Source organism: Alligator mississippiensis, chromosome 11 (genome assembly GCF_030867095.1).
Source record: "Alligator mississippiensis isolate rAllMis1 chromosome 11, rAllMis1, whole genome shotgun sequence".
Classification (NCBI taxonomy): domain Eukaryota; kingdom Metazoa; phylum Chordata; order Crocodylia; family Alligatoridae; genus Alligator; species Alligator mississippiensis.
In genome coordinates, this window is record NC_081834.1 from 67029683 (window position 1) to 67101323 (window position 71641).

Here is a 71641-nt window from a genome sequence, read left to right on the forward strand (position 1 = left end):
ACTCCTATGGGAAGCTACAGGTCCTGCAAGCCAGGTTCCTGTCATCTAGAACAGTGGTAGCCAACATTTTCCCCCTGAGTATTGTTTACTAGGGTTTTTAATTGCATTGAGCTCATACATATATGCTAATGTGTCAGCCTCTTGGAATCCAATATGGCTACCATGACAGAAATGATGTGGTTGATCTCAGTTCATACAATGTTGTCTTTGTCATTGGAATAAATTTTCTAACCTATGAGGGGGCTTAAATATTGACCAAATCATGAATTCATGGCAATCATCTTGGATTCCAATATGGCGGCTATATGCACTACTCGGAAGACTGGCAACATGACTCTTCTGGCATGGGTAGAACATGTCTACCTCAAACACAACGATGGCACCTGTGGCAATGAGTTGTGACTGACAACAGAATCTAGAAAACTTATTGGTCCATTTGTACCCTACTACATGGGAAAGCTGCCCTGAAGCTGCCAAACCTGTCATTTCCAAGGTCCCTGGCCCTGGTGCAGGCTGCAGGGACAGACTGGGCCAGAACTGTGAATCCTAATGGACAAAGTTGAAGAGCAGCACTCAAGGCAAACAGGTACGAAATGTCTAAAGAATTCATACCTGGAAGGAAAAATAGGAATCTGGGGAAGAGGGTCATGGACAGCCCATAAAAGCAAATTCATTTCTTTGAAACATCTGAGGGCCCTGGTACACATTACATAAATTATGCAATTAACTGGCTAATTTCTCAGTAAAATTTAGGCCAGCCACATGTGCAGTGTAATTATTACACAATAAAAATGATTGCCAAGCTATAAAGAGCCAAACAGCTACAAAATTAGTGTTTGAAAATGTGTAAAAACTCTATAGCTGGTTTTTATCCAGTTTTTTCAAAATGTAGCAGGGCCTTAAGTTTTCAACAAACCATCGTTTCTCAATGAAAATCCCTAGCAGTTTTATTAAAAATGCATTCTAAGTCAATCTGATTACTCATTCAACATATTGGAGAACATCCATTGGAGGGAAATGAAAATGGGTAGCGGGGCACTTGACTTCTGAAGAGAGGCTGAGGACATTGGGCTTATTTAGTCTGGAGAAGAAGAGACTGAAGAGGAATGTAATAGCAGCCTTTAACTACCTAAAGCGGGTTTCCAAAGAGGATGGAGCTGGACTGTTCCGGATGGTGGCAGATGATAGAACAAAGAGCAGTGGTCTCAAGTTGCACCAGGAGACGTTTAAATGAGATATTAAAAAGAGCTTTCACACAAGGAGGATAGTAAATCACTGGAATGGGTTACCAAGAGGGGTAGTGGAATTACCATGCTTGAAGGTTTTTAAGACCAGGCTAAATAAATCCTCAGCTGGGATGATCTAGTTGGGGCTGGTCATGCTTTGAACAGGCGGTTGGACTAGATGTGATCTCCTGAGGTCCCTTCCAATCCTCATTGCCTATGATCCTATTTGACAACAGTATATTTCTCTACCACAAAAGCATTTAGCGTCTGGGGTTAAATACAATGTCTTAAAATCTAGTCCCAGAGATCAGATAGGAGCCATCTTCATTATGCTGCAATACCAGTTTTCATTGGCTGGAACCCAAGAAGAATCTCAGACATTATTTGGGAGGGGGAAGTACCCCTGAGGAATATACCAATTCGATGATGCAAACAGATGTGTCTATACACAGCTAATAATGCTTCCTGCAGAATGAAGAAAGCAAATCAACAGCTGGTTGGGGAAAAGAGCTGATATAAAGCAAAGGACCACAGCATTGCCAGCGACAGTGACATTCAATCTTGATAGCTTAGGAGCCACATGCACTTCAGAGTGAATTGTGACAAACACACTTAAGCTGAAAAGAAAAGAAAAATATTTCAGCCCATCAATTGTTTGTACTGCTCTTAATAAAGACAGCACACGTGTTGTGTACTTATAATTGCAGGGAGGGAACCAACGTGCAGTAAAAGAGCTTTGATAACTTATTTCTAAGAAGAGCACTAGACTAGGGAAAATTTTCAGAGAAGTTGAGAGGATGAAGAGGATTGAGAACACTGAGGCACCGGAAAACTGTATGCATGAGGGTGTCGTTGATGAAACTACCAATCAGCTTATCTGAAGATGTTGCAGAAAACATTTCAGCCCATGAGAAGGAGAAATGTTTTTAAATTTCTGAAGGCATGGAGTTTTCTGATCACCCAGCGATAAAGGTTAGTTATTAATCTGTTTCCTATTCTGTATGCCCAGACATTCCCAGATGCTCTCTTTCTGCAATTCCATGTCATCTGCATCTCTGCATATCTTTATCTCACAATGTATTTACATCTTCTTTGCCTACTCTCTATGCATCATCTGATGGGGTTGCTTCTTATGGGATGCTGAAGTCTGGAATATTACTCCAATATCAGAAAAAACATATAAAAATGTTGGTGCTAAAATTTGGAGTGGTAGAGAATCATGGGGGCAATTCGGAGTGAATTAGATTCTTTGGGAACCTAGGCACAAAAGTACACGAGACTCACAACTGAGAAAAAAGAGAAAGAGAATTTACCATAAATAAGCAGACAGACAGAAAGAGCTGACACAATGAATAAAGACCGACAACATTTTTATAAGAATTTCTCTCTTACATGCACAAGTAGCTAGTTTAAAATATTTCTGTCTGCTTCACAGGAAATTCAATAATGTCGTGTTATGGCTTCATTACACAGCTATTCTAAAGGGTCAAAAATGTCTTTGATCTACATCATTTGTATGAACTTCTAAATTACAATAATGCGTGCATGCAACTTGTGTTATTGTCATTTTATTTGTTTATTTTTCATTTTTCTTATTTCAGAATCCATATTCACACAAAAGAAGTCAGCTACTCATTGTGTGCCTTATATCACTTAACTTCTCTTGTTCTTGTTGTTATAGTATCATAGAAAATGAGGGTTGGAAGGGAGCTCAGGAGGTCATCTACTCCAAACCCCTGCTCAAAGCAGGACCATCCCCAACTATATCCATCACACCCAAGGCTTTGTCTAGCCAAGTCTTAAAAAGGAGATTCCACCGCCTCTCTGAGTAACCTGTTCTAGTGCTTTACTACCCTCCTAATGAGAAATTTTTTCCTAATATCCAACCTCTACTTCCCTTGCTGCAGTTTGAGGCCATTGCTCCTTGTCCTGTCATCTGCCCCCACTGAGAAGAGTCCAGCCCTATCCTCTTTGGAACTACCCTTCAGGTAGTTGAACACTGTTCTTAAATCCCCCTAGTCTCCTCTTCTCCAGAATAAATAAACCCAGTTCCCACAGCTTCAACTCCTAAGTCAATAATAATAATACTTATTATTGTTTCTAATAGGCAGCTAGAAATGAATAATGGTGGACCCTGGGATTGAAAATGAAACAGTTGTGGACATATTAGTACTTCTGGGTTTTGAGGATCATCATGAACTGCAGATTTTCCTCTTTCCACTCTTCTTAACATTGTACCTAGCAAGCATGGTGGGGAATATCCTCATTATAACTATTGTCTCAGCTGACCGCAACCTTCGCACACCTACGTACTTCTTCCTGGGTAACCTGTCCTTTCTGGAGGTCTTGTATTCATCAAACATAACCCCCAGGATGCTTATGGACCTATTAAGACATGATAAATACATTTCCTTTGGAGGCTGTATCCTGCAGTTATATATATTCTGTGCATTGGGAACTGTTGAGTGTTTTCTACTGATGTTAATGTCTTATGATCGGTACTTGGCCATCTGCAACCCTTTGCACTATGCAGACTTAATGAATTGGACTCTGTCTGTTAAGCTAGCAGTTGGCACATGGGTGTGGGGTTTGCTGCTGGCTGCTGGGTTGCTACTTATTTTGGGAAAATCTTTAACTCTTTGTGGCCTAAATGAAATCAATCATTATTTCTGTGACTTGCCACCCTTGCTAAAACTGTCGTGCTCTGACACGTTTATGGTGGAGGTAGCGATTTTTGTCTCAGCCGGTGTTGTGTTGCTGATCCCATTTCTCTTAACCATCACATCCTACATTCATATATCAGCCCTGTGCCTGATGTTTCCTACTGCCTTGCTTTGGGAATTTCAAGGAGACAATGTATTACTACACAGAGCTCTGTGGATGAAACAGGATGAGTTGGTTGATAATTAATCTGTGGAGGGAGAAACCCTGGAAGATCCCTATCCATGCCTGCAGCCAATCACATATCCTGGCTGAGTTTTTCCCAGGTATCTAGTAGACTGGCCTTGGCTGGGGGCCAGATTGACTCCCAGACAAAGCAACAGGCCCACTCTCCACTGATTGGCTTGGAGCACAAGCAGGAGCACATCCATCTGCTATCTATCACGCACCACCAGCTCTTAACCTGGTTGAACTGGGCAGAGAAGGCTGCTGAGTAGATGGATTGTCAGGCCTCCATATGTGCCAGTTCTTGAGGAGCACTTTAAGTAGGTTGCTGTTCATCCTCTTTTTGGTGTCCTGGGAATTTTTGGTTGCACTGTTTAATAGAAGACCTGCCCATTGTATAACATATAAACATGGTATGCACGGTATGTATAGGGCTGGAGGCTTCGCCAGGTAGGACAAGTATTCAGTGGGAAAAAAGCTTGTGCAGGAGTGTCTGCTGCCCTTTCCCAGCCCCACCTAGTCTCCACAGTAACCATGCAGCCTGTATGGAGCTCAGGGAAGCTGGCACAAGCATCTTCTGTTGGCATCATGCCTGCTCAGCATGCCCACTGTGCCCATTGCCATCCCAACACTTCTGCCAGTGCTGGAAATAATCACACAAGAGTGCAAATTCTGCTGACAATGTTTAATTGATTGCAAGAGAAGACCTCTCTACAAATCACCTTGTAGAACCTCATCCCAGACTCTGGCATCTGACACACATACGCATTTCCATGTGACTGACATCCCCATCATGATCTGTAGCATAGTTCACGTGGCTTCCAGGGACAGCTCTTGCTTCAACCATCAGCTGCTGACATAAGGGCTTCTCCTTGGCCTCCCTGGTTTGGAGAGGTTCCCGCATTAACCTGAATATATCTTTGGTGTGGTAGCTGCTGGCATGAAGGGAGAGCAAGGCATAGCCACAAGGAAGGCCTTTTGGTGCTTGGAAGTCCACGAGCTTATTCCCTGGGTGTTGTCCTTCACTTGTTATACAAATGTCTGAAGTCAGGTTGGCCATCAAGGTCTACTGATGATACCTCTTCCATCCAACCAACCATGAGCACAAGCTTACAATGCCTGCAAAACAAAGCACATGTCTGGATCTATTCTGAAGACTGGCTAATAGCCATAGGTGGCTGTAGTACCAGTGAAAATGCCAGGGCAAGAGTGGCACAGTGACTTCCACCAAAGTCCTTCCCACAAACATTTTATCAGTCATTCCCACCCAACTGAACGTGCAATGGGTGCTTTGCTCAGGGCTGAGGAAACCCAAAGAAACTACAGACACTTTCAGTAGCCTCCTGCTGATGGAGAAGTGGCAGTGCATTCAAACACTCACTAAGCCCCAACTGGAAGGGTGACTGGTGTACATGCCAATCCCATGACTTTCTGGATCATGCACAAATGCCGGGAAGACTGGGCTCAGGACACATGTGAGGTCTGCTCATACACTAAGAGAAATGTAAAAAGTGCTCTTTTTTCTTTTTCTCTTCCACTACAAACAGAGTCCTGTGTTCTGACTCCCTCCTTCAGACCTCGCATACAATCACAGAGGCAAAGAAATAAAGCAGCCCCTGAAGAAAGTAATCAGGGAATATGTGGTATATTTTATGAAACATATTTTATGAAAAAGGGATCTAATGTTGACTCAAGAGTCTTCAAGTGAAGGACAAACCACTATGTCGGTTGGTAAATTGTTCTTTACCTTTACTGTTAATAGCTCTCTCATATGCAGAAATAAGGCAACTTAGATAACTGAGAGCTCAGACTAAGCTTCAGTAGATTTCGGTTTTAAATGTGGTTTTTGTCCCTGGCCAGCTGGTTAGTTTTGGCAAATTACTTCCTCTCTATCTAACTTAGTTGCCTGCCTATAAAATGGGGGTTATGGCCATGAGCTCTTTCTTCAAGCACTTTGGGTAGAAACCTATTACCCCAGATAGCTGATTAAGAGGCTGGTAAGTACAATTTCTGTAGCTATGTGCCTAATTGCAATTACATAATTACGTTGCAGAATCTCCACCCTTGGAGGTTTTTAAGATCTGGCTAGACACAGCCTTGGCTGGGATGCTGTAGTTGGGGGATGATCCTACTTTGAGCAGGGGGTTGGACTAGATGCGACTTCTTAAAGTCCCTTCCAACCCTAACTTTCTACGATCTATGTATATAGATGAATTGCATGGCTATGTTTTAACCATGTAAATTGGCTGTGCAGCCATTGAACATGCTGCATGGAGCTACACATCCTCTCCAGAGAGATGTGTGGTAGCTATCTGCACTCTTGGGCAATTTTGTTACACACCCTTATCTGTCCACAGCCTACATGGGCCCTGGATAGTCTAGAAAACATATCTGTGCTAAAAGCACAGCTACCAGGACTTTGCCAGTCGTTCCATATGTAGCTGCTGACTGTTGAGCAGCCTATTCATGAAAGAGGACCCCAGGGCCATGTGTGGCTGTAGAGAGAAAAGAAAATAGGCATAGTGTCATTCTGGATGGCCAGGTCTGGGGGTCACCCAGGGTTAGAAGAAGAAACTAATATCTGAGGGGAGTATGCAAAGTCTGAGTCTAAGGGAGTGAAGAAGCTACCTGGGGAAAAGAGTCAGAGATCCAGAGGGTCAGGCAAAGCATAGGGTCAGGAGGCCAGCCAGGTTGGGTATCCAGGAGATCAAACCAGAGTCAGGTTAGGTACCCAAAGGTCCAGACCAAATTCAGGGCTCATGGGCAGGCTGACTCAGGTAGCCAGGGAATCCATCAGAGAACCTGTAGAGGCACTAGCCAAGGGAGAGGCAGCCTGAGCACAACATCAAGACAGCATTGCTACCCAGATACTTCTTTTAGGGTAGGGATTTTTTTAATAGAGAGGGGCAAAGAATCCACTGACATCCTGAGCCGGTGTCTTATCTCTCTATATGAGAGCTGCTCTGATAATGTGCCCTCTGCCCCTGTGCTAGGAGCTGATTTGACAATCTGCCTGCTACAATGCCCTAGGAAGAGTAGCAGGTTTTCCCTGGCCAGGGCAGAAAGGTGCCCAGGTATAGTTCTGTAGCCTTCCAGTGTGCAGAGCCTCTGCCTTGACACAGCTTCCAGACAGTTGCTGGCACATTGGAGGAATGATCTATGAGTGCACCCTTTGTCTGGAAGTACATGGTGTGTATGTTGGGGAGTGGGGAGATGTCCTGAAATCATTGCCTATCCTCACTGCACAGATATCCAGAGCAGGTGCACTGCCCTCCTGTTTCCTCTGTGGGAGAGTAGACATGACTAGCATTGCCCTCCATAGATATCTGCGCAGCTCTGAGGCTTCACAAGATAACCAAGTTCATCCTTTGACTCAAGGCAGAATCATCCCTATCTAAACCACCTTGCACAAGTGTTTATCAATTTTTTTCTTAATGTTTTAGAAACAAACCCTCACACCTACCTACCAGGCTTAAAACCTGAAATATCAAACACCCTTTAATTTGCCACAAACAAAGCTGGGGAGTGAGTGTGCTATCAATTAAGTGCTACTGCAAGAGTGAAAAAAGAGTTTGTTAAAATATGCTCAAGAGAACGAAGGAAGAGGACCACACCACCTAGTACAGAAGAAGGCAAACCCCCTCATCATCCATGGAAAAAGCTGACCATGGGGTAAAATTCCTTCCTGACCCTCTTCCCTTTCCCTACCTCCTTCCTAAAATGTTAAGCCAATAACTGTACACAATACTCTAGGTCTGGCAGAGCCAGTGTGGAGGGGAAAGATATCTTCATCTCTTGTATCTTGAGCCTAAAACTCTTGTTGATATAGCTCCAAATTACAAGTACTTTTTTGTGTGCATCACATTACTCACACATGGTGTATCTCTGATCCACTAAAACCACCTGATTCATCTCAGCAATGCTGCTACCCAGGCAGTTGTCTCCTATTCTGTATTTTGCATGTCATGTTTCTTTCTTAGATGCAGCACCTCATGTAGGTCTGCTCTTAACTTTATTCTACTGTCTCTAGCCCAGCTCCCAAGCCTATTTTTGGTGGTGTCTCAGTGCCTCCATAAATAAAACTGTAGCCACTAGAGTAGGAAAGAGCCCTCCTATGTTGGCAGGCACAGCTTATATAGAAAACACAAAGTAAAACTCTACCTGCATTGGTGTGAGCTGATTCAACAGAAAGTACCAGAAGGTAACTTAAGATTCACACATGCAGATTCATCACATTCACATAGCTCATATGATCGAGATCCTTTTTAATTTCAGTTCTATCTTTGGATGAGTTTGCAGTCCTTCCCAGCTTCCTGTCATCTCCAATCTTGATCTGGAAGCTTTCTCCTCCAGCTTGTAAATCACTAATAAACATGTTAAACATTACTGGGCCCAGGACAGATTCCTGTAGGATCCCACTTGAAACCTCCTGCCACTCAAAAATTAATCCATTTATCATTAGATGTTGTGAACAGTTATTGAACCAATTACTGGCTTCTAGTAATTTTATGATAAAGTCATGTGGGACTATATCCGTAGCCTTACTGAAGTCCAAATAGACTATGTTCACTGCATTCACTGGTGGTAGTTTGGCCAAACTACCTTTCTGCCCTGTTCTGTAGCTCAAGCGCCTGTGTGCTGAGCTAACAAGCACAAAGATGTGAGTTCAAGACTGGGTATAAACCATTAAATGTGAACCTAGGCACCAAAACTTTTGATTGCAGAGCTGCTGGCCACTATCTTTGAAAACTTGTGGTAACTGGGAGAGATCCTGGACAACTAGAAAAGGGCAAATCTAGTGCCCATCCAGGGATCCACTTGGCAGTCTTATCTCAGTCCCTGGAAAAATCATGGAAGCGGTCCCCAAGGAATCAATTTCTAAGCAGCTGGAGGAGAAGATGGTGACTGATTAGGAACAGTCAGCATGGATTCACCAAGGGCAAGTCATACCTGACTGCCTTCTATGACAAGATGATTGGCTCTGTGGATATAAGACGAACAGTAGATATGATATACCTTGACTCAAGACAAGGCTTTTGATATGGTCTCCCACACCATTTTCACAAGCAAGCTAAGGAAGTATGAATTGGATAAATGGTCTGTAAGGCAGATAGAAAACTGGCTGGATAATTGGGTTCAAAGGATAGTAATTAATGGTTTAATGTGTAGTTGAGAGCTGGTATCAAGTGGAGTATTCCAGGGGTTGGTCCTAGGGCTGATTTTATTCAATATCTTCATCCATGACCTATAAGATGGCATAGAGCGTGCCCACAGCAAGGCTGCAGATGCCATCAAGCTGTGGGAAGTAGCAGATACACTAAAAGGTAGGGCTAGGATTCAGAGTGACCTGGAGGACAAATTGGAGGATTGGACCAAAAGAAAACTCATGAGGTTCTACCTTGGGGGTCTTCAAGAGGAGACTGGACAAGCACCTAGCTGGGGTCGTCTGACCCCAGTGCTTTTTCCTGCCCAGGGCAGGGGGTCGGACTTGATGATCTACCAAGGTCCCTCCCAACCCTAACATCTATGAATCTATGAATCTATGAATAAGGACAAGTGCAAAGTCCTGCACTTAGGACAGAACAATCCCATGCACCAGTATATACTGGGGACTGACTGGCTGGGCAGCAGCTCTGCAGAACAGGATTTGGGGCTACAGTGAACAATAAGCTGAATATGAACCAGCAGTGTGCCCTTGTTGCCAAGAAGGCTAACAGCATACTGGGCCACGTTGGTAGGTGTGTTGCCAGTAGGTCAAGGGGAGTGATTTTTCCCCTCATTTCAGCACCAGTGAGGCCAAATGTGGGGTACTGTGTCCAATTTGTGTCCCCTGCCCCTACAGAAAGGATGTGGACAAATTGGAGACAGTCCAGCAGAGGACAACAAAAATGGTGAGGGAGACTAGGGCACATGACTTCTAAGGAGAGGCTAAAGGAACTGGACTTATTTAGTCTGGAGCAGAGAAGACTGACAGGGGATTTAATAGCAGCCTTTAACTCCCTGCAGGGTGGTACCAAAGAGGATGCAACTGGGCTGTTCTCAGTGATGTTAAACGTGATTAAAAAAATGACCCTTAGTCAAGGTTATACATGTACACACTCAATTTTAATAACTCAATAGTATCAGCAGCATTAAAATATTCTCTCTCTTGGGATTTCCCATTTAAAAAGAAAAACCATGATATAAGGAAATACTAGCTGAGAAATCATGCAGATGGGCATCTAAGCAAACATTCCTAATTTCCTCACCATCACCCTGCCCCACCCCACCCCCCGTGCATCCATCTGCCCAAGTACTGCCAAATACCTATCCTGAAGAAAAAAAGCCCGCTGACTGACTGATGGGAAGTATGCTTTTAAGAAACACAGGTAAGCTCTCATCCCACAGAACACCTTTGATTCCCTGAAATCCACTACAGACTTGTCTCTGCTATTGATTTGACAAGGAAGGTGATGAATTACCACAGGGACCCAGTTTCAGTAGCAAAATAGCACGTAAGGAAGCTTTGTGCCTAGCATCCCATCCAGCAAACTTTGACCATGGAGGACTATTAACCAAGTTCACATTCATTGGTGACCTGAATTAGCAGGTGCATTAGCACAGGAGAAGAGCAAGGTTAATCTTAACTTGCTGGAGCTGTAGCAACATACCTTGAGCACTTTCACACCAAGCTCCTTTGAGATGGGAAAGTTGGTAGCATCAACTTCTAAGTATAGGAAGTCTAATTGCAATTAAGATGATTTAAATCTAGAGGAACTTTACTTACATCAGTGAAGATGGTGTGGGTTGCACCCTGCTTTACCTGGTGAACATATTTATCAGTTATACTACACACACACACACACACACACACACACACACATATATATATATATATATATATATATATATATCAATGCAGAAAAAGATAATTAAATAACACTTATGAGAAAAAGATGGACACTTGCTTCCCAGTGAATATTTTACAGACAATAACTTTCCCAAGGCCAACTTTGATCTCCTTATTTCTCATGCTGTAAATGACAGGGTTGACCATTGGCGGCAATATGGCATAAAGGACAGATTCTATGAGATCCAGAATGGATGGAGTGCTGGAAGTTGGTTTCAAGTAAGCTGAAATGCCAGTGAGAAGAAACAAGGAGACCACAATGAGGTGAGGAACACAGGTGGAGAAGGCTTTATGCTGGCTCTGCTCTGAAGGGATTCTTGGTACTGCAGTAAATATCTGAACATACGAAACAATGATGAAAACAAAACAGATCAAAAATAAACACGCACTAAAGACAATAATCCCAACTTCACTGAGATAGGAGTCAGAGCGGGAGTGCTGGAGCAGCTGGGGGACATCACAGAAAAACATGTTGATGATGTTGGAGTGGCAGAAAGGTAACCGAAAAGTGTTACCAGTGTGCAGTGCAGAGTAGGGAATGGCACTGACCCATGCACTGACTGACATCTGGACACAAGCTCTCCTGTTCATGATGGTCTCATAATGCAGTGGTTTGCAGATGGCAATGTATCGATCATAAGCCATGATGGTGAGGAAGGCAAAGTTGGCTGTAGCAAAGAAAAAGAAGAGGAAAACTTGGGCAACACATCCAGCATAGGAAATCAACCTGGTGTTCCACAGGGAATTGCCCATGGATTTGGGGACAATGACAGAGATGGTTCCCAGGTCTAGGATGGACAAATTCATGAGGAAGAAGTACATGGGAGTGTGAAGGTGGTGGTCGAGGGCTACCACCATGATAACGAGGAGATTCCCTATCAGAGCTGCCAGGTACGCTGCTAGAAAGATGGCAAAGTGTAAAAGCTGCAGCTCCCGGACGTTAGAAAATTCCAGGAGGAGGAACTCGGTTACAGTGATTTGGTTGGACATTGCCTTCTTCAAACCATTGTATGATGCCTGTGGAGGGAACAAAAAGCTCAGCAATCAGTATCAGAATGGCTCTGATTCTCCTGTCAAAATCATCTCACACGCTCACTTTCAAATACACACAGGATCAACTGGAGCCAAATCTTTAGTCTTCAGGAAAAGTTTGGTTTTGAAGGAATATTTTGATTTGGATACAAAACAGCAATAGTGTTATTCAGCAGGCACTATTAGACAGATGACAATCTTGCTATCAGCTAGGAGATGTAAACTCACTACACTTTTAAAATTTGTGTTGTATTCAGGTTCATTATGAAACTACTGTTACATGGTAGAACTTCTGTAGCGTTCACAGGGCTGAGTCACCTGCAGCATCTGTCCCAAAACTCGGCTGGAAAAAATAAGAGCAAATACAACCTTTAGGTTTAAACCTTCAGGTAAAAAGGGTCCCAACCCCATTGTGAAAAAAAACCATACAGTGTGTCTAGCAAACAGTAACAGTAATGTTTCAACATGGCATCGCTCCATCTTCCCGAGGATATACCACACAGGACCTGCTTGTAAGAAATAATTCCACACCAAAGGTTTGCATGCAGACTGACTGCCACCTGTTTGCAAACTAGCATATGGGGCTGCATAAGAGCTGGATTGTCATCTCTATGTGAAAAGGAGGTACTACTATCACTCGGATACTTCTGCTCTGTATAACCAAGCTGTCACTTTGCCACCAGGACCAAAAGCAGGATTTTGGAGGGAGTCTGCCTTACTCCGGTGATTGCTACACAGCAGTTGGGTTTAGCCTGCAGTAACAGGGCCAAAAACACAGAATCTCAGCCTCACTGACTTTCTTTATGCCCTTCGCTTCCAATTCTGTGTATTCAGACTTGAAGCAACTTACCGTGCTGGTCTTTGTGGGGGTTTCCACAAGCTTCTGTTGCATTTGGTCCTCTGCTGTCAGTATTCGTTGCTCATTACCCAGCTCTCAATCTATCTAGTCTCTCTTGCCTCTGCCACTATAGCTTCTAGATAATAAAGACAAGGATGATTTGGTTCAAATCTATTTCTGTCTACAGATGAACTGGCTGTAGCTGCCTCTGAGTCTCCTGTACTGAAAGGGCAGAAGATGCAGTAAGGTGATTTATTTGTGTCACTCTCCTAAGGGCTTGTGGGACCCACTCCCTAGAGCTCTTCATTGTTCAGAAGCAGAGGCCCCAAAGTAAACACTCCTGATTTAATGGTTTTTAAAGTCAGAATGACCATCCTGGGTCTGTAGTTTGACCTACTGTAAGGCACAGGTCACAAGTTTCATCCAGGGTTCCCTGGCTCCTAGCTCAATGTAAGTTTGGGGACATATTGACAAAGGTTTTTAGGCACCCACAGATGCTGTGAGATGTTCAGCTGAATGTAGAAAGCTCCATGAGCTGGTTGGCTAGTTCCTTTTGTTTAAGTGGTGCTTAAAATCACAATAGCTGCTTACCTAAATCTCTAGATATCTCAATGCCTATGGAAACCTGGTCCTGAATCTATGGCATCCTTTATACCCTTTCTCAATAAGGGGCAAACTGCCATGACTCAGATTGCAACCACTATGGGGTAAAACCATGCACAGAGGTAGTTATCACAAACTAGGGAAATCTCCTCCTCCTCTACTTCTGGGAGACTTATTTTTCCTATCCCTTTAGGTTCCTTGAAAATCATAGTCTAACTTGACAGCAAGACAAACCAGGCACCAGGTACTGGGCAGAAGAAGCTAAAATGATTAGGGCTTGTGAGATCTAAGCACAATGCTGTAATGAAGGCCAGATAAAGTTTGCCTACAAAGATTCCTAAGCACCCAAAATGCACCTTCTGTACATGTTCAGAAGCAATGAAATTCAATCACCTAACTGCATGTTTCCTTTCTAGGCTCCACTGTAATCCATGTTAATGCTGGGAGTGTGCCTCATCCTGTGGAGGAATCTCATCCTATAGTTGCTTTCCAAGCATGGCTAAGTCACACAGACAGCTGTGAGCTTAGTGTACCAACTTTTAGCACAAAGGATTAGTGGTTGGAGCACTCACCCACCAAGTGGGAGACCTGAGTGTCAGGCCCTTCTGCAGCAGTGTCTATTGAGTCTGCAAAGCGCTGGAGTCAAATGTTTTGGGACAGAGGAATCGAGGAAAGGAAGGATCTTGAGGAAAGAAAGGAGGGGGAGCAGCAGGGTAAGGACTCTGGACTTCAGAAAAGCAGACTTGGACTCCCTCGGGGAACTAAGGGGCCGGATCCTCTGGGAAGCCATGGGTCCTCCTGGACTCAATTGCATTTTAAAGAAATCTTAGTGAGAGAGCAAGAACAAAGTATCCCAGTGCACAGGAAGACTAGCAAGTACAGCAGAAGACCAGCTTGGCTTAGCAGGAAACTTCAGTGAGACAAAACACAAAAAGGAAGGGTATAAGAAGGGGAAACTTGAACAAACAACTAGGGAGGAGTATATTATATATTATATATTGCTTGGACATGCAGAGATGAAATCAGAAAAAACCAAAACACAATTGGAGCTGCAGCTAGCAAGGAATGTGACAGTTAACTAGAAGGGTTTCTACAAGTATGTTAGCAACACCAGGAAGATTAGGGAAAGGGTGGGTCCTTTACTGAATGGGGAAGGCAACCTGGTGACAGAAAATGCAGGAAAGGCTGAAGTGCTCAATGCCTTTTTCACATCTGCCTTCAAAGGAGAGGTCAACTGCCAGACCACTGCACCTGGCAGTACAATTTGGGGAGGAGGAGAGCAGGCAACAATGGTGAAATAACAGGTTAGGGACTATTTAGAAAAACTGGATGTGTACAAGTCCATGGGGCCCAATGAAATGCACCCAAGGGTGCTGAGAGAGTTGGCCAAAGTGACCGCAGAACCACTGGGCGTTATCTTTGAAAACTCATGGCGATCGAGGGAGGTCCAGAAAAGGACAAATATAGTGCCCATCTTTAAGAAAAAGGAGGAGGAGCATCTGAGGAACTACAGACCAGTCAGCCTCGCCTCAGTCCCTGGAAAAATCATGATATTCTCAAGAAGGGGAGGAGGGAGGAACTGGGAAACTATAGGCCAGTTGGTCTCACCTCTATCCTTGGGAAAACTCTGGAAAAAAATCATTAAGGATCACATTTGTGGGAGCCCAGCAGGGAAAATATTTCTGAAAGGAAATCAGCACGGTGCTCTATTTACTAGGGTACCCCCCGGAGTAACTAGAACCAGCAGCCACAAACTGATGGAGAGATTTAGGTTGGACATTAGAAAGAACTTCTTCACAATAAGGGTTGCCAAAATCTGGAATAGGTTTCCAAGGGAGGTGATGCTCTCCCCTACCTTGGGGGTCTTCAAGAGGGGACTGGACAACAACCTAGCTTTGGTCATCTGACCCCAGTGCTCTTTCCTGCCCTGGGTTCGGACTCAACGATCTACTGAGGTCCCTTCCAGCCCTAATATCTATGAATCTATGAATAGGGGGTAAGGAAGCTGAGAAGCAGGGGAGTGGCAGTGGGGAGGGATAGGAGGGAAGTTGGGGAAGAAATACACGATGTTGCTGGTGTTCATGGAGATTGTGAATGCAGGATGGGCAGTTGGTTTGGGTTGGGAGTGGGGGCACTGTCCTTGAGCACACCCACTGGATTGGATTCCCCCAAAGGACTGGTCACCCCTCCAGCATTTATCTAGATTATAGGTGAACCTAAAAGGGAAATAGGCTCCTAGGTGATTAAATTGCATTGCTTCCGAAGGTGTACAGAAACTAAATCTTAGGTGCTTAGGAATCACTGAGGGCAAACTTTATCTGGCCTTCATTGCAGCATTTGACTTGGATCTCACTTAGACCTAGTCATCTTAACTTCTTCTCTCAGTGCCTGGTGCCTGGCTGCTCTTGCTATCATGTCTGACTGTGATTTTCAAGGATTCTATAAGAACAGGAAATTAAAGAAGTGTCCCTGAAAAAAATAAGGGGGAAGACTTGCTACTTCATGATAACTTGGTGCATGTTTGGTACAACCTGACTCGTGGCAGTTTGCCCCTTTTAGAGAGAGAGTATAAATGATGACATACATTCAGGATCGGGTATCATAGGCACTGAGATTCTTAAAGATTTAGGTAAACAGATCATGGGATTTAAAACAGCTCCTAAGCGAAGGAAACTAGCCAAACAGCTTACGTAGCTTGCTAAATTCAACTGAGCATCTGTCTGCATGTGGGTGCAAAAAATCCACTATCGATCCATCCCACAGGATACATAGAAGCAGGGAGCCCTGGGTGAAACCTATGACCTGTGCTTTACAGTAGATCAAACAACAGATTCACAATTGTCTCTTTATCTTTAAAAACAATTCTTTCAAGGGTGTTTGCCTCTGGGCCTCTGCTTTGGAGCTATCCAGAGCTCAGGGGAATGAGTCTCACAAGCCCTTACAAGAGGGACACAGATAAAGCACCTTACTGCAGCTTTTGTTCTTTCATGCCAGGGATGCTCAGAGGCAGTGACACCCAGTTCATCTGTACACAGAAATAGGCTTGAATCAAACATCAGTGCCTGGCTTCTAGAAACACAGTGGCAGAAGAAAGAGTATTTAAGTAGGTTGAGAGCTGTGTACTGAGCAAAGGATCCTGTCGGCGAAGCTTGTGGAAAAAACTCACAAAAACCATCTTAAGTTGCTTCAAGTCTGAACGCATAGAATGGGAAGCTAGGGACAGAAAGAAAGTCAATGAGATTGGGATTATGTGTCTGGCCAGGTTGCTGCAAGCAGAAACCAAATGCTGTGCATAAATGAGAAGAGCATTGAAGTAGTAAGGTAGACTCCCTCCCAAATTCAGCTTTTGGTGCAGGGGACAGAGTGGTTATACAGAGCAGAAGTATGAGAGAGATAGTAGTATATCTGCTTTTCACATAGCGATGACAATCCAGCTGGTATGTAGCACCATATGTTAGTCTGCAACCAGGTGGCAGTCAGTCTGTGCACAAACCTTGGGGGTGGAATTATTATATAGAAGCTCATACTATTGAGATAAATATCAAATAGTATGAGCTTGTATGTAATAATATATTATATGTAATAATAAACATAATAATGTAACAATATATAATATATATATGATATGTAATTATATATATATATATATATATATATATACACATACATACACACACACATAAGTACACACACACCCTTGAAGGAGGAGGAGTGACATGTGAGTGTTTGGAAGATAGTTTGTGAGATGTTTCTGACAGGAGAATCAGAGCCTTTGAGCTTTATTTTTCGGATCCTGACCACTGCCCTTGTTCTTTCCACCACAGGCATCCCCCAATGGACTGAAAAAGGCAATGTCCAACCAAACCACTGTAACCAAGTTCCTCCTCCTGGAATTTTCTGACAGCCGGGAGCTGCAGCTTTTACACTTTGCCATCTTTCTAGCAACGTACCTGGCAGCTCTGATAGGGAATCTCCTCGTTATCATGGTGGTAGCCCTCGACCACCACCTTCACACTCCCATGTATTTCTTCCTCCTGAATTTGTCCATCCTAGACCTGGGAAGCATCTCTGTCATTGTCCCCAAATCCATGGGCAATTCCCTGTGGAACACCAGGTTCATTTCCTATGCTGGATGTGTTGCCCAAGTTTTCCTTTTCTTCTTCTTCGGTACAGCCAACTTTGCCTTCCTTACCATCATGGCATACGATCGATACATTGCCATCTGCAAACCACTGCATTATGAGACCATCATGAACAGGAGTGCTTGTGTCCAGATGGCAGTCAGTGCATGGGTCAGTGCCATTCCCTACTCTGCACTGCACACTGGTAACACTTTTCGGTTACCTTTCTGCCACTCCAACATCATCAACAAGTTTTTCTGTGATGTCCCCCAGCTGCTCCAGCTCTCCTGCTCTGACTCCTATCTCAGTGAGTTTGGGATTCTTATCTTTAGTGCCTGTTTATATTTAATCTGTTTTAGTTTCATTGTTGTATCATATGTTCAGATCTTCAGTGTGGTACTGAGAATCCCTTCAAACCAGGGCTGGCATAAAGCTTTCTCAACCTGTATTCCTCACCTTGTTGTGGTCTCCTTGCTTATTTTCACTGGCATGGTTGCATACATGAAGCCCACATCCAACTCCCCATCAGGTCTGGATCTCATGGGGGATGTTCTGTATGCCGTACTGCCACCAATAGTCAATCCAATCATCTACAGCATTAGGAACAAGGAAATCAAAGCTGCCCTTGGGAAATATATTGCCTGGAATTTATTCAATTTAAAGAAAGAGCCCATCTTTTTCTCATAAGTGTCGTTTGATTATCTTTTTCTGCGTATAGGTATTTAACCGGTAGATAAGTCCGCAAAAGTAAGGCAACGTGCAATCCAGACCAACTCCACTGAAGAAATTAAAGTGCCTAAAGATTACAATTAGACTTTCTTTCCTTAGAAGTTTATACTGCCCTCTTTCCCATCTTAAAGGAGCTTGATGACAAAGTGCTACAGTATGTTGTTACAGCTCCAGTGAGTTAAAATTAAACCTTGCTCTGGCTTTGTGCTAATGTCCCCCCTAATTCAATCTACCTGTAAGCATGTACTTGGTTAACAGTCCTTCACAGTCAAAGGTGGCTGGATGTGATGCTAGTCACATAGCTTCCTTATGTGCTACTGACTGCAGAAACTGGTGTATGTAAATCATGCTAACCCTTGGAACTCACAGATCATTAAGACTTAAAAGCCATTCTTGTGCTAATTAATCAACTTCCTTGTAAAATCAATAGCAGACAAAAGTCAATAAGTGGATTTCAGGGAACCTCTGGCATTCTGTAGGCTAAGACCTCATCTTTGAGTCTTAAATCCATACTCCCCATCAGCCAAGCAGTAGACTTTTTTTCTTCAGCACAGGTATTCGGAAGTGCTTGGGAAGATGGATGCAATGAGGGGGGAAATGTTTGCTTAGAGGGACATCTGCATGATTTCTCAGCTATTATTTCCTCATAGCCTTGTTTTTGTGTAAATGGGGATTTTTTTTGGGGGGGGGGGGGGAGGGGGGAGGGATGGATTTCTCTCCACAATGATGAAGAGTGGAAAAGACAAGTAGAAAGTGTCAGCATTGCTCAGCTCCTGTTGAAATCATTATTTTAAGGCTGCCAGTATTATTGAGTAATTAAACTAAGTGTGCCTATGTATTACTCTAACTAAGGTCCTTTTTATCATGTTAAATAAAGAAAGAAATGTTATGTGGTTCACGAAATAGGAATTCTGGACAGGTGATGACAGAATCCACTGGTGAGCTACAATTCACACTATTGTGCTTTCCCTAGAGGGGATCTTTCTTGAGACAATACAACTGTAATGCAGTTTCTCTGTGTCCTGCTTGAAACCAAACCCAGATGTAGCATCTGGAGAGGTGAATCCCAGTCTCATTTTCAAAAAATGAGACTGGGATTTCCAGTTCTTGCACCACCTGGCAGTCTCCATGAGCTACAGTTGTTTTAGCTGCTGGAGAGGTTTTTTACCTTTTAACAGGCAAGGAGGACATATGCAGAAAGCAGCCAGTCCGTCTTAAGCAAGACTGCATTTACTCACTAACTGCAACTGAGCAGGCAGAGTCCTTAAGCATTTATAGATGTGCTCTGGCAGGTGGGGGTGGCACTTTAATTAAAGCGCCCTGAGTGTCACATGTATCTGCATCTTCACACTGAAAAATGGTGGTGGCCACAGATAAACTAAAACTCATTGAAGTTAAAGTGCTCCTGCTGCCATTTTTCAGCATGGGGACACTGATATACATGACACTGGAGTCTGATGGAGCACGGAAATTACCACACTCCAGCAGACTCAATTAATCAAGTCTGCTTCAACACACTGTAATTACAGCGTATTGAAGCAGCCTCCCTGCATGTGTATAGCAGCCCCTTGCGTCACCAAGCCAGCTCAAGTCAAGAATAGTCAAAAGGCCAAGTTTTCTTTTCCTAGGACTCTCACTCTGTCCTGCTTCCCATCCATTTCTTCATCTTGGAGCCAGCACCCCTGCACTTTCACCCCACTATGTTGTAATACCTAGATGTGACATGAGTTTTGCTTTCACAAATTTGGGCTGGTGTTACCCCCAAACCTCTGCACCAATCTTCTTGAAACTTGGCAGACTTTGTGGCCTCAGTAAGAGCTACCACCTCTGAAAATTTCATCTAAATCAGACAAAAAAAACAACAAAGTTATAAATATTTTATTGTTTCCCCATTATACCCTATGGCCGGATCTCCGAGGCGGCTCCAAACCGCTTCGGGAAGCCAAACGAGGTCACCGCTTCCACCCAGACATGCTGCTTTGGACCTCAAAGCTTCACTGGATCCGAAGCTCTGTCCAAAGCCTCGCACAGCCCTACTCGTTACCTCCCATGTTTAATTTTGTTGACAAAATGGGAAGTGAACCAAGGACCACAAAGCTAAAGAGCAGAATACTAGATACTGCAACCATACCAAATATAACTATCAATACCTTGATAGACTGTTGTCCATCGTAGCTGGGCTCAGAGTAGGACAGGAGAGGACCTTTGAACTCACCAAGACCTTGTATGGTGTTTGTATGTGTGCTCTATCAGAGTTGTCTCTGTTATGCGGAGGGCAGGGCCTCACAGAGATTTGCAATAAAATCAGTGCTATATACTCTGTTACACTTCCCTTTTATTCCTCCCATGCTTTGCACAACATCTCCAGTCTCTTCCATTCCCAAATCTATGCAGATGGCATGTGTACATAATTCTGCCTAGTGCAGTGTGGCTCCTCTTCTGCTCCAATGGGTAAATGCTGAACAATAACTTCAAAGTCTGCTACCGCCTTTCTAAACTTGTGCCTTGTCCGATAATTTGCCCAGTATGCGATGTTTTTTTCAAAACCAACAGGTGCTAAGTTCAGGCCCTGCAAGCTTCCCATGTGCCCTTCTGTACTTCAGGTACTTAAAGGCTGCTATTCAATCCCCCCTCAGTCTTCTGTTCTGCAGACTAAATAAGCCCAGTTCCCTCAACCTCTCCTCATAAGTCATGTGCCCCAGACCCCTAACCATTTCCCCCAAAGCAGTAGGACTGAGGAGTAGAAACCAACTAAGATGCCTAAGATGGTTCCTCTGTCCCCCAAAAAATGAATTCCAGCCATCTGCAGAGACAGTTGACACCACTGCAGAAGGGCCTGTAGTTCAGGTTTCCCTCTCTATGGGTGAGTGCTCCAACCACTAAGCTTTTAAGGACCAAAGTGGGTGCTCTAGGACAGGGATTCCCAATCTTTTTATGCTGCAGACCGGCAAACCACAGGCAAGAAGTGATCGCGGACCAGCAAACCACGGACCAGAAGTGACCACAGACCGCCAAACTGCAAACTAGAAGTGACCAGCATAACTTTTTTATACCCAGCATAAAAATGGTTGACTGCCAGTCAGCAATATGCCCATCACTTCTGGACTTCCAGTCCAGCAGCCAACTCTCCTGTGGACCAGCATCCAACCCTTCGTGGCCCATCACTGACAGTGTGATTTAGGCATGCTTGGAGCATACCCACTGGATTGGATTCCCCCAAAGGACTGGTCGCCCCTCCAGCATTTCTCTGGATTACAGTTGACCCTAGATGGGAAACAGGCACTTCGGTGATTAAACCACATTGCTTTTGAAGGCATACAGAAGCTGAATTTTAGGTGCTTAGGAAATATTGTAGGCAAACTTTATCTGGGCTTCATTACACCAGTCCCTCCAAGTGTCCCTTCAAGTAGCTCAGCACCAATTGTTGGTGGGCTGGTGTCCCTCCTATGCCTGTCTATAGTCCAGCTGGGAGACTTGTCTTGATCTGTGCTCAGCAAAAAACTCATTGAAGAGCTCAGCTTTGTCCTTCCTACCTGTCACCAATTACCCTAGCCTGTTCTGTACAGGTCCTATGTTACCACGCGCCTTCTTTTTGCTTCCTATAGACCGGAAGAAAGGCTTTTTGTTGTCCTTATTTTTGTTGCCTAAGTTGCATTGCTGCTTTGGCCTTCCTGACTGACTCCCTGCCACTGCGAGTCAAGTAGGTATACTCCTACCTGGTAGCCACCCCCTGCTTCCACAGTCTGTATGCCTCTTTTTTTGCCCCCAGGCTTTCCTGGATTTCCCTGTTCAACCAAGAGGGTTTCTTGGCTCCTTTGTCCCCTTTTATGTGCAATGGGATTGTCCCCTTCTGTGCCCAAAGGATTGGTCCCGTGAGTAATGACCACCCTCCCTGGACTCGTATCTCACCAATGCTCTTCTCCTTCAGTGCCACACCAGAGGGTGGCACATTAATGTGCATTAAGCTGGGCTAATGCACATTTTCCTTGTACCTCAAAATGAAGGTACTAGATTTAATGCGCATTAATGAAAGTGCATAAATGCACACATGAAAGTGCCTACTGAGATGCTTAAAGATTTAACTAAGCCGTTAGTGGGATCTAAAACAGTACCTAACCAAAGGGAACTAGGCAACCAGCACATATAGCTTTCTAAATTCAACTAAGCATCTGTGTGCATGTGTGAGTGCTAAAAAAACATTATCAGTCTGTCCCACAGGATACACAGAATTAGGAACAGGAAACCCAGGGTGAAATTTATGACCTGTGCCTTACAGTAGGTGAAACTACATATACACAGTTGTCCCTTTATCTTTAAAAACAATTAATTCAAGAGTGTTTTGTTCTAGGCCTCTGCTACTGAGCTATGGAGAACTCAAGGGAATGAGTCCCACAAGCCCTTAGAAGAAGGACACAGATAAATCACCTTACTGCAGCTTCTGCTCTTCCATACCAGAGAGGCTCCTAGACAGCTACAGCCCATTCATCTCCAAACAGAATGAGGCTTGAATCAAATATCAGTGTCTTTGTCTTCAAAAAACACAGTGGCAGAAGAAAGAGTATTTAAGTAGGTTGAGAGCTGGGTAGTGAGCAAAGACTACTGACAGCAGAGGACCAAATGCAACAGAAGCTTGTGGAAAAAACCCACAAAGACCAGCACGGTAAGTTGCTCCAAGTCTGAATACATACAATGAGAAGCTAGGGACAGAAGGGAGTCAATGAGATGGGAACGATGCGTTTTTGGCCACATTGCTGCAAGCTAAAACTAAGTGCTGTGGAGAAATGAGCAGAGCACTGAAGTAGTAAGGTAGACTCCCTTGTATGCCCTTTTCACATAGAAATAACAAACCCAGCTGGTATGCAGTGCCCTATTTTAGTTTGCAACCAGATGACAGTCAAGCAATCTGTGCATAGGTGTTGGGTGTGGGATTATTACATACACATGCAGTCTATCCCTTGAAAGGCTGTGGGATGCTATGCTGAAATATTAGTGTTACAATTTCCTGCACAAGCTGTAAGTATATTTTTCGCAGTGGGGTTGCAACCTCTTTTCTAATTGTGTAGACAAAACAAGGGGAATGCATGCATGATGCTTTAAAGCAAGTTCAATGCTTTTGCACCACTTTAATGGTGTTGGGATATGCATATTGTGCATTAATTCCAGCTGCTGTAGCACATTTGGTGGCGTAATGCACCTTAAAGGACTTAGGGGCACAGCAAACTAAAACACCTCCGAGTTTTAGTTTGCTGCCCTACAACCGTAGAGTGAAGCACCGTTCTCCGTGTGGATAAGGGGCTTTGCAGGCAGCCTGGCAGCAGCCCATACACTAAAGAAAAGAAAAAAAAATTGTTGAGCCTGATCTTTTTTTTTTTTTCCTCCCCTGGAGCCTGCCTGAGCTGCACGGGGACCAGGTCCTTCCCTCCGTGGCTGCAGTGCCCCCCGGGACCGCTTGAGCCAGGTGCCTGCAGGTGGGTGCTGCTTGAGAGGGTGACCACTGCTGCTGTGGAGGGAGGCACCCCAACCCCCTCCTCCCACAGCCCGGGGACCACTCCGCTCACTGGCAGCTCACCCTCCCCTCCCCACCGCTGGAGGGGCAGGTAAGACACGGGTGTACACAACACAGGGGGTTACTTTACCCTAAATTGCAGCAATGTTTTTAAAAACCCACCGCTTCAGTGTAGGATGAAGTAAACCCCCATTTTCTCTAAACATGCCCTAAGACTGTGAAACTAAAGGCTGCATTTTGCTCTTATTTTTTCTAGCAGAGTTTTGCAACATATACTGTCATTGACACAGCCTCTTACACATTGCCAATGGCTTGTGAGATGTTTTTAAACGGAGAATAAGAGCCTCTGAGCTATGTTTTTTCTGATCCTGACTGCTGCCCTTGTATTTCTTCCACAGGCATCCCTCAGTGGACTGAAAAAGGCAATGTCCAACCAAACCATTGTAACCGAGTTCCTCCTCCAGGAATTTTCTGACAGCCGGGAGCTGCAGCTTTTACACTTTGCCATCTTTCTAGCAGCGTACCTGGCAGCTGTGATAGGGAATCTCCTCGTTATCATGGTGGTAGCCCTTGACCATCACCTTCACACACCCATGTATTTCTTCCTCGTTAATTTGTCCATTCTAGATCTTGGAAGCATCTCTGTCACTGTCCCCAAATCCATGACTAATTCCCTGTGGAATACCAGGTTGATATCCTATGCTGGATGTGTTGCCCAAGTTTTCCTCTTCTTTTTCTTTATTGCAGCCAACTTTGCCTTCCTCACCATCATGGCATATGACAGATGCATTGCCATCTGCAAACCACTGCACTATGAGACCATCATGAAGAGGAGGGCTTGCGTCCAGATGGCAGTCAGTGCATGGGTCAGTGGCATTCTCCATGCTGCACTGCACACTGGTAACACTTTTCGGTTACCTTTCTGCCACTCCAACATCATCAACAAGTTTTTCTGTGATGTCCCCCAGCTGCTCCAGCTCTCCTGCTCTGACTCATCTCTCAGTGAAGTTGGGATTCTTATTTTTAGTGGGTGTTTAGTTTTTATCTGTTTTTGTTTCATCGTTGTATCATATGTTCAGATCCTCAGTGTTGTACTGAGAATCCCATCAAAGCAGGGCCAGCAGAAAGCCTTCTCCACCTGCATTCCTCACCTTGTTGTGGTCTCCTTGCTTATTTTTACTGGCACCATTACATACATGATTCCCACATCCAACTCCCCCTCAGGTCTGGATCTCGTGTTGGCTGTTCTGCTTGCCATAGTGCCACCAACGGTCAATCCAATCATCTACAGCATGAGGAACAAGAAGATGAAAGCTGCCCTTGGGAAATATATTGGCTGGAAATTATTCAATGGGAAGACAGTGTGCATCTTTGTTCTATAATCATCATTTTATTATCTCTTTGCGCATAGATATAAATAACTGCTAGATATGTCTACCCCAGTACAGCAGTGTGCAATCCACACTAACTCCACTGCAGTAAAGATTTAAATCATCGTCTTAATTACAGCTACACTTTCTTTCCTTAGACGTTTATACTATCCTTTCTCCTATCTCAAAGAAACTTGGTGACAAAGCACTCAAGGTTCTTGCTACAACTCCAGTGTGTTAAAATTAAACCTTGCTCTGCCCTTATGTCTCCCCCACCCCCGCCCACAATTCAATGCACCTGTAAGCATGTATTTGGTAAATAGTCCTTCACATTCAGAAGTGAGTGGATGTGATGAATGTGACATAGGTTCTTATCTGCTATTGCCTACAAAACCTGGTTGAACTAAACTATGCTAAGCCCTGGAACTATTAAATCATGAAGACTTAAAATCTATCACTCTGCTAATTAATCACCTTCCTTGTAAAGTCGATAATAAAGGCAAGTCCTTAGAAGATTTCAGGGAATCTCTGGAATTCCTTGAGATAAGAACTCATCTTTGGGTCTTAAATCCATACCCAAATCAGACGCGGGAGCGGCGAGAGACGCGCGGGTGAAAGCTCGCTGTGCCCCCGCTCCCCCGAAGCCCCCCTGAAACCCTCCAGCAGCCGCGGAGCCCCCCACTGACCCCCAGCGCAGCCGGGGTAAGCGGGGCCCGTGGAGAGAAGGGGCTAACCCCCTTAGTGTGTGTGTGGGAGGCGGCAGCTGAGTGGAGCCGGGCCGGGTCAAGCCCCGCCCAGGCCCCTACTTGGCCCAGCCCCCCAGGGGGAGAGAGAGAGAGAGAGAGAGAGAGAGAAGGGGGTGTACTCACCAGCCCCCCTCCAGTAAGGCAGGGTCCCCCAAATCCCGGGCAGGGCCCCCTTATTTGCTTTAAGAGCAGCTTCCTCGACGGCAGGCCCACTGCGCATGCACGCAGTTTAAAAGGGCCCGCTGACCAGGAAAAAGCCCACTTAGACGCGGGAGCGGCGAGAGACGTGCGGGTGAAAGCTCACTGCGCCCCCGCTCCCCCGAAGCCCCCCTGAAACTCTCCAGCAGCCGCGGAGCCCCCCGCTGACCCCCAGCGCAGCCGGGGTAAGCGGGGCCCGTGGAGAGAAGGGGCTAACCCCCTTAGTGTGTGTGTGGGAGGCGGCAGCTGAGTGGAGCCGGGCCGGGTCAAGCCCCGCCCAGGCCCCTACTTCGCCCAGCCCCCCAGGGAGCCACGCGAACAGGCTGCACAAACAGGCTGCACAAACAGGCGCGCTTCTCTGCCGGCGCGTGAGTTAGCGCGGAGTTCGCACGGGAGGGCGTGCGGGAGGGCGCCAGACCCTGCCTGCGCACCCCCCAGGGTAGAAAGTCCAAGCCGTAGCCAGCCTACCTGAGGCATGACACGGATGGGCACGCACCGCACCCCGAGGGTCCCCTCGGGCTCTGCGGCCCCCCCCTCTGGCACCTCAGAGACGGCCACCCAGACGGAGCCCCTGGTTCCGGGCTCCACGCAGACGGAGCCCCTGGCTCTCGGCTGCGGGGGCTGCCTGTCCCTTTTTCAGGCTCTGGGGCCTGGGAGCATGGCGACCTCCCCTTGCGGGGTCTGCTCCCTTTTGGGGTCTCTGGCGCACCAGCTGGAGGAGCTCCAGGCCACAGTCCACAGACTGCGTGCCATCAGGGACTGCGAGCAGGAGATAGACTCCTACTGCCAGGCCCTTCTCCCCCGGGAGGCAGAGGGTAGATCGCAGTCTCCCTCCAGGCCAGAGGAGGACTCTGGGACCTCCTGCTGTGTCCAGCCAGGGGCATGGACCAAGGTGGTCAAGGGCCCTAAGGCCCGCCGCACCAAGGCCCCTCCCCCGCCAGAACTGAGCAACAGGTACGCACCTCTTGCTGCCCCAGCAGAGCCTGCTGAGTTGCCGGCCCCCACAGGCAACATGGGCCTAACTGCAACTCCCGCCCCTGCTCTCCCCAAGACAAAACGTAAGGTGTTTGTTGTGGGAGACTGCCTCCTGAGGGGGACGGAGGGGGCAATCTGCCACCCTGACCCCTTAGCCCAGCAAGTCTGCTGCTTCCCAGGGGCCCGCATCCGGGACATTGCGGAGAGGATCCCCAAGCTCCTCAAACCCACAGACCACTATCTCATGCTCCTTATTCATGTGGGCACCAATGACACTGCTCGGAGCACTCCCAGCCAGGTCATGAGGCGCTACAGGGATTTGGGAGCGGGGCTTAAGGGTCTGGGGGCACAGGTGGTGTTCTCGTCGATCCTCCCAGTCTCAGGCTATGGGCTGAGAAGGGACAGGAGGATCTATGTGGTCAACCAAAGACTGCGGCGCTGGTGTTATCAGGAAGGCTTTGGCTTTCATGACCACAGCCCGCTCTTTGGCGAGAGAGGCAGTGAGCTGCTGGGAAGAGATGGTCTCCACCTCTCTCCCCTAGGGAGGAGGCTCTTCTCAGCCAGACTGGCTGACCTGCTCCACCGGGCTTTAAACTAAGCCCGCTGGGGGACTGGGGGACTACCGCCACTGCTGACCCGCTGAACAATCCTTGCAAAGCCAGCGGATCACGGCACTCAGGGGAGTCCGCCCCAGCCCCAGCCCTGGTAAAATCTGTGGGCAAGGAAGGAGCCCCCCAGGGGGCACTTGCCTGCCTGTACACAAATGCCAGGAGCTTGGGGAATAAGCAGGAGGAGCTCATCCTCCTGCTCAGTGCAAACAATTACGATGTCATAGGGATCACGGAGACCTGGTGGGACTCCACCCATGACTGGACCACAGGGATAGATGGCTATACCCTGTACAGGAGGGATCGTGTAGAGAAAAGGGGCGGGGGTGTAGCTCTCTATGTTAAGGAAAGCTACGCGTCCCTGCAAGCCGATATTGGCGACCAGGGTGGACGGCTGGAGACCCTCTGGGTTAAAATCCGTGGGGAACACGGCACAGGGGACACAATGGTGGGAGTCTATTACAGACCTCCCACCCAAAGTCCTGAGCTAGACCAGGAGTTTGCCCAGGAACTGGCTGAGGCAGCTTGCTCCAGGACCATGGTTGTCATGGGTGACTTCAATTACCCAGACATCTCGTGGGAGGATCGCTCATCAAAATCTGAGCGGTCGCAGAGCTTCCTCTCGTGTGTGGATGACCTCTACCTGACTCAAGAAATCTATGGGCCAACGAGAGGCAAAGCGCTGCTCGACCTGATGCTGGCTACTGGGGAGGACCTAGTCGGTGACCTAGTGATCGATGGGAAGCTGGGTGACAGCGACCACGAGCTGATCACCTTCACCATCCGCCGAAAAGCTGGCAAGTCAGTCAGCAACACGCAAGTCCTTGACTTCAGGAAAGCTGACTTTGACAAGCTCAGGAGGCTTGTCAGTGAGGCCCTAAGGGACTGTGACCACAGGGAGAGGGGAGTTCAAGAAGAGTGGTTGCTCCTCAAGGGAGCGATCCTCAATGCACAAACTAAGTCTATTCCATCTCGGAGGAAAGGCAGCAAGAGGGGACAGCAGCCCCCTGGCTCTCCAGGGACCTAGCAGACCTCCTGAGGCTAAAAAGAAAGGCCTACAAAGGATGGAGGATGGGAGTCACCTCCAAGGAGGATTATTCTGCACTGGTCCGGTCCTGTGGGGAAAGCCAAGGCTGCAACTGAACTCCAGCTAGCTTTGAGCATCAAGGACAATAAAAAGTCCTTTTTCAGATATGTGGGGAGCCGGAGGAAAAGCAGGGGCAACGTTGGACCCCTGCTGAACCAGATGGGGCAACTGACAACTGACGCCCAGGAAAAAGCCAACCTATTAAATAGGTACTTTGCGTCGGTCTTTCATCAGCCCCATGGGACGCCCATGCCCGCTACAGGGCCGGGAAGTCCGGGTGAGGGTGATCCCCTGCCCTCCATTAATGCTGACTTTGTGAAGGAACATCTTGAGAAGCTGGATACCTTCAAGTCAGCCGGCCCTGACAATCTTCACCCCAGGGTACTCAAGGAGCTGGCGAGCATCATAGCCCAGCCTCTAGCGCGGATCTTTGAAAACTCTTGGCGCTCTGGTGTAGTGCCCGAAGACTGGAAGAAGGCCAATGTGGTGCCTATCTTCAAGAAAGGGAGGAAAGTGGATCCGGCTAACTATAGGCCCATCAGCCTGACTTCTATCCCGGGGAAGATCTTAGAAAAGTTTATTAAGGAGGCCATCCTTAATGGACTGGCCAACGCCAACATCTTAAGGGATAGCCAGCATGGGTTTGTTGCGGGTAGGTCTTGCTTTACCAATCTCATTTCCTTCTACGACCAGGTGACCTATCACCTGGACAAGGGAGATGAGATTGATGTCATATATCTTGACTTCAAAAAAGCCTTCGATCTGGTGTCCCATGATCGTCTCTTGGAGAAACTGGCCAATTGTCGCCTTGGGTCCCCCACGATCCACTGGCTGGAAAATTGGCTCCGGGGTCGGACCCAGAGGGTAGTAATTGATGGAAGTCACTCATCGTGGTGTTCTGTGACCAGTGGTCTCTGTCCTTGGACCCATACTGTTCAACATCTTCATTAACGATGTGGACACTGGAGTCAGAAGCGGACTGGCCAAGTTCGCCGATTGGTTGTTCAAGCGCCTTCATTGAACACCTTCAAGATGAAACTGGATGCTTATCTTGTTGGGATCCTATGACCCCAGCTGACGTCCTGCCCTTTGGGCGGGGGGCTGGACTCGATGATCTTCCGAGGTCCCTTCCAGCCCTAATGTCTATGAAATCTATGAAATCTATGAACCCTGCCATGAGTCAGTCAGTGGGCTTTTTTTTCAAGACAGGTATTTGGTAGTGCTTGGAAAGATGGATGCATTGGCAGGGGCGGGGGCTGGAATGGGGGATATTAGTTTAGATAGACTTTTGCATGATTTCTCAGCCATTATTTCCTCACATCATTATTGATCTTCTTAAATGTGGAATGCTAAGAGAGAGCAGGGGCTCTCTCTCCACAGTAATGAAGAGTGGAAAAGACAACTCGAAAGTGTCAGCATTGCTGAGCTCTTGTTGAAATGAGTATTTTAATGCTGCCACTATTATTGATTTATTAAACCGAGTGTGCCCATGTATAACCTTGACTAAGGGCCCTTTTTATAAAGAAAGAAAGAAATGTGTTTTTCATAAAATTGAATACCTGGGCATCTAAGCATGGAATCCACTGCTAAGATGCAGTTGCCCTACTATGCTATCTCTAGAGGGGCTCCTAATGTGGGAAGGGCTGCAGGTGGGTGGGAATGGTTTTCAGGACTGGGACAGGTGGGTGAGGCTGGGATCACAGGCCAGGGTTGTATGGTTTTGGTCCTAATGGCCTTCCACCTCCTTGAGCACCCACAAGTGGCTGCTCATCACACTGGGTGGGCAGAGTGGGTGGAAGGCAACCGGGACAAGAGGCAGAGCCCTGCAGGCAGGAGCAGGAGTCGTTGGCTAAGCTATATGTGATGGCCGCTGCTCCAGGGCTGGGGCCAGGATTTTGCGGCAATGACAGTGTGGTCCAGAGTTGGGTCAGAGCCACAATCTGCTACCTAAACACCCCTGTCCAGGGTGTGTGGGCAGCAGGGCAGAGCCACAATCTGCTGCCTGCACATCCCTGTCCAGGGCATGTAGGCAGCAGGTCATGACTCTGCCCCATATCTGGACCATGCTGTCATTGCCACAAAATCCCAGCCCCAGATCTGCAGCAGCTCCCCACCCAGACAGGCACCCTGCCAGCACTGCTTGGGTTGGTCTCCACGGAAACCCGAGCCCTGCATCATCATGGTCCCGCGGCTCCTGGGCTTTCCATGGAAACTGGCCTCAGTGAGGTGCAGGGTATACTAGGAAATGGAGTCTGGCCACTGGCCAGATCTGCCATTTTGGCCACCCCTGGTCTAGCTCCATCCTCTTTGGAAACCCCCCTTCAGGTAGTTGAAGGCTGCTATTCAATCCTCCCTCAGTCTTCTCTTTGCCACAGTAAATCAGCCCAGTTCCCTCAGCCTCTCCTCACAAGTCATGTGCCCCAGCCCTCTAACCATTTTTGTTCCCATCTGATGAACTCTCTCCAGTTTGTCCACATCCTTTCTGTAGTGGAGAGCCCAACACTACTCCATATCTGGCCTCATCAGTGCAGAAGAGAGGGGAAGAATCACTTCCCTTGATCTGCTGGCAATGCTCCTCCCAATCCAGCCCAAGATACCATTAGCTTTCTAGACAAGGGCACATTGTTGGCCCATTTTTAATTTATTGTCCATTGAAACCCCCAGGCACTTGTCTGCAGAACTGCTTGATAAACCAGTCAGTCCTAGCCTGTGCTGATGCATGGGATTTTTCCATTCTAAATTCAGGACTTCGCCATGGTCCTTATTGAATCTCATAAGATTCCTTTTGGTCCAATCCTCCAATTTGCTGAGGTCTCGCTGAATCCAAGCCCTACCCTCCAGCACGTCTACTACTCTGCCAAGCTTGGTGTCATCCAAAAAATTGTTATGGGTGCACTCCATCCCATCTTGCAGGTCATTCATGAATATATTAAACAAAACTAGCACCAGGCCTGACCTCTAGGGAACTCCACTTCATACCAGCAGTCACCTAGACATCAAATCATTGATTACTACCCTTTGAGCCCAATGCTCCAGCCACTTTTATATATCTACCTTACAATCCAACCCACACTTTCTTAGTTTCCTTGCAAGAATGTTGTGGAAATGTTACAGAAATATTTTATGTTAGTGTTTTGTCAGGAAAGGAAGTAGGCTGGAATAGGATCACAATGTAGATGTGTAAGCTCACTGAGAAACCTAAGAAGGGGAATAGCATGGGGTCTTTGTGCTTAAACCATGGTATCTGGAACCTAGTAGGGAAACAAGCACTTAGGTGATTAAACTGCATTTCTTTGGAACATGTAAAAAGGCTGAATTTTAGGTGTTGAGGAATCATTGTAGGCAAAGCTATGTGGCCTTCATTGCACTATTAGGCTTACATCTCTGAAGTCCTACTCAACTACTTCTCTTCAGTGCCTGGTGCCTGGGTGGTCTTGCTATCAAGTTAGACAGTGATTTTCAAAGAGTCTAAAGGCATAGGACAATATATATGTTACCAAGAGGTAAATGAGAAGGTGGACTTGCTACTTCTTAATAACTACTTGGTTGCATGGTCTTACCCTATGGTAGGTACAACCTTACCCATGGCAGTTTGCCCCTTATTGAGAGATTCAGAAGCAGGTTTTCATGGACACTAACATTGTATGGTGGGCTCATCGGCCATTACTCAGCATGCCGGGCTTGGAGAAGCTTGATTCCAATTGGTGGGCTGTTCCCACCAATTGGGTAACAAATGGGGAGGGGCTGGCCCACCCCTACCCAGGGCAAGGTGAAAAGTCTAGACCTGGTTGTAGACCAGCTCCACCTCACCCTGACTGGTCCCTTACAATCCTGGGGTAAAGCCTCTGAAGGGGATAAAAGGGGAACAGCGTGCCCGACACATGGGCAGATGCGTCAAGAGACAAAGAAGAGAGCAGGGCTAAGAAGATCTGGGGAAGAGCAGCCCAGTGGGTAGATGCTGTTCCCTTGAAGAGCCCTTGAAGACGCCTCTTTCTGGACAGGAGCAGTGGATGGCTTCAGCCCCAGTCGGTGCATCGTGCGGCACATGGGGCAAGACCGTGGGAGCTGTGTGAGGCAGCTTGGGTCTCCAGCCACTTTGTCCACGCAGTGGTGCATGGAGCTCAGACCCTGGGAGCTGCATGAGGCAGCTCACCTCTACAACCCCCAGTATGAGGCTGGGAACCCAGAGCCAGCAGCATAGTACAGTGCAGTCTGGTGGGACCCCAAACCTGGGAGCCACTCAGGGTGGCTCGGGTCGACCATTTCCTAGTGCATAGCCAGGATTCATGTGGATGCTCAATCCACAGCTGCTCCCAGGTGGGGACCTGGGCTTTGGACCCACACAAGGTAGCCTGAGCCCCCAACCATGAGCAGCAGGCAAAGCCCTCAGGGCTCCAAGTGAGGCACAGGGCTGCGATGGGATCAGAGGGCCCACAGGACCCAAAGATGCATCAGCTGAAAGAAATCCCAGCTGGGGTGACAAGGACCCCACTTCACCCATTGGAGCTGTGAGTTATCAGGGAAAGGGTTCCCACAGGGGAGGAAGCCCTTGTAAGGGGATCTAACAGAGGGCTTCATGGGAAAAGGGTCAGTGACTGGGGGGCAAGCTATCATACCGACCCAGAAGTGTTGAGCCGATCCAGGTCAGCATGATCGGCCATGGGGGGACTACGGGGATCACTTCTCCTGGCACCCCTATTCCCCAGACGGCACTGTCAGGGGGGCACCAGCACTCTCACCTACCCCCCACTCCCTGTTACTTAAGCAGAGAGTGCTTTCTGCCAGGGGGTGCACCAGCGCTCTGAGGGGGTCCCCATGCACCCACTGGTTATTTGGACTTACCTGCGCTTACCTGTTTCAGATGAGATACTTACCTGTGCTGGGTTCGAGGCCATTGGTGGTGGTATAATGTCCTAGTTGCCAGCTATAGAATATAGCTTTATTTGAGAAGTATATATTGTATATATTTATTAATATCATGTTTGGGTTTTGTGTATGTGTATATATATATGTATATTAATAAACCTGTATATAGTTAAAGTATTTGTGTCCTGGCCTGACTCTATAGAGAACAGAGGGAATGGGCCAGTATTGCATATCCCTCTCTCAGCACTCCTGCCAAGTCACCCGTCCCTTCCATTAGGAGCAGGAAGCACATACTTGGGTGCACCCAGGTTACAATTCTTTAAGATTTAGGTAACCAGCTGTGGGGGTTAAAACATCTAAACAAATGGAACTAGCCAATCAGCTCATGTAGGTTTCTAAATTCAACTGAGCATCTTTGTACATATGTGGGTACCTGAATACCTTTTTCAGTCCATCCCACCATTTACAGAGAACTTCAAGAAAGAAAACCCAGGTGAAACTTAAGACCTGTGCCTTACAGAAGAGCGTATTAGATATCTGCAATGGTCCTTTGACTTTAAAAACTGTTGCTTCAGGAGTGTCTGCCTCTAAGCCTCTGCTTCTGAGCTATGCAGAGCTCTAGGGAATGAGTCCCACAAGCCCTTAAAAGAGGGACACACATAAACCATCTTACTGCACCTTCTGCTCTTTTATATCAGGGAGAGTCGTGTACAGCCTGCTCATCTGTAGACAGAAATACGCTTGAATCAAATCACTGCTGTCTTTATCATCTAGAAACTTCAGTGGCAGAGGAAAGAAAATGTATGTAGATTGAGAGCTGGGTAATGAGCAAAGGATCCTGGCAATGGAGGATCAAATGCAACAGAAGCAAGTGGAAAAAACCCACAAAGATCAGCACAGTAAGTTGTTTCATGTCTGAATACATAAAAAGGAAAGCTAAGGGCTTAAAGAAAGTCAGTGAGATTGGAATTGTGTCTTTGGCCATGTTGCTGCAAGCTAAACCCTAATGCTGTGACCAAATGAGCAGAGCATTGAAGTAGTAAGGCAGACTCCTTCCCAAACTCTGCCTTTGGTTCGGGTAACAAAGTGACAGAGCTTGGTTACACAGAACAGAAGTATCAGAGAGATTGTACTAACCCCTTTTTACATGCTGGTATGCAGAATCATGTGTTAGTTTGCAACCAGGAGTCAGCCAATCTGCGGGCAAGCCTTGGGTGTGCAATTATTACATACAAGCTGATACCATATAGTAGATCCTCTGGAAGGAGGGATGCTGTGCTGAAATATTAGTGTTACAGTTTTCGGCGCAAGCTGTAAGTATTTTTCACAGTATGGTTGGGACACCTTTTCTATGACTGTAAAACTAAAGGTTGTATCTTGTTCCATTTTTTCCAGCCACATTTTGAGAGACATGTTATAATTGATTCAGCCCTGTGACCTGCACAGGAGTTCTACCAAATACAACTAATTTAATAATGAACCAGACTACAGCACTTATTTTGAAAGGTACTGTGAGTTTGCACCTCCTAGCCGATAGCAATAATGTGAGCTGTCTAGTAGTACCTACTGAATAATACTGCTGGTCAGTTTGCTGTAGAAATCAAAATATTCCTTTCAAATGCAACAACATCCCATAGAAAAACATTAATGTTTTAAAAAACATCTTAATCTAAATGTTGACAAACATTTCAAACAATTTCAAAACATTTGAAACAAAAAATTTCAATCTAAAAATATTTTTTATTAAAAATTAGGCACTGTGTATATATGAAAATGCGTTTCTCAGAGGTTTTTGAAAGCAGAATTAGAGCCATTGACCTCTGTTTATCCGATCCTGACCACTGCCCTTGTTCTTTCCACCACAGGCATCCCCCAATGGACTGAAAAAGGCAATGTCCAACCAAACCACTGTAACTGAGTTCCTCCTCCTGGAATTTTCTGACAGCCGGGAGCTGCAGCTTTTACACTTTGCCATCTTTCTAGCAGCGTACCTGGCAGCTCTGATAGGGAATCTCCTCGTTATCATGGTGGTAGCCCTTGACTACCAGCTTCACACTCCCATGTACTTCTTCCTCCTGAATTTGTCCATCCTAGATCTGGGAACCATCTCCGTCACTGTTCCCAAATCCATGGGCAATTCCCTGTGGAACACCAGGTTGATTTCCTATGCTGGGTGTGTTGCCCAAGTTTTCCTCTTCTTTTTCTTTGCTACAGCCAACTTTGCCTTCCTCACCATCATGGCTTATGATCGATACATTGCCATCTGCAAACCATTGCACTATGAGACCATCATGAACAGGAGAGCTTGTGTCCAGATGGCAGTCAGTGCATGGGTCAGTGCCATTCTTTATTCTGCACTGCACACTGGTAACACTTTTCGGTTACCTTTCTGCCACTCCAACATCATCAACAAGTTTTTCTGTGATATCCCCCAGCTGCTTCAGCTCTCCTGCTCTGATTCATATCTCAGTGAGGTGAGGATACTTTTCTTTGGTCTGTTCTTATATTTAACCTGTTTTGTATTCATTGTTTTATCATATGTTCAGATCTTTACTGCAGTACTAAGAATCCCCTCGGAGCAGGGCCGGCATAAAGCCTTCTCCACCTGTGTTCCTCACCTCATTGTGGTCTCCTTGTTTTTTCTCACTGGCTGTTGTGCCTACTTAAAAACTCCTTCCAGCACCCCATCAGCTCTGGATCTCATAGTAGCTGTTCTTTATGCCATAGTACCACCAATGGTCAATCCTGTCATCTACAGCATGAGGAACAAGGAGATTAAAGCTGCCCTTGGGAAAATTATTGGCTGCATATTATTCACTGGGAAGCAAGTGTCCATCTTTTTCTCATAATTGTCATTTAACTATCTTTTTCTGCATACATAAATATGACTGGTAGTTATGTTCACCACAATAAAGCAGTATACAATCCAGATCATCTCTTGCTGTACATTTAAATCATCTTAATTGCAATGAGACTGTCTAGACTTAGGAGTTTATACCCTCTTTCCCATCTCAAAAGAGCTTGGTGACAAAGTACTCGAGCGTTCTTTGCCAAGTGTCCTTCCTGCAGTGACTTAAGATAAAACCTCATTGTGCACTTGTGCTAAGTCCACACTAAATCATGGAACCATAGAAAATGAGGGTCAGAAGGGACCTCAGGAGGTCACATCTAGTCCAACTCCCTGCTCAAAGCAGGACCATCCTCAACTAAATCATTCCAGCCCGGGCTTCATTGTGCTGGGCCTTAAAAACCTCCAAGGATGGAAACCACAACCTCTCTAGGGAACCTGTTCCAGCACTTCACCACCCTGTTAGTGAGAAAGCTTTTCCTAATATCCAACCTAAACCTCCCTCACTGCAACTTGAGACCATTGCTCCTTGTTCTGTCATCTGTCAACACTAAGAACAATCTAACTCCATCCTCTTTGCGGGTACCCTTCAGGTAGTTAAAGGCTGCTATCAAATCCCCTCTGTCATCTCTTCTCCAGACTAAATAAACTCAGTTTTCTCAGCTGCTCCTCATAAGGCATGTGCCCCAGCCCCCTAACCAATTTTGCTGCTCTCTACTGAACTCTCCCCAACTTGTCCGTATCCTTTCTGTAGTGGGGGCACAAAACTGGTCACAGTACTCCAGATGTGGCCTCACTAGTGAAGAATAGAGCAGAATCATTACTACCCTAGATCAGCTGGAAACCCTCCTACTAATGCAGCCCAGTATGCTGTTGGCCTTTTTGGCAACAAGGGTGCACTGCTGACTCATACCCATCTTATTTTCCACTGTAACCGCTAGGTCTTTTGCTGCAGAGCTGCTGCTTAGCCTGCCAGTCCCCAGGCTGTAACAATGCATGGGATTATTCTGTCCTAAATGCAGGAATTTGCACTTCTACTTATTGAAACTCATGAGATTTCTTTTGGCTCAATCCTCCAATTTGTCTAGGTCACTCTGAATCCTAGCCCTACCCTCCAGTGTATCTACTACTTCCCCCCAGCTTGGTGTCCTCCACAAACCTGCTGAGGGTGCATTCTATGTCATCTTCCAGGTCATTGATGAACACATTAAACAAAACCAGCCCCAGGACCAGCCCCTGGGGAACTGCACTTGATACCAGCTGCCAGCTAGACATTGAGCCATTCATTACTACCTGCTAAGCCCAACATTCAAGCCAGCTTTCTATCCACCTCACAGTCCATTCATCCAACCCATACTTCTTCAGCTTGCTTGCAAGAATGCTATGGGAGATGGTACCAAAAGCCTTGCTAAAATCAAGGTATGTTATGTCCACTGCTTTCTCCACATCCATGGAGCCAGTTATCTCATCATAGAAGCCAATCAGGTTGGTCAGGCATGACTTGCCCTTAGCAAATCCTAATCACCTTCTTCTCCTCCAAGTAGTTAGAAATGGATTCTTTGAGGATCTGCTCCATGATCTTTTGGAGACTGAGGTGAGGCTGACTGGTCTGTAGTTCTCTGGATCCTCCTTCTTCCTTTTCATGAAGATGGGCACTATATTTGCCTTTTTCCAATTGTCTAGGACCTCCCCTGATTGCCATGAGTTTTCAAAGATAATGGCCAGCAGCTCTGCAGTCACTTCAGCCAACTCCCTCAGCACCCTCAGATGCATTGCATCCAGCCCCATGGACTTGTACACGTCCAGCTTTTCTAAGCAGTCCCTAACTTGTTCTTTCATCACTGAGGACTGTTCATCTTCTCCCCTATCAATCCACCTATAAGTGTGTAATTGGTAAATACTCCTCCACAACCAAAGGTGGCTGGATGGGATGCTAGTTACATATTTTCCTAATGTGTTATTGCTTCCAGAAACTGGTGCAGCCTAACCCTGCTAACCCCTGGAACTAATAGATCATGAAGACTTCAAAACTATCACCGCTCATTAACCACCTTCCTTATACAATCAATACCAGAGCCAACTCCTTGGTCGTGGATTTCTGGGAATCTCTGCTATTCTGTGGACAGAGACCTCATCTGTGGGTCTTAAATGCAATCCCCCCCCCCCCCCACCGCTTCAGTCAGTGGGTTGTTTTTTTTTTCCCCCAAAATAGGTATTTTGGAGTGCTTATGAAGATGGATACATTGGGGGGGGGGGAGGGGAGAAATATTTGCTTAGATGGACTTGTGAATGATTTCTCAGCTATAATTTCCTCACGTCATTGTTTTTGTTCTTAAATGAGGGATCCAAGAGAGAGGCAGGGGATTTCTCTCCACCTTGATGAAGTGTGTCAAAATCAACTAGAAAGTATCTTTATTGCTGAGCTCGTGTTGAAATGAATAATGTAATGCTATATAGAATATAGCAGAATATAGACTATAGTAGAATATAGAGCATTATACTCTGGTATAATAATTATTAAAACTAAATGTGGGTCCATATATAACCTTGACTAAAGGGTTATTTTATCAAGTTAAAGAAAGAAAGAAATGTTGGGTTATTCATGCAATGGCATTTTTGGACAGCTGGGCACAGACTCCACCGCTGAGCTGCAGTTCACCCTATTATGCCTTACCCAGACGGGCACTCTTGAGACCACATAACTTCAACACGCTTTCTCCGAGTACTGCTTGAAACCAACCCAGGTGTAGCTTCTAGAGAGGTGACGCATAGTTTTTCAAACTTTGACTAGGCTTTGGTGTAGAACTAGATGCATTTTTGATACCTCAATGATATTAAACATAACACATCTTCCCAGCTTTACCCAGCCATACCATAAACCTCTCTCAGGAAAATTTAGATTATGCATTGTGAGTAGAGATGTAGGTTTTCTGGAAAATTTTGAATTGGAAAATTTTTCCAAAAAAAAACTTTTTTGGAATTGGAAATTTTTCCCCCACCCAAATTTTTTTTCCAAAAAAAATTCCAATGCCCTAAATAGAACATGATCTGATTTAACATGTTTATTTGACTTATATTTAGGGGGGAAAAACCTAAAAAAATACCCCCATGTTAATTTTATGTCCCAATAGCCTCAAGTTTTTTTAACTGAAATATCTGATTAAAATTAAATACAGGACACTGAATGTGGTTTAACTGTTATATTCAAACAAATGCAAAGCTTTATGTGGAAAGAAATTATTTTTATTGGAATACTTGTAAAAATATAAAGACAATACACAATAGCATGTACTTCCCTTACATAGCATGTACTTCCCTCACAATAGCATGTACTTCCCTTGCTTCCCTTATAGTTTGTTTAAATTTAAGTAAAATAATGAAGGCACTGAAACCTGTTGACACCCTAATTTTAGCACACCCACACAACTGTGCATGATATGCCATGGTTGTCCACTCATTTACTTCAAGAGAGTTTAATTCTCTTCCGCTGAGGTCATTGCGGCACCTCCAGTTTCACTGTCACTATCTGGAGAATCACCTGCACCACATATTAGTTCCACTTCTGAATCAGATTGAGGCAAATCTGATTCAGAATGACTTGAACCACATTCTCTTTCGCTAAAGGATATTTTTACCAATGGGTTTATGGGGAAGGGCAACTTATTATCATGCTCCATCTTGTTCACTAATTCTGCTTCTGACTGATTCTCCAGAAACAAGAGATTTTGAGAAATAGAAACAAGCTTAGCAGTGCATTCATTCATTAGTCTATTCTTCTTCTTTGTCTTAATTGAGCTGAAAGCCTTCCAGTTCCATTCCCAAGAAGCTGCTGTTGGTGGACTGCTTGGGATCCTTAGAGCAATCCTGGAAACAGTCGGGTGTTACAGTATCCCTTCCACCATATGAGAGGAGACACACTCTCTGCTGCCCGCCAAATGATGTCTTTGCTCCAAAGTTTTTCTTTTATGCGGTACTCAGCAATGTCTGCCATCCCGGCTATTTCATCCATGTTGGGGACACTCTTAGCTACAGCCATAATTGTATCGAGAGCAGCAGATAATTCATCTTCTGATAAATGTTGTCCTCTGTGTTGAGGATCCAAAAGGTTTGATTCATAGACGTTAGGGTTGGAACGGACCTCAGTAGGTCATTGAGTCCGACTCCCTGCCCTGGGCGGGAAAGAGTGCTGAGGTCGGACAATGCCAGATGAACTAAATGAGTTTGCTGCTAAATGAACTAGATGAGGGCAAAACTCAAATCTCTTAGTAAACATTTGTTTTTCTACTACTACTACTTTTTTGAATAGAGATGAAGAAGGCAAAAGCTCAATTAGATTTTCATTCAGTTGTCTGAATATTTCTGGAATATTTGAAAGGCTTGGTGTATCTCCTTCAAGTTTCTTGATAGCCACTGAAACTGGTAGTAGCAAACTGAATGCTCCTTGAACTCGAGCCCGAACGCATTGTTGTCGAGAATCTGCTTCTGAATGTTCATGGGAATAATCTGGGATACTGTGTCACCTATTGAAGCACACTGCTAGCAGTTCTTTGTGCACAGCAAACTATGTAAACACTTTGAAGAAATGAGAAGTAGGGGAAGAAAAGTGCAGTTTTATTGCCAGGAGACACTATATGGGGCTCAGCTACAAAGTCTGGTTAGCAACGTGATGATTGTTGAATACCTTCACAATCACTTTGCAGCTTGCCAATATTGTCTTCATTGTATTCACACTTACTATGTCCTTTGCCAGAAGATTCAACTCATGAGCAAGACCACCAAATACTATTAAATGAGGATACTTTGCTTTTGATAGTTGCCATGCAACTTTCATGTTACTCGCATGATCAGTTATAAGGGTTTGTACCCTGGAGGGACCTGCACTTTCAGTCTCTTCACTCAGTAATTTGGCTATGTATTCACCTGTATGATGAGAAGCTTTAGTAGCAATTGCTTTCAGGAATATTGGTTCAGGTGTTGCTAACTTAATGTTCAATAAAGGATTTTCTTGTATATCAGTCCATCCATCTGACATCAGAGTCAGTGATTCTGCTTGACCAATCCTTTCAATAACCATTGTTTGAACTCTGTCATACTCTCTATCTAAGAGAGAATGCGATAAGCAATAACATGACGGTAACTTATATGATGGGCGAATTAGCTTGTAATGTTCCTTCCAGTATTGATTTTCAGTTACGGAAAGAGGTGTGCCATTGCAAATATAGCTTGAGGTAATGTCTCATCTGCTTTTTATTGATCTTCTTTTGACATTTTGTCCACAAAGCTTGAGAAAAAGCTTGACCCTCTTGAAGAGCTACTCATGGTGGATTGCATATCTGGTGACAGTGATCTTGAAAGCCAGGATCCTGCTTCTTCTTCCCCCAGACCTGGCAGCTCAACATTTTCATTTTCCATTTTTTGCAACTCTGCTATTTCACTTGAGCTACCAAGTTCTTGCAACAAAATGGGGGGAAATATTTTTATTTTAGCCTATTCTAGTCTGGCCTCATCCATCAGAAGGAGAAGGAGAAGGAGGAGTGGCAGGGAGCTTGCTTCCCCTCTCCCTGCCAGAATGAGCACTCTGCTACTCAGCTTGCTTCTCAGTTGCCCTGGGATTGCAGAGCCAAAGGGAAGTATAGTCTGGCCTGTGCCATCAGTCAGAGGACTAAGCTCGCTCTGTTACGTTGAAATAGTTAACTATTTATTAAGTTGTTGTGTTTTTTTTTTATTTAATATTGTTAAGCCTAAGCCACTTTGGGTGCTTAGTGCAAGCAGAAAAGCAGGATACAAATATTTTAAATAAATCATATGCCAGAGTTGCATTAACAACTTTTAAAATTATAATGTTTTAAAACAATATAGATGCGAGTCTATACTGTGTGCTGTTTAACATATTAATTTGTTTACTTGCATAGGATTCCTGAAGTAGACATTTCTCAGATAATGTTGGTCCACCACTTCATTATATTAGCTTTCTCTATATAGCTTGTACTCTCTCAGGACAGTTTCTATATGTTATTAAATATTTCTTCATTTTTGTTGCTTTGTTTGCAATAGCATACTCCTGCCAGCAATATTTACACCTCCCAAATTTCTTCCTTCCTTCAGTGGCTTGAACATCATTATAATGATGCCACACACTGGGTTTTTTTTTTTCTGATTAGGCATGATTATGACTACTTCGAGCCAAAAGTACTAAGAAACTAACAGATCTTATGGAAACACTTCCAACTTGCCCAACTCAAGAAACGAAATGAGACACTGCTCTGTGTGTTTGCTGAACTGCAAGTGAAACAACAATGAATCACAGTTTTAGTTTTGGTTTTGCTTTCACTTGCAGTCTGAGATGAAATAAGAATTTTAGCTTTGATTTTGATTTGACCTGCACAGCCAATTAGGTGAATTCATAACCTGATTTTTGGTTTAGATTATTATGTGGGTGTATTTACCCTCCTGTTTACAAATCAAAAACATATATGTACTCTCACACACTTCCTAGGGATAATCACCTGAAAACATTAATTACAACTTTGAAACTGCCAACCTTGCATAATATTGTATTGGCATCCATTCATTGTTACTAATGAAACAATGAATTGTTAGAAATGGAAAAATAAAGCACTGGAAAATTTTCCACCCCACATCTCTGATTATGAGTTTCTTCCCCTGCTGATTCTGGGAGAGGATGATACAGAGAGAAATGGAATAAAGGCAAAAAGAGCATCTTTAATACTGTTGATGTCAAAAAAAGAATGTTTCTCACTTGTGTCGGTGTCTTTGGTTTTGTGACAATAGCTATTAAATGAATTTTAATAGGTCTAAGAACATGAATGAGAGATATTGAGTCCACTGATATTTGAAAAATGAATGTTGCTCCATACAAGCCATGACTCAGTTTGACAGCACATGACACCCTGGACCCCAATTCCCAGATCAGTACATTGATACCTTTCTGCAAAATGTTCCTTCACTTTGAAAATACAGGGTAATCCCTCCAGCTCATATCAATATGGTAGAAATGAAGGCTTGAATGGTGTCTTGCAAAAAGTTTTTTTTTTCCCCCCTATTCCAGCAAAGGCAGTTTGCCTCTCCTCTAAATTTAGAAGCACAACTAACGGTACAAATACAGAAGCTTCATGATTTCCATAAGTGCGGTCCTTCAGGTACCCAATGGAGGAGAAAAGGGAGAAGATGGGGCTCAATATGGATCATTTCAGGAAAGAACAGGACTCTTCCTAAAATGACAGGCCTTCAGAGGGATCCCTGAGAATAATGAAAGGCGTAGCGGTCAGCAGCTACTCTGGGCCCAACGGACCTATAAGAGATTTCACTACACAACACAATTGACTGTGCAGCACTTCTCCCCCAGACCTCTCATTACCTCCCATATTTAACTTTGTTAACCAAATGTGTAGTGAACCTAGGACCTCAAAGCTAAAAAGTAGAGTGCTAGATACTGCGACTGAACCAGGTACATGTTTATGTCAGTACTGTAATAAATGTTACATGCATCTAGCTGGGATCATCTAGACCCAGCACTCTTTCCTGCCTATGCAGGGGGTCGGACTCGATGATCTATTGAGGTCCCTTCTGACCCCAGCATCCATGAATGTATGAAAATTAATGTTCTTTATAGTTGGGCTCAGAGTAAGGGAGGAGAGGACCTGAAACTCAAAGACATTTGTGTGGTGCTTGTGTGTGGGATGTACTAGAGTCAGCTCCATTACACAGGAGGGCAGGCCCTCACAGAGATGTGCAAGAAACAATGCCATTTACTGTTACAGCTCCCTTTTATCCTCCCCCTTTTTTCCTCCCATTCTTTACACAAAATCTGTAGTGTCTCCCACTCATAAATATACACAGAAGGCAGGTGCACATAGTCCTGGCTACCGCAGTGTGGCTCCTCTTCCCTTCTAGTGGGTAAATGCTGAACAACAACTCCTAAGTCTGCTACAGCCTTTCTAAGCCTGTGCCTTGTCCTATAATTTGCCCAGTATTGGCAATGCGGCGAGTGATGTGGTGCCATTACTAATCCTGAGTAAATTTGTTGCCTGCATTTTCACATAGCAAATTTACTCGAGATTAGGGAGACTTCCTGCTAAGAAGTAAGTATGTAGATGATGTAAGTATGTTTGTTTGAGAAATGTGACAGTTCAACATCAGATTAAATCTCACCCCCAGGGCTACAAGAAAGGGAGTTCAAATAGAAGGTATGGGGACATGGTAGAGAACCCTGTGTATTAAGGTTGGCATAAGCAAAGACAGGTAAGTGCTAAATTCCCTGTGTACAGTCAAAGGGACTAGTGCAGGCTTAGGGGTGACCTGGTGGCAGCCTATAAGTACATAAGGGGTTGCATCAGGATCTGGGGGAACGCCTGTTCACCAGAGCTCCCCAAGGGATGACAAGTTCCAACTGTCACAAACTCCTCCAAGACCATTTTAGGCTGGGCATAAGGAAAAACTTCTTTACTGTCTGAGCCCCCAAGGCCTGGAATAGACTCCCTCCAAAGGTGGTGCAAGCACCTACTCTGGACTCCTTTAAGAAATGTTTGGGCACTTATCTTGCTAGGATCCTTTGACCCCAGCTGACTTCCTGTCCCTGGGGCAGGGGACTGGACTCAATGATCTTCTGAGGTCCCTTCCAGCCCTAATGTCTATGAAATCTATGAAAATCTAGTCCCATTCAGATGCAAATCATGATGTGAAGTAAGAAGACCCAGTTTTTTTCCATTCTCTGCAAAATGAACAAAAAAATGTGTTAATGCAAAAATTGTCCAAGATGCTTCAAAGTCTGTGTCAGGTCCCTTTGCAGGGTCAATCCAATCCCTGGTTCTGTTGTAGGAAATCCATGCTTTTTTTCATGGGATTATTTTGGACCGGTCTTTTGAGCTGTTTACCACCCAGACTTCTGTTAATTCTCCATGGGATAATCAAAGCTTTGTGTCTCTCTTGGGTATTTCCTAAGGGATTCCTTATGCAGTCTGAGTTCTGTGGTTGCTATCACTACCTAATTGCTGGGTGATATCCTGCAGAGACTAAACACTGGGAAAAAGATTGGGAAGAGACTGTGGTCTGGAGGGCCTCCTGAAACAGCAAGACAATCTCTAGCCTTAATCCCCATGACATGTCAAGGAGTTGAGTTCTCCTTTCAAATCCCATTTCCATGGGAACATTATAGCCAGCTCTGAGAAAGACAAGAGTAGCTATCAGTGAGCACGTCTATATGTGCACACTTACTGCACAGTAGAGGCGTGCATCTATACACGTGCACCTGTACTGCACAGTAACTATGGCAACTTATGCTGACTTGGGAACAAATTTGCTTCCTGCATAATGCAGTTAGCAAATTTATGCCCACTTAGTTACTGTGCAATAAGGCATGAGTAGACACCTTACTGAGCAGTAACACTGTGTATGTGGACTGACTTGGGAGTAACTTTACTCCAAAGCTAGTGCAGACACAGAGGTACTGCACAGTAATGCCTACATGTGTAGATGCCAGTCTAAAAATGGTTTACTGTACAGTAAGTGACTGCACAGTAAATGCATGTGTAGACACATCCACTGGGGATAAAAGTGTTGCAAGTGACAAACCTCGTGAGAACAGTAAGGTATCCACAGAAATCAGAGGGCATTAGGGAACACCCAGTTCTTTCCACCATCCAAAGTTGCTATACTCCGGCATCCGGGCCTCAGCTCCTGTTGAAATAATTATTTTAAGGCTACCAGTATTATTATAGTGGCTGCTAACATTCCTGCCCCACTTTCCACCTGCTCAGAGACCAGGGGGATGCTGGGACAGTAAACAGCAGGAACACTACATGTCTACCTGAGATGGAAAGGTGATGGGTCTGCTGGCTTTCAAAAGGACTGCAGGCCATTCTGGAATGGCCATGCAGGGTAGGTACCACTGCCAAGTGGGGTGGAGGGTATTGCCTTGCTTCCTGTTATTGTTTCAATTTGAGAATGACTGAGTTTGGGGAACAGCCACAGCCCATGAGAGAGGAATGTAAAAGCTTGGAAAGGATAGTTAGCAATAGCTGAACAGGGAAGTCCAGGGAAGCCTAAGGGCAAAGAAAGAGGTAGACAGGCTGTGGAAAGAGGGGGTTTTCCCTGGCTCGCACTTGCAGGGAATCAGTTAGGAAGGCCAAAGCAGGATAAGAACTTAGATTAGCATAAAAAATTAAGGACAACAAAAAGTCCTTCTTCAGGTATATAGGGAGCAAAAGGAAAGTGCAGGGTAGCATAGGACCCCTATAACACAAACTAGGGCAATTGGTGACAGAGAGCGGGCCAAAGCTGAGCTCTTCAATGAGTTCTTTCTTTGTATTCCTAGACACAGACCTAGACAAATCTCCCAGATGGTTCACAGATAGACACAGGAGGGACACCAGCCCACCAACTCTTATCACAGACTTAGTGAAGGGGCACTTGGAGGGGCTGGATATATTCAAATCAGTGGGCCCGAATGAACTTTATCCAAGGGTGCTGAAAGAATTGGCCAGTGTCATAGCAGAGCCGCTGGCACTGCTGTTCGAGCACTCATGGCGCCTCGGTCAGGTCCCAGAAGACTGGAAAAGGGCCGGTGTGGTCCCTATTCTCAAGGAGGGGAGGAGGGACGAACCGGGAAACTATAGGCCACTTGGTCTCACCTCTATCCTTGGGAAAACTCTGGAAAAAAATCATTAAGGATCACATTTGTGGGAGCCCAGCAGGGAAAATAATTCTGAAAGGAAATCAGCACGGTGCTCTATTTACTAGGGCACCCCCTGGAGTAACTAGAAACAATGGCCACAAATTGATGAAGAGATTTAGGTTGGACATTAGAAAGATTTTTTTCACAATAAGGGTTGCCAGAATCTGGAATAGGTTTCCAAGGGAGGTGATGCTCTCCTCTACCTTGGGGGTCTTCAAGAGAAGACTGGAAAACCACCTAGCTAGGGTCGTCTGACCCCAGCACTCTTTCCTGCCCAGGGCAGGGGTTGGACTCAACGATATACTGAGGTCCCTTCCAACCCTAATATCTATGAATTTATGAATAGCGGGTAAGGAAGCTGAGAAGCAGGGGAGTGGCAGTGGGGAGGGATAGGAGGGAAGTTGGGGAAGAAATACACAATGTTGCTGGTGTTCATGGAGATTGTGAATGCAGGATGGGCAGTTGGTTTGGGTTGGGAGTGGGGGCACTCTCCTTGCTCAGAGGCAGAGGAGCAGGAAGGAGTTGGGGAGTGAGGGTGAATTGCTTTGAATGCTGGAGATTTGGAGTGGCAGGGCTTGCTTGGCCCTAACCTTCTTATTTTGGTATTTTATGATGTTTCCATATGTTTTCTCTTTAAACATAAGCTGCTCTGAGATTTTTCTGGAAAGGCTGAAATAAAAAAATATCTGAGAGGATGAGTTTTGTTGCTGAGACAGATTTTGAAATACTGGCATTTCCATGTGATTGAAATGTTGGCTCCCATGGACCTCTGGAAGAGAGGCATTTTTTTGTCAGACCAGCTCCTCCTGACCATCAAGCCTTCATGAAGACAATGTGGGGACATACATTGGGGCTCTTCTTCCTGCCACTACCCACCAAATGAAGTGATAGCAGTGGAGCACTCCTCCCAGAAAAGCTGGGCCACTGGCATGGGACCCCTTCTCTCTCTCTCAGGAGAGGCTACAAGTGACAGACCTCTTGGGAACAGTAAGGTACCCACAGAAATAAGAGGGCCATAGGGAACTTGCAGGTCTACCCAACATCCAATCAGGCTCAGCTTGGGTGAGGGCATGGGGCAGAACTGGAGGGCGGGTGGCAGGGGCTTCACAAAGCAGTAGGACTGAGGAATAGAAATGTATTGAGATGCTTAAGAGAGTTTTTTCTGTCCCAAATCAATCCAGTCCACCCATCTGCAGAGACAGCAGACACTACTGCAGAAAGGCCTGTAACTCAGGTCTCCTGATCTGTGGGTGAGTGCTTCAACCACTAAGCTTTTAAAGCCCAACGCAGGTGCTCTAGGCTCAGAGCTGTCTGTGTGCCTTAGGCATGCTTGGAGCAACCCACTGGATTGGATTCCCCAAAGGATCGGTCACCCCTCCAGCATTTATCTAGATTATAGGTGAACCTAAAAGGGAAACAGGCTTCTAGGTGATTAAATTGCATTTCTTCCGAAGGTGTACAGAAGCTAAATCTTAGGGGCTTAGGAATCATTGAGGGCAAACTTTATCTGGCTTTCATTGCAGCATTTGACTTGGATCTTGCTTAGACCTAGTCGTCTTAACTTCTCTTCATTGCCTGGTGCCTAGCTGCTGGGATCAAGTGCTCTCCAAATGGCTTGCCAGATGGTATGCGGTGGCCTAGGCTTGCTTTGTGGCTATTGCTGAGTGGACAACAGAGGCACTCATGGAACCCGTGAGTCAAGTGGAGCCTATGCATGGCCTGAAGTCTGTACTGAGCTTGTAGACAGAGACCATCCTTGGCATGTCATACCTCAATACAAAAGTCCAGCCAGACTGTCCATGGTCCCCTGAGGACACATACTTCCACCAGACTTCCAACCAGACTTCACATTAGTTGGGTATCCAGGAGATCAAACCAGAGTCAGGTTAGGTACCCAAAGGTCCAGACCAAATTCAGGGTTCATGGGCAAGCTGACTCAGGTAGCCAGGGTATCCATCAGAGAGCCTGTAGAGGCACTAGCCAAGGGAGAGGCAGCCTGAGTACATCAAGACAGCATTGCTACCCAGATACTTCCTTTAGGGCAGGGTTGTGGTTTTTTTTTTTTTTTTTTTTTTTTTTTAATAGAGAGGGGAAAAAATTCCACTGACATCTTGAGCCGGTGTCTTATCTCTCTATATGAGAGCTGCTGTGACAATGTGCCCTCTGCCCATGTCCTAGGAGCTGAGTTGACAATCTCTCATATTTCATAGATTCATTGACATTCGAGGAGGAAGGGACCTTGGAAGGTCATCGAGTCCAGCCCCCTGTCCAAGAGGCAGGAAGTCAGCTGGGGTCATAGGATCACAGCAATATAAGCACCCAAATTTCTCTTGAAGGTGTTCAATGAAGGCTCTTGAACCACCTCCGATGGCAGGCTACTCCAGGCCTTGGGGGGCTCGGAGAGTAAAGAAATTCTTCCTTATGTCCAGCCTGAAACGGTCTTGCAGTAATTTATAACCACATGCCCTCGTCATCCCTTGGGGCGCTCTGGTGAACAGTTTTATGTTCTCATGCAAAACTGCATAGCAACTAATCCAATTGCAATCTCTTGCCTCCCTGCATCCTAAGGTGCCCAGTCTGGCTAACAGGGACAACTGAGCAAGACAGAGAAGCTCAGGGCCTTCTCAGAGATCCCATGACTTGTGTTGTGAGGGAGATTAAACCAGAGCACAGCTTTCTCTTCTTCCTCTTTTCTGCAGCCAATCTTGCATTTGTCACCATCATAGCATATGACCGGTACGTTGCCATTTGCAAGCCACTGCATTATGAGATAATAATGGACAGGAGAGCTTGTATCCAGATGGCTGCCGGTGCTTGAGCTGCTGGTGTCATGTACTCTGCAGTGCACACTGGGAACACCTTTAGTCTCCCCTTCTGCCACTCAAATATCATCAACCAGTTCTTCTGTGAAGTGCCCCAGCTGCTCAAGCTCTCCTGCTCTGACACATACCGCAGGGAGATGGCAGCTGTTGCCTTCAGTGCATTTTTATGTTTAGGTTGTCTTGCTTTCATCGTTGTGTCGTATGTTCAGATCTTCACCACAGTGTGGAGCATCCCCTCGGAGCAGGGCCGGCAGAAAGCCTTCTCCACCTGCATTCCCCACCTTATCGTGGTTTCCCTGCTTCTTTCCACATCTTTCCCGTCCTCTCTAGATCTCCTGACAGCTGTTCTGTATTGTGTGGTGCCTCCATTGATGAATCTGGTCATCCACACTGAGAACGAAGCATCTTTAGCTTGCAGAAAAGGCAGTTAAGAGGGAGATCATAGCAGTCTTGAAATATCTGAAAAACTGCCATAAAGAAGAGGATGAATAATTGTTCTCCCTTCCTAAATAGGAAAGGATGGCGTGGTTGGGCCATATGACCCTTAGGGGTATTTCCAACACTATGATTCTATGATGATGCTCAGGATTATTTCTTCTGCTCTAGACTCACAGGTCCAAAGATCTGCATTAAGCTAAGTATGGCATGAGTAAGGACTGAAGCTTCAATATGCCCCCTAACAGTTGTTTAACCTACATTTAACCTTTAGTTTCATTTAAATGCAAGTTAGGTAAAAATAGGATAATAAACTTCATGTGTGCACAGAGTAGGTTTTTGAAAAAAAATTGGGAGGACGTTAGGAAAGTAAAGACTATATCATTACGAAATCAACCACAATTATGCAATTTCAAGTCACTGATGTCAATGCCACTGAGAGTGATGTGAACAGATAATAATCAATAAAATGTGGGTCCCAACTCAGGTAGGAGAATGGTATATATGGAAATACTTACACTGGAACAATTCCTATTTCTTGGTGCCAGATTCTACTTCACTTTATGAGACGAAACTGCGTATATACAGCCACACACGTACAGTTTTTGGCATTTGCACACAGTTTGGGCTTTCATTTCACGCTGTGATGAAACAGAATTGACTTCAATTAGTGCCTAGTGTAGGACCTTCCTAGTCTTTAGCCCTTGCATGCCTTCACACCCTGCCTCTCTCAAAGCCGACCTGCTGTACCTTGGATTTAATACTCTTTGGTTAAATGGAAGAACAGCACCTATCGGAATATTTTTTGCTCTGACTAGAAATAAAGGCCTAGGGCAAATGCTTGATAGAATAAGCAGAGAGCCTCTGAAGGAGTTGAGATGAGGAACTCTAGACAGTGGCAGTCTCTCTAAGACGTTGGATGAGAAAGCTCAGACACAGGGCTGAGAGAATTTATTCAGTTCATAGTCTCAGCTGAGGCTGGGGTGTGCGTGTGTGTGCATATGCGCATGTGCGTTTTGGGGTGGGAGGGTGAGGGTTATCAGCTGAGAAGAGTTCATATGGGTGGGATGTTTTGTGGGTCCTGTCATTCCTTGTCTAGGGGCTTGCTTTAGGAGAATAGCAATCACAGTTCTTTGAACGGACGTGAGCAGGGGCAGCTGCTTTGCCACTGTTCACATGGGCTGCGTATGAACAGGTAAGCCAGGTATGAAAAGAGTGGCTCCAGCCTTCATCCCTGAGCCCATCAGCCTCAGTCCACATCAAGTTATCTGTATCATTCACACAGATATAGAGCATGAACGGAGACCTCAGGTGTTAAAGCCATGGACTGTTCTGGTCTCTCAAGACAACTGGTGGGATCATGATCTGTCTCCAGTTCCCTATGCCTGCATATGGGCATCTTTACACATGCTCTGGGGCAGGGGGAAGCGGGTGGCATTTGAATTAGAGCAGGTCTTGGAAGCCACTCTAATTAAAAAGTCTGCAATATCTCAGGTACCGTACATCCCACGCTTCAAAACTGTGGCCATTTTGAAAGGCACGTTTATTGGGTAGATGCAATATTTTTATTAGACCAACAAAATCAATGGAAAAATGTTCTTTGCAAGTTGTCGGGCACTGTCTCCACCGCACAACCCTGCATGTGTCCCACCTGGACTGGGAGCAGATCCTGGAAGAAAGGACCTGTGCACCACTACTGCTGTTCCCTCCTGAACCTGGCACCCTGTGGAGCCAGAGCCTGCACCTGGATTGGGGCATGGCCAGCATTGGGGTTCCTGTTGCCTGGTTCTGTTGGGGACAGTGGCAGCAGCAGGAGAAGGGGATGCAACCACGGGGCACATTTAAAGTCCTTGTTCCTCATGCACATGTACATAACTGGCTTGATTAGTGGATCCAGCACAGAACAGAGAATGGCTTCTATGAGGTCAAGAGCTGATGGGGAGCTGGAGATAGGTTTCATATAGGGACAGGTACCCATGCTAATAAGCAAGGAGACAGAATGAGGTGAGGAAGGAAGGTGAGAAGTCTTTCTCCTGTCCTTGCTCAGATGGGCACTGTGTAGAAAATCTGACTGTATGATACAATTATGAAAACAAAACGGGTCTAAAGTTATGCAAACGCCAACAGTAATTATCGCCAGCTGTGTGAGGTACAAGTCACAGCAAGCGAACTTGATTAGCTGAGGGATTTCACAGAAGAACCGGTTGATGATATTAGCTCAGTGGAAAGATACACTAAAGACGTTACCAGTTTGCAGGGCACAGAATAGAAAACCACAAATCCATGCACTGGTTTCCATTTAGATGCAAGCTTTCCAGTTCATGATTGTCTCATAGTGCAGTGTTGTGCAGATGACAGTTCACCGATCATATGCCAAGATGGCAAGGAAAGGCAAGTCAGGTGCGAGGAAGAAGAAGAAGAAAAGGACTTGGACGACACATCCAGCACAGAACAAGGACCTGGTGTTCAGCAGAGAATTGGCTAAGGATTTCGAGGTGGTGACACAGATCGTTCCAAGGTCTGGGATAGAAAGATTCATCAGGAAGAAGTGCATGGGGCTGTGGAGATGGTGGTCAAGAATGATAACTTTGATATCAAGGAGATTCCCAATCAGAGATGCCATCGGAAAGTGATGGCTTCCACATTGGGAAGACAAAACCCTTTTTTTCTTGAAGGTTGCAAGGAGGGCCCATGGGATGTCTCTGTAACTCTGTGTAATGGACACATCAATATGATAAGGCGGGAGATCACCAACATTTTCCACTTTTAGGCCAGACTGACGCAGCTCAGGGGAAAACTAGGCTGATACCAAAACCAGGTGACTACTACCACTTTTCCCCAGTGCTGCTTCTTTTTGCTGCCCAGCTGCAGTACAGCACCGCGCAGGGTCAGAGAAGGCCTCTGCTACCAAAAGCGGCCAAAGACCTTCCTCCACAGGGGGGATACAATGGGTTCATGGGATCTAGGTTGCCAACTGCTGTGATGAAGTCCAGACAAAACTGATAAGGTCAAAATGAAATATTTTGGGACCGTTTGGTTCATTAAAATAAATGTTTAAAAATCCCAATTTGGGGACTGGGAAATGTTGATATTTTTAAATTTATACCACGATGGGATCATTGTTTTTGGCCATGGGAACATCCATGAAGAGAGTAAATTCCAAACACCATAAAACTTTTAGCTGGTGGACTCCAACCAACCTCTGTCCCAAGTGGGAGCTGCCAGGACAGTAAGTTAGCATGGAGGCTGAAGCACAGAGACACATATGGTCACGTCAGGCTCTGGCATCTGGCAGGTTTGGATCAAGAGAAATCAGGTCCATGGATGGTCTCTGATCCCTTGATGCTCCTTCTGCATCCTGCTTGCCTGGCATGGGCTGTACACGGCTTAAGACTGGTTTGGGATGTGCTACATGCGGCACGTGTGCCAGATCAGGCCTGCGTACTGGACTGGGGTTTGTCTGGATTGGGCTCGTCGACCCACCCTGCATGCAGGATGCAGTGTGCACAGTCAATGGGTGCATCTACATGTCCGCCCCACTGGGCAGTTGTTACTGTGCAGACATTTAGTACTAGCTTTAGCAAGTGCTAAATGAATGCTCAGTACCTGCCAGGACTGCAGAGTCCTGACAGCGCATGGATCGTTTTCACCCCCACTGCGCACTAGCAATACATGAATGCACAGTACTCATTGCTACCTCTTATTAGGTAATAGTGGTGGTGACACAGCTAGTGCCCGCCAACACTACCTTCTCACAGCGATAAACTACATCATCATAGCTCATCAGTACGGTGATGCAGCATATTATATAGATGCGCCCAGGCTGGTGCAAATACTACATGCAGTATGAACCCCAGACTGGCACTGCATCCTGTCCGTAGCATGGCTTCCAGGCTGGCCCCAAGCATCTTATGTGCATGATGCTGGGGCCAGTTTGCGCTGCATGCGGCGTGCAGGGACAAAGCTGTACAAATCCTGCAAGCTGCACATGTAGCTGACCCAGAACGCAAGCTGCATGCAGTGTCTCCACTAGGCCACCGCGTGGGCTTGATCTGGCAGAGGGGGGCCATCTGTGTATGAGATCCCTGGGTTTAAGGGGAGTTGGGACCCTGTGTGTATATGAATCAGGGAAAGTGGTCTGAGGGGCTGTCATATTTCATAGATGCATAGACATTAGGGCTGGAAGGGACCTCGGAAGATCATCGAGTCCAGCCCCCTGTCCAAGAGGCAGGAAGTCAGATGGGGTCAAATGATCCCAGCAAGATAAGCACCCAAATTTCTCTTGAAGTTGTTCAATGTAGGTGCTTGAACCAGCTCCGATAGCAGGCTATTCCAGACCCTGGGGGCTCCGACAGCAAAGAAATTCTTCCTTATGTTCAGTCTGAAACGTTCTTGCCGTAGTTAATAACCGGTCGACTTTGTCATCCCTTGGGGCGCTCTGGTGAACAATCGTTCCCCCAGATCCTGGTGGTCACCCCTGATAAACTTATAGGTGGCCACCAGATCACACCTGAGCCTGCGCTTTTCCAGGCTAAAGAGCCCCATGGCTCTCAGCCTGTCATCGTAGGGTTTGCTTCCATGACCTCTGATCATGTGCGTGGCTCTTCTTTGGGCTCTCTCATGACAGTATATTCAGAACCAGGACCCTATTAATGATTACTGAGCTAATATTTTGTCAACATGATGCCTTGCAATAGGGCATTGCAGTGGGGAATTATTTGTTTTTTGCGCCTTACAACCTGACTTTTAATCTCATGTTACGTTCTCATGCAAAACTGCACAGGAACTAACCCAATGGCAAACTGTTGCCTCCCTGCATCCTAAGGTGCCCAGTCTGGCTCAATGGGACAACTGAGAAAGACAGAGAAGCTCAGGGCCTTCTCAGAGATCCCATGACTTGTGTTGTGAGGGAGATTAAACCAGAGCACAGCACTGCTGTTCTGCTAACATCTGTACAGCTCGGACTCTTTACATCTGGGCTTTTCCTTCTGAGCTGTGCAGGGCTCCAGGGAACGAGTCCCAGGAGCCTTCAGAAGAAAACTACTGAAAAATTGCCGTCTTCCTTCACTCCTTTTCTACAAGGCGTGGTTGAAGTCAGCTGTGCATTCAGAAACCTCTTTGGATTCACTTCAGTTGTTCAGTGACAGAGGGAGCAGACAAAGACCTCTGAGTTAGCTGTGCTTCTGGGGACCTAGACTAGTGGTTGGTGCAGAGGAGAGCTGAGAGATCAACTGGACAAGAGCAAAGGATCTTGGCAGGGGACGCCTGAATGTGACACAAGAGACGAGGAAACTTCCACAGAAACAATTTCAGTAAGTTTTCTACATTGGTGAAGTGTCCTGTCTTAGTAAGATGCAGAGGAGATTTTAAAACATTAAAAGTTGGAAAACGTGGCTACACAAATCATTCTGCATTTTCTGTATAATAGATTCAAAGCTACAAGAGTGAACAAAGACATTTTCAATGTTTTTGCTATGAATACAGATAATGTTATACAGCATATTGGAAGTAGGGTGGGAAGAGGAGAGGGGTGGGATTGGGACCTCTAAGGAATTCATCTTTTTTTGTATAATATCTTTTATTTCATACATATTTGTTTCCAGCACACATTTTCTAGGTGAGATCTATTGAAAGCAATAGACTTTCAGATTTAAAGCAAAGGAAAAGAATCTGGAGTTGTGGCTGGGTTAACATTTCCTTCACTTTCTAAAGGAATATCAAAATATTTTATTTTAGGTAGGGTCTTGCCAGGGAAAAATCATTTATTAAAATCAAGTATATCATGGGAAGAAAAATGGAATATTTCCATTCTTAGCATGAAATTTGGAGACATTATTGATGGGAATATCAAAGCCACTGCGTTTGTTACTCTGCTCCTTACCACTGCCCTTGTTCTATTATACCCAGGACTTGCACGGTGCCCTGGGAAGGGAGATGTCCAACTGGACCACTGTAACCGAGTTCCTCCTCCTGGGCTTCTCGAACACTCGGGAGCTGCAGATCTTACACTTTGTCATCTTTCTGGCAGCATACCTGGCAGCTCTGGTGGGGAACCTCCTTGTTATCTCAGTTGTAACTAGGGACCACCACCTCCACAGACCCATGTACTACTTTTTGGCAAATTTGTCCATCCTTGACCTTGGGAGCATCTCCGTCATTGTCCCCAAGTCCATGGCCAATTCTCTCTTAAACACCAGGACAATTTCCTATGCTGGATGTGTGGCCCAGGTCTTTCTCTTCTTCCTCTTCTGTACAGCCGAACTTGCATTCCTCACCATCATGGCATATGACCGGTACGTTGCCATCTGGAAGCCACTGCATTATGAGATAATAATGAACAGGAGAGCTTGTGTCCAGATGGCTGCCGGTGCTTAGACTGCTGGTGTCATGTACTCTGCAGTGCACACTGGGAACACCTTTAGTCTCCCCTTCTGCCGCTCAAATACCATCAACCAGTTCTTCTGTGAAATACCCCAGCTGCTCAAGCTCTCCTCCTCTGACACATACCGTAGGGAACTGGCAGCTCTTGCCTTCAGTGTGTTTTTAGCTCTAGGCTGTTTTGTTTTCATCGTTGTGTCGTATGTTCGGATCTTCACCACGGTGTTGAAAATCCCCTCGGAGCAGGGCCGGCAGAAAGCCTTCTCCACCTGCATACCCCACCTTATCGTGGTCTCCCTGCTTCTTTCCACTGGCGGCATTGCCTACACGAAGCCCGTCTCTGACTCCCCATCCCCTCTGGATCTCCTGGCGGCTGTTCTGTATTGTGTGGTGCCTCCATTGATGAATCCGGTCATCTACAGCATGAGGAACAGGGAGATCCAAGCTGCCCTGAGGAAACTGCTCCACAGGCTGATCCGCTCCAAGAACACTATGTCCATCTTTCTTTCATGACTTTCCTTCTCTTATATTTTTCTTTTCTAATTTACACATGAAATTAGTCTTTTTTCAAAGTATTGTGTGAATCTTGCATATTAAAAATGAAGGTGGTAGGTTAATTCTGTAACTTTGTAAGGTCAAAGACTTGGCTTTTGTCATTTTGGTTGACGTTGTGGAAGTGGGAAAGTAATGTTTCACGCATCAATTTTACTGTCTTTGCACCCTCTAAAATATATCCCATCAATTGCAAGGTAATGAAGAATTAAAGAGTTTTGTTTACTAATTGATACAATCAATTATTCAGATGACAAACTATACAGGCATATCTCCAGATGATGTGAAACTGGAATGAAATGCAAACACTTTAGGGGACAGGAAGAGAGTTCAGATGGATGCGGATACTTTGGGGAGCTGGGCTTGAAACAATAAGATGAAGGCCATGAAATAAATGCAACTTTAAGCACATAGGGGAGAAGAATCAAAAGCACAAATACAGCCTGGGTTACAATTCCTGGGTGGTATCATGGTTGAAAAGGTGGGTCACAGACTCAATATGAACATGGAATTTGATGTAACTACAGAAACATTAATGCAGTTTTGGGCTGCAACAACAGGAGTATTAGATGCAAAACAGGTGTAGGTTGTAGCCGTGTGGGTCTAAGGACACTGAGAACGAAGCATCTTTAGCTTGCAGAAAAGGCAGTTAAGAGGGAGATCATAGCAGTCTTCTAATATCTGAAAAATTGCCATAAAGAAGAGGGTGAATAACTGTTCTCCCTTCCTAAATAGGGAAGGATGGAGGGGTTGGGCCATATGACCCTTAGGGGTATTTCCAACACTATGATTCTATGATGATGCTCAGGATTATTTCTTCTGCTCTAGACTCACAGGTCCAAAGATCTGCATTAAGCTAAGTATGGCATGAGTAAGGACTGAAGCTTCAATATGCCCCCTAACAGTTGTTTAACCTACATTTAACCTTTAGTTTCATTTAAATGCAAGTTAGGTAAAAATAGGATAATAAACTTCATGTGTGCACAGAGTAGGTTTTTGAAAAAAAAAATTGGGAGGACGTTAGGAAAGTAAAGACTATATCATTACGAAATCAACCACAATTATGCAATTTCAAGTCACTGATGTCAATGCCACTGAGAGTGATGTGAACAGATAATAATCAATAAAATGTGGGTCCCAACTCGGGTAGGAGAATGGTATATATGGAAATACTTACACTGGAACAATTCCTGGTTCTTGGTGCCAGATTCTACTTCACTTTATGAGATGAAACTGCGTATATGCAGCCACACACGTATAGGTTTTGGCTTTTGCACACAGTTTGGGCTTTCATTTCACTCTGTGATGAAACAGAATTGACTGCCATTAGTACCTGGTGTGGGACCTTCCTAGTCTTTAGCTCTGGCATGCCTTCACACCCTTCCTCGCAAAGCTGACCTGCTGTACCTTGGATTTAATATTCTTTGGTTACATGGAAGAATAGCACCTATCGGAATAGCTGTTGCTCTGACTAGCAATAAAGGCCTAGGGCAAACGCTTGATAGAATAAGCATAGAGTCTGTGGAGGAGTTGAGTTGAGGACCTCTAGACAGTGGCAGTCTCTCTAAGACGTTGGATCAGAAAGCTCAACAACAGTGGCTGAGTGAATTTATTCAATTCATAGTCTCAGCTGTGGCTGGGGTGTGTAGAAAGTTCAGATTTGTAGTGTTTCAGCAACTTGAGATTTTTCAAATCAAATGCTCCTGGAGGCTGCACTTTTACATCAAATTATCCCTCCACCCCGGTATTGATAGTGCTTCTTCATAAAATGGTGATTTTGAAGAAAAGACACGTATTGTGAAAAGTATGTGTTTAGCAGAGGACATTTTTATAAGAAACTCTTTTTAAGGCTTAAATTCTAAGCCCCACGGCAGAGTTTCAGTCTTGCCCAGCAACACCAGAATTACAACCCCACCTCAGTCATTGCATCCAGATTTGGTTGTGTGTGTGTGTGTGTGTGTGTGTGTGTGTGTATAACTGAACTTATGCCCACAGATAAGGATTTTTGTGGAATTTCTTTATACTCAAAAACCCATATTCCCAGCAAGAATACTTTCCACTGACAATTTTACAGCACTTAAAGACAGACAGTACTGACCACTTGTTCCTGAGCTGTTTCTGATGTGAGATTCCCTTCTGTTATATTTGTAACTCTGATTCTGGCCATTATCCTCCTCCTTCCTTCACAGGCCTTGCACAATGTATTGAAAATCTCCAACCAAACCACCGTGACTGAGTTCCTGCTCCTGGGCTTTTCTGATATTTGGGAGCTCCAGATCTTACACTTTGTTATCTTTCTAGCAGCATACTTGGCAACCCTGGTAGGGAATCTCCTCATTATCAAAACTGTGACTCTTAACTATGAACTTCATTCCCCCATGTTCTTTTTCTTGACTAATTTGCCATCGTGGACCTTGGCTCCATCTCAGTGACGGTGCCCAAATCTATGTCTAATTCCTTATTGAACACCAGGTTGATCTCCTACTCTGGATGTGTTGCCCAAGTGTTTTGTCTCTTCTGGTTTTGGGGAGCAAACGTACCCCTTCTCACGGTTATGGCATATGACCGATATGTTGCCATCTGCAAACCACTGCATTATGGGATAATAATGAAGAGGAGAGCTTGCATCCAGATGGCTGCCTGTGCTTGGGCTGCTAGTGTTATCAACTCTGCAATGCACATGGGGAACACTTTTACCATATCTTTCTGTCACTCAAATATCAACCAGTTCTTCTGTGAAGTCCCCCAGCTGCTCAAGCTCTCCTGCTCTGACACATACCACAGGGAGCTGGCAGCTCTAGCCTTTAATGCGGTTTTAGCTTTAGGCTGTTTTACTTTCATCGTTGTGTCATATGTTCAGATCTTCACCACGGTGTTGAGAATCCCCTCTGAGCAGGGACATCAGAAAGCCTTCTCCACCTGCATTCCTCACCTTACTGTGGTCTCACTGTTAGTTTCCACTGGCGGCATTGCCTACATGAAGCCCATCTCTGACTCCCCGTCCTCTCTGGATCTCCTGGCAGCTGTTCTGTATTCTGTGGTTCCTCCATTGATGAATCCGGTCATCTACAGCATGAGGAACAAGGAGATCCAAGCTTCTTTCAGGAAACTACTGCAAAGGTTTTGAGGAAACTACTCCAGAAAGAATAGGTCCATCATTCTTTCTTATAAAAATGAAGGTGGTGGTCTAAATTTTGTAGCATTGTAAGGACAATGATACTTTACATAAATCATTTTTCATTGACACTTTTGAAGTGGAAAAGTATTATTTCATGCATCATTTCATGTTTCTTTGTCCCACCTAAGATAAATCCCACCAGTTGCAAGTGCATCAAATGATAAAAAATCATTGTAATTACCATTGGAAGGGACCTCTGGGGGTGGGGGGGGGGGGACCACAGTTTGCCGGTCTGGTGGTCTGTGGCTACTTCCAGTCCAGCATCCAACCATACTGCAGACTGGCAGCCACAACCCTGGGACTGAGAACCCCTGAACTAAGTCTCAAAATTATGAAGAATTGTAGAAATGATTTTACTAATTGATATAATCAATTATTTGGAGACAGAATGGATAGGTAAATATCCTGATGAGGTAAAAGCGGGACGAACTGCAAACACTTTATAGGATAAGTATAGATATGGATAAATTGGGAAGATGGGCTAAAAACAACAGGGTGAATTGTAAAGAAATAAATGCAAGGTGCTGCACCTAGCAAAGAATTATTAAAAGCCAAAATATAGGTTGGGTTATAAATGGCCAGATGGCAGCAGTGTTGAACAGGATCCAGGGAGTCTGGTGGAACACAGACTCAACATGAGGCAGCAATTTGATGTAGATGCAAGAAACTGAATGCAGTTTGGGGCTGCCACAACAGATGCATTAGATTAAAACATGGGAGGTGGCAGTGGCCAGTCTACATGGTGCAGGTTAGGCTTCATCTGAAGTCTTTTGTGAAGGTCTGGGCTCCGCATTTTAAGAAGGAATATGGAGAAGTTAGAGCAGTTCAAAGATAAGTGAAAGAATGATAAAGGGCTGATAGGCAAGTCATGCAGGGAGAGGTTAAGGGAACTAGGCAGACTTAGCTTGCAGAGAAGGCAATGAAGGGGCAGATCATAACAGTCTTCAAATATCTGAAAACCTGCCATGAAGAAGAGGGTGAACAACTATTCTCCCTTGATGCTTAGGGAAGGATATCTAGCTTCAGATTACAGCCAAGTAGATGTAGCTTAGACTTTGGGGAAAAAGCACCCTTGTTTTTAGAATAGTGAGGAAGTGGAATAGACTTCCTGGGGAAGTCATGGAGTCTCCATCATTGGAGGTTTTCAAACAGAGGCTGGATAGGCATTCATCAGGGATGAGTTAGGAGTGCCATTCCTGCATTTGTACAGGGGGTTAGAGCACATGACCCTTGAGGCCCCTTCTAACCCTTTGACTTTATTATTTTAATATAATAAAAGGCATTGTCTCTGTCTGTCTGCAAAGATTTTGCCCTATTGCTCATGTGCCGGTTAGCTGGGCTGGCTGGGTGGCCAGGGGCAGGGCCAGCTGAGTTAAAACAGGAGCCCCTTTTCTGTGCCACCTTTTCCTGAAGCCCCTGGTTCAGTGGCTCCCCCCACCCCAACTCCACAGAAGCAAAAAAAAAAAAAAAATCAATTGACATAAGCACTTTAGATATGGTGGGGCCAGCTGAGGAAAACTGGAAGCCCCTCTGTCATAGTGGGGCTGGAGCTGAAGCAGGTGGGGGAGGGGGGGAGCGGGGTTGGACTTGAACTGGGGGAGAGGGGAAGTAGGGTCCAACCTGAAGGGGGCAGGAGGGAGGGAGGGGGCGGGATGGGGTTGGACCCAAAGTGGGGGAGAGGTGGAGCAGGGTCAGACCCGAAGGGGGTGGGAGGGAGGGGATAGTGTGGGGTTGGACCTGAAGAAGGGGGGAAGGGGAGAGGCGGGGAGCAGGGTTGGACCCAAATTGGGGAAGGGGAAACTGTGTTGGACCTGAACGGTGGGGCGGGGGGCAGGTTTGGACCGAAACAGGCCAGAGGAGGGTGGGGCTGGGTTGGATACAAACTGGAGATGAACCGAGGGTGGGGTCTAACTTGATCCAGCGGGGAGGGGGGAAACTAGATTGGACCCAAACCAAGGTGAGGGGAGTAGGGCAGGGTTGGACCCGAATGGGGTGAGGAGGGGAGCGGGGCTGGTGTTGGACCCCCATCATTCTTGTTGGGCAATTTGCTAGTTATTATTTAAAATTAATTATTTAAAATTGATGCATGCCGGCATATTGTTAGCCCTGCTGGCTACAGCATCGCACTGCCAGTTCATGTTCATACTATGGTTAATTATTGCCCCCGGGTCTGTGGTGGCAAGTGATGGGGGATATTCAGTCCTGCTGCCTGATGAGAGGCACCAGTTGCACAAGTACCCATGTCATGACTTTTGCCTGTCAGCATCTAGGGGTGCAGGGCCCCAGAGCCCTCCTGCACCTATCTCCTTGCCAGCTGGCAGGCTTCGAGGCCTCAGCAGGGGCTGGCAGGCCTGCAGCTTTCACCCAGCTGTACTTTAACAAAAACGGTGCCACCCATGTCATGAGTTTTGCTTGTCCACAGCTTGAGGTTCAGTTTTCCCAAGCCCCTGCACCTATCTCCTTGAAACATGGCAGGCTTTTTAGCCTCAGCAGGGGCTAGTATGCCTGCAGATTTGACCCCACTGTGGCTTAACACATACACGTGACATGAGTTTTGCTCTCAAGACTTTGGGGTGCAGTTTCTCTGAACCCCCTGCACCTATCTTCTTGAATTTTGGGACACTTCTTGATCTCAGAAGGAGCTACCACTCCTGCAAGTTTCAATCAAATCATGCCATAAATGACAAGTTATAGCCTGTTTCAACCTTCCCCACTATATCCTATAGGCGAAACATCGACAGAGGGTTGAAACAGCCAAACGTTTTGACTGAACGGAACGGAACAGCTGTTTTGAATCGAAATGAGTATCGAAGTGGAACACTGTTCCGTTAAAACGCTGGTCGAAATGCAATGCTACCACTTCACACAGCCCTAATATTTAGTAGAACTGGATGTGGCTCACGATCTTTTGGGCCTGATCCCATAGGGAAGGGACAGACTTTCAAAAAGCCTGAGCTTGAATTAACTCAATCTTTGTGGGTTAGTGTAACCTGGCTAAGCTAAATCAGTTCGTAAACCAGACAGACCTCCCAGAAGTGGCTCAGGCTAGAGCAGCCCTCCCTCTCTTCCACAGAGCTGAGCTGAGGGAGGCGTGGTCAGGCTCTGGCAGGACACACCGATTATTTCCCCCTGCTCCTGAGCTGCCCGGCAGCCAGTGTTTATCACCCTAACTCAGTGTTTATCAGACCATTAAGAAAACAAAGCCTCTCTCCATTAACTAATGGAGCTCTTCTTAAACAGCTCTTCCAAGGGAGGAAATTAAACTACTTGTTGATTAGTTCCCAAAAGCTTGTCTGCTTCTGTCGTCTCCCACAGCACAGACCTTAGCCAGCATGTGGTCTGCTAACTAATGCTGAGGTGTCTGCATAAGACAGAGGGGAGGGGGGAATAATCGCTGCTTAGCAGGGAGAAGCCAGACAAATGCTCTGAGCCGAGCTGCAGCCAGAAAGCAGAGGGGAGGGATCAGCCCTGCTGCATAGAGTTCCCGGCACAGCCCAGAGAGCATGCTGGGATGCTGGGGAGTGTCTGGTTTATCTTATACCAGCAATGGGTCTGGGACAGACATTGCATACACTGGTTTGAACCAAATCAGTTAAGTCCGATACTACATTCAACCCAGTTTATCTCAAACCAGTTTCAGCCATTTTCCAACTGGTTTATGTGCAGTGAACATCTGTTCTGTTACAGGTTTAAACCAGCTTCTGATCACTTAAACTGGCTTATGTGTAATGCCTGTCCCTAGCTATATGGTGTGGAACAGTTTCAAGTCCTGTGGAAATTAATGGAAGTTGAGGGTCTCAGCATCTTCATAGATCAGGCTTATTATAAATATCTGTTGTAGATTCAGTCCTGTGGCTCTAGCAGTGAGTGGGCACAGGTTTCTTTTTTCTTAGCTCAAAAAAGTATATATACAATTAAACAGCAATGCAGGTAGCAGTGTATGTCTCCAGTGCTAGCTGCAGTGCAGTATAGAGATGCACGGGCTAGCTATAAATCAAGTAAGCAGGGCACCGTGTCACCTTAGAGACTAAGGCAGAGAAGCATGGGCTTTTGTAGGCTACAGCCCATTTCATCAGATGCTATTCATATTTGTAGTACATAATGAAGTAGGCTGTAGCCTACAAAAGCTCATGCCTCTCTGAATGAGTTAGTCTACGAGTTGCCACACTGCCCTGCCTTCTGCCTAAGCTTCAGGCTAAAATGCTAACTACCTTGTGTGGCGGGCCAGGAGGAGGTGCTCCTGCACTGAGCCACACACCTCACTGTGCCCAACCACCTACCAAGCTCTGAGTGCCTCCCTGGGGGCACCTCACGTCTAGCCGACCCCCTTCCTGGAGCACACCTGCAAACTTGGGGTGATGCTGCCACCACTCAAGAGTCTCGGTCTGTGAGTGGCTCTGTTCTTCTTGAGGTACACAGGCTTTATAGACCTGAAGGGTGCTTGACCCACTGCAAGAACTTGGGGTGCTTCTTTTAGCCCCAAGTCCAAATTGTAGTCTCCCTTAGTCAGCCGGAACAAGGGAGCACCAAGGCATAACCCAGTCCATCTCCCAATAGGTCTCCCATGCCAAACTCAGAGGATAAATTTTATTGGTACAGAAAGAAGGCCTGGGGTAAGATACAGGGTAGTGCAAGATCAAAAAATACCCTTAGAGCAAACAGTGTAGCTAGATAGCCTTTGATTACACAGCTGTGTTACTGCAAACTATATATCTAGGTAGGTTCCAGTAGACTACTCCCAAGTATCATCCAGAGGCTGGTTGCTTTCCTCTGGAGGCAGGCAGTTGCTTGTGTGTCCAGTTTCAAGCGACAGAGGGAGAGGGCTGCAGCATTCAGCTGCTCCTCCTCTCTCCCCATGAGCCCTAGGGCTCCAGCGTGGCTCTGCCAAAGATGTTTCAGCTCAAGGTAGCTCTGCCCTCCTTCTTCATGGAGACCTCTTTTATCCCCTATCATGACCTCATCACTAAGGTCCCACCAGGAGCAGCCCCACTGGTTAATGCCTGGTGCTTTTAAATTACATCATCTTTCCAGGTGAGGAAGCTAGTCACATGACCCGCAGTGGCAGGGAAAACTTGAGAAAAAGGGAACAGGTCCTCCCTCCCTCTGGCATGTATCCAGTGCAGGTTACAACTCAGGGTTACCTGAAGCAGATGGGGTTCTCTCGTACAACTAACTTGACTATGTTTGCACTACCATGCAATCTGCAATGCAGAAATATCAGAAGGAAAGAAAACTCATAAGAAAGGTCCTTGGCATATTACATCTTTGAAGTCAGAGGCAGACGTGAGTCAGTGAATCCATGTGCATGACAAAGATGGGAGGTAATTTTAGTATCCATATTGTAGAAGTGAGGAACCTTGAGACAGGGATTCCTTCCGAGGATGCAGAGTGAAAAGTTGCTCTGGGCATGTCTGTACGGTCCCCAGAGCAAGCCTGAAGCAACACTGAGAATAAAACCTTGCTCACTCATTCCTGCTGAGCATGTGCAGGAGCCTGAACCCTATTTCCAGTATCAAAAAAAGAGGACAGGGGTGGGGGGCAGGAAGGATGGGTGGCAGGGGGCAGCGATATGCCCATGGCCTAGCTCTGTCTCTTACTCCTAAAGCCACAGGCCCCAACCCTTCTGCTGCCTAGGACCTGGGTTTCTTACTTCCTAGCCAGTTGTCCTAATAGGGTTAAAACATGAGGAAGAGATTCAAAACCACTACACCAGTAGATACCTGTGCAAGGTTATTCTGTTTTACATCAGGAAGAAATAAAATCTTCAACTGTAAGTGCCAGAAGCTGCAATTACACAGCTGTTGACGTGCCATCTAAGTGACTAAGGAGACATATAAATTTATCCATAAGCCCTCTTTTGCGTACCTTCTAGGTACCTGGCCTCTTACCCAGAATGCACAAATCTATTATAAAAGTACTAAATTAAATGTGCAGTAACCACTGTGCATTAACAACTGTAGCCCTGTCCCAGTGTGGCCTGTTTTGGTCAATGCTGTAGCAGAACCTTTGTACAATTTGGACACGCACTGAGCAATAGTTGTATTAATCTATAGGCCTACAGCAGGTGGCCAAACTCCTTTTCTCCTGCTTAGACTAACATCTGCTAAGCTGTTTAAGGGATGCAGACAATAAGCTCTCATTAGCTGTCATGGTACTTCGGCTTCCAACTCTCATAGGCGTCTCAGAAAAATCTTAGCTTTCACTGTAACAGCATATTCACTGCTAAAAACTGCATGAAGTTTAGGAGGCCTGCTGTGTAGCGCACTCCTCTACTTATACCCGAGACAAGGAGTCCTGACTTGTAGGTCTCATCACTTCTGATTTAACAACTGGGCACTAGCACATTTTTTAATGGAGAATTCAACACAGACATCTCTGACTTCCCATCCTGAACCTGCCCTAACCTTTCAAACTCAACCCTCTACCATAGATCACTGTGGCAACCAGGACTCCTGGTAGAGAATGCCCCCATTTCTAGGGGATGGCGTGTACTCCTCTCTACAAGCTCAATACAAATACCAGACTAGCTCTCTCCTGCTCAGGGACCTTGTTCTAACTCCTCATCAGACCCATAAAACAGGAGTTTGCTCCTTCACCCACTTCAAAGGCTGGTCAAAGGCTGCAAATACCCTGCAGATGTCAGTTCCCAACCTAAGGACTTTTCCAAGGTGTGTTGTTTCTGCTTGCGTTTAAAGCTTGCTATTTAAATAATAATTGTAAGGAAGACCTATAACTGAACACGTTACCAACTTTTAAATGACTTCTTGAGACTGAATTATCATGGTCTATTAGACTAGAAATTGCAGGGATAATTGTGAGAAGTTACAAGTCAGGAACCAAATGCCAAGCTGGTGAAACAATTAAAAAATTATAAGTCTAGTTATTATAACAAAAGAATAATTCACAGGTATACACCAAGAGCAAGCCAAACCAGGGTGAGGAAACAGATCTGCATGGAAAATTCAAAGCTAAAACCTAGGAACAAGTCAAAGGCACGATCAGGAACCAGAACAGGCATGGATGTTGCTAGAACAAAAACTACTCACAAACTGAAAACTACAGCAATGACTAATGAGGCTCAGGTGCTGGAGGGGTTTCTTAAAAGCAGCCCCATAACCAATCAGAGGGGGTCAGCTGACTGTGATTAGTAGTAACTGGGTCAACCACACTATAAAAAGGCTGCAGGGTAAATGCCTCTGTAAGCTTTACAGAGGTAGCTCACACTGCAGCACAGGATCCTTACATGAGATCTGCCTTTCAGAAGCAGTAGCTTTATTGATCTTATCTAGTAAACCTTGGGAGGATTTTCAGTATCAGAGTTACTAGGAGGGTACTAAATAAGAGGAAGAATAGGGAAAGATGTGCAAGGCTTTACTCTTTGAAATTTGACCCACTTCCCTTGTCTCTTACAAAAAAAACAAAAAAACAAAAACAAACATGAAGAGGTCTGAGATGGGACTGGCTAAAGATATATTTTTAACAGTCAGAGGCACCTACATTTGCAGTTACAGCCCAGGCTGGTGATATGAAGTCATGAGTCTTGGAGCATAAATTGTGCCATGTTCTGCTAAACTCAGCTTATGTGTTTCAAGTCTTCCTTATGCTGGAGAGAAATCAGCTTGTTGTGTTGTGTGGTAGGGAAAAAACTCCCCTGTGCTTCTGAGGCTGAGCTTTATACTCTGTGGGCGTATCTACACGTGAACTTAATTTAACACAATAAACTCTGGCACAGTTTGCTCTTGGGTGCAACATTTACATGTGCGCCTTGGAGTACAGCATGTTGAGCGGAGAAGAGCAGCCCTGGCTGGCAAAGGGATCTGGGGCTCAGCCTGGGGCTGCAACCCAGCTCAACATGCTGTGGAGGGACTGGCCAGGTCATGAGGGTGTTTCAGGACAAGGTTATTTGACAGGCAGCCTTGCACTATGACACCCTCACGCCCCAGCCAGCCCCGTCAGCATCTAGACGTGTATTGCAGTGGAGTGACTCCTCCATAGGATAGTACTTGTGTCTGGCAGTACTATTCTGCAGTGAAGTTAAAGAGTTTACTTTGACCTAATAGCACATCACACGTAGACATTGACAGGTTACTGCAGAGCTAATTAGCCTGCTCCGCAGTAAATGCCTTGTATAGACATGCCCTGTGCTTGTGCAGTGTGTGTATGCGTGTATGTGTGTTGCTGCTGCTTGCACCTGGAATAAATTATATCAGTTATATAATGCTGTGTGTGTATACATCTGTTCCTATGTGTGCCCAATTCTATTCTGCTGGGGATAACATGGCTAGTTGTGCATTTTTTTCAAGGTACCCAAGAATATGCATGTTATGTCCCTTCAGCATCCTGCTGGAGAAAATCCTGGTGATCTTCAAAAAGCATCTAGATGCCCACCTTGCTGGGGTCATCTGATCCCAGAAGTCTTTCCTAGATGTGAACGGGGGCTGGACCTGATGATCGGTAAGGTCCCTTCCAGGCCCTAACTACTATGAAAAATGGGATCTTGTATGTGTGCTGTGCATGCATCGTGTGTCTGCTGCCCTCTGTTAGAGGAAAATGTCCAGCTGCGTGTGGGTGTGTCATGTGAGCACCAAGATATAGATGCTGAGCCTATTCAGGATGTGCATGTAGGTGACTGCCTCTCTGGAAGGCATGAATATTGTTCACAGTGTGTGATCGAGTGTGCATTGCCTCCTTCTGGAAGGACTGATGCTGCATTTGTAGCACTGTGTGGGCATGCACTGTCATTTCCTGGGGGGAATAATATGCTCACTATGTATATGGGGGTGGGAAACAAGCATTCATCCTACCCATGATGGATGAAGAACGTTTGGTCCAGCCTCAGTCCTGAATACCCTCTTCTATGGGTATTCGCTGCAACTCTGGTCTGGCCTCATAAGTGCCGTGCTGGGGCAGTTCAAGAGGGGGGCTACCATGTGTGCCTGCAATGTGAGGCCTGGAATAGCAGGCATGTCTGCAGTCACAATAGGGATGCAGAGAGGAAGAGTGTGGGGGATGGAAGTGGGGAGTACAGTCTGGGTCCAGGTGAATTATCAGTTGTGCCCAAGGCAGGAAATATAAGAGAGATGTGACTCCTTACTAAAATGCATTAAGACAAATGGGAATCGGGTCCAGGACAGGTGGTTGCTGGTGGCTGCTAACCAAGCTGCAACAAGGACCAGGCTTCTGACATTTGGGATGCACAGATTTCAGAAAAAACTGGGCAAGGAAAATCCAGTCATAAGGTAGCAGAGTGGGCAGAGCAGGATTGAAGGGGATTGTCAAGACTGGAAAGGCTTGGGGCTAGGCAGAGTAAGTGTGGTAAAGTCAGGAATAAGAGATGTTTTTAGAGCTGGTGATGGAGAGCCCAGGTCTGGGGAGGAAGAGGGGCTGCAGGTCAGCGGTAAGTAAAATTGCCAGAGCTGTGTGGGGAGAGGGCCTAGGAGCTTTATAGCAGGCTCTGTAGGTTATGTTTAATGCACATTGGCAGAGCTATGTGTGTATGTGCACGCACAATTGTTTGGGAGCCCAGTGTTGGGTAGCAGGGGGGCCTACAGGACATGCATGTGGCTCCTGGGCATATATTTATGTCAAGCAGGGTGGCACCTTACAGACCTACTGGTTATCTGCCACTGAAGGCTGGAATCCAAGCAGTGTTTTTCGAACGTGACACCTGGGCCTGCCCGCCTGTGCCGACCTCCTGGGAACCTGGGCTGCGTTTGTGTGTTGGTGGCACTGCACCCCATCCCTCACGTTCCTTGCAGACTGTATGAATGGGATTCATTCACAGAATTAATGAATGAAGGCATCACCCTTCCCATGAGCTGGTGATCACGGCTTGACCCATATTACCTTACCCATCAGGGGGCAACTTGACATGCTAGCTTCTCATTTCCTTCCTTCTCAAACTTTAATCTATACTCTCTGACTTTCTTTTCATACCAGCCCCAGAAGACTTCCTCAGAGCTGCATTTCCCAAATTACTTTTTATTCTAACGACTCCCAGCGGGACCCATCAAGAACAATCGATAGCTTTGTTTCTGTCACAGCCCTTAATGCCCAGAGATTTGCCAGATCTCCCTGCAGTGTCCCTGGCTCCTCGCCTCAGCACAGTATTCCTTGTAGTGCCCATTAAAGCGCATGATGTTACAATGATGGATGTGGGCTCCTACAATTCTCTGGAGCAGCAGGTGCTTCACCGCTAATTAGAGAGATTTCTTTTTAGAAGGTGCGCTGCTGAGAGCGTTGTTGTTAATGATTATTGGAACTTTTTTTTTTAACTGAAAATGTTATTAGTTTTATCCAAATTAAAATGTAAAATGAATATGTTTCAAATGAAATGTATAAGGAAGCTTTCCAAGTAGGGGTCTGTCACTCCAGACCTTTGATTAGATAGATAGAAACAGATGCAACCTATTGGCCAATATGTTCTTGCCATTTCCCTTGACCAGTCACGAGGGACTAGGAGTCTTTGCTTGATCTTTAACGCTTTTCTGAGGATGGCTATGGTAGTGGTTACAGTTGCATTGCAAAACCTTGCTAGGTTCATTTCCCATTTGCTTTGTCTCTAAACAATTAGCTATACCGTCATGCAAAACATTCTTTAGAACTAACAGAACAAACCAATGATATTTTAAAAATGAATGCAGTGCTCCTGACATTGAAAATAGCTGCTCTGCAGCCCCTGCCCAATGAAGTTCACTGTGCATAAAGAATGTGTTCATAAGTCTTGGGTGTAGAGACATGAAGAGAGAGAGAGAAAAGATTTTGATTTTTTATTTTTATTTTTTTTACATCATTGCAAACTATTAATAACAAAAAGTGATGGCCCTCCCAAGGAGCCAAGAATGAAATACTTGTCGGTAATAAAAACACTCATTTGACCAAACATTGAAACCTGTATAGAAACCACTTGAATATAGAGAATACAGAATTCTTCAGTATCTGCTTAATGAACTCGAACTGCACAAGAAGTGGGTTCGTTTCTTTTCAGAAGATCTATCTATCTATCATTCTTCCTTTTTCTTTCTGTCTTTTGCTTCCTGGTCTGGGCACATTTGG

The 71641-nt window shown here is 45.6% G+C and overlaps 4 protein-coding genes across 4 annotated transcripts; 3 read left to right on the forward strand and 1 right to left on the reverse strand.

Moving 5' to 3' along the window:
- Positions 1-2420: 2420 nt before the first annotated feature.
- LOC132243791 (olfactory receptor 14A16-like) lies at positions 2421-11991 on the reverse strand. The gene is made up of 3 exons (XM_059714180.1): positions 11083-11991; positions 3540-3563; positions 2421-2483 (listed from the first exon to the last, which is right to left on the reverse strand). Exons 1-3 carry the CDS (start codon positions 11989-11991, stop codon positions 2421-2423), a joined length of 996 nt encoding a protein of 331 aa, XP_059570163.1.
- A 5334-nt stretch (positions 11992-17325) lies between these two features.
- Positions 17326-18282, forward strand: LOC132243792 (olfactory receptor 14I1-like). The gene has a single exon (XM_059714181.1). The coding sequence runs from the start codon at positions 17326-17328 to the stop codon at positions 18280-18282; it is 957 nt and encodes a 318-aa protein (XP_059570164.1).
- Positions 18283-24255: 5973 nt separating this feature from the next.
- LOC132243793 (olfactory receptor 14A16-like) lies at positions 24256-25212 on the forward strand. The gene has a single exon (XM_059714182.1). It carries the CDS (start codon positions 24256-24258, stop codon positions 25210-25212), a length of 957 nt encoding a protein of 318 aa, XP_059570165.1.
- Positions 25213-35572: 10360 nt separating this feature from the next.
- Positions 35573-36529, forward strand: LOC132243794 (olfactory receptor 14C36-like). The gene has a single exon (XM_059714183.1). The coding sequence runs from the start codon at positions 35573-35575 to the stop codon at positions 36527-36529; it is 957 nt and encodes a 318-aa protein (XP_059570166.1).
- The last annotated feature ends 35112 nt before the right edge of the window (positions 36530-71641 follow it).

What these genes read in the sequence shown, in the direction of transcription:
- LOC132243791 (XM_059714180.1), bottom strand. Translation starts at nt 11,991, where the DNA reads ATGTCCAACCAAATCACTGTAACCGAGTTCCTCCTCCTGGAATTTTCT. An exon ending in TTGGCCTTGGGAAAGTTATT is followed by an intron (nt 3,564 to 11,082) that starts GTCTGTAAAATA and finishes CAAGACCTCCAG; the next exon opens with AAAGGACAGGTTACCCAGGA. An exon ending in GACAGGTTACCCAGGAAGAA is followed by an intron (nt 2,484 to 3,539) that starts GTACGTAGGTGT and finishes TTTTGTGCCTAG; the next exon opens with GTTCCCAAAGAATCTAATTC.
- LOC132243792 (XM_059714181.1), top strand. Translation starts at nt 17,326, where the DNA reads ATGTCCAACCAAACCACTGTAACCAAGTTCCTCCTCCTGGAATTTTCT.
- LOC132243793 (XM_059714182.1), top strand. Translation starts at nt 24,256, where the DNA reads ATGTCCAACCAAACCATTGTAACCGAGTTCCTCCTCCAGGAATTTTCT.
- LOC132243794 (XM_059714183.1), top strand. Translation starts at nt 35,573, where the DNA reads ATGTCCAACCAAACCACTGTAACTGAGTTCCTCCTCCTGGAATTTTCT.